Source organism: Suillus paluster (genome assembly GCF_016628075.1).
Source record: "Suillus paluster strain FC165 chromosome Unknown EDB91scaffold_130, whole genome shotgun sequence".
NCBI classification, from domain to species: domain Eukaryota; kingdom Fungi; phylum Basidiomycota; class Agaricomycetes; order Boletales; family Suillaceae; genus Suillus; species Suillus paluster.
The window spans coordinates 1-66,904 of record NW_024537690.1 but is presented as its reverse complement, the minus strand read 5'-3'; the positions used below and the strand labels follow the sequence as shown (position 1 = coordinate 66,904).

The following is a 66,904-nucleotide window of genomic DNA, read 5'->3' as shown; positions in this document are numbered from 1 at the left end:
TTCTTCTAAAGTGAGGTTGAGATTCTCGCTATGATCCAAAGGAAAAAACTGTAAGAGTTGAGAGTGCGGTAGCGGCTGCGCCAGATTGATGATATCGATTAGATATCTTATCAAGGATCTACTATCCCTGATGATCTCCTGATACATGTGATCCAGGTCGGCGTAGGCGTCTGCCGTAGCATCGGGGGATGACAAGAATGCGTCCAACCTCGAAGCAGGGTGTTTTTTTGGGTGGGTAATATATTTCGTCGCTATGGATGCGCAAAGAAACGAGTTCCCGACCTTGTCAGCGAGGTGATCCATTTGACGAGGAGACGGCCATTGCGGTATGTCTCCCTAGACTGAGTTTACGAGACTGAATAACTCGCTGGAGTTCGTGCGCGAGGAAGCGACGGATGTCTGCACTTGTCTCCCCATCGAAATCCTGCAAAGAGATTTCTTGAACATCTCCGAATCCCTTTCCAGTGGCCACATCATTGAAGTGCAGGCCGGGTCGGCTAGCTAGAATGATGTGGGCGTTGAGTGGCTTGTCTTCAAGAACCTTATAGGCACGTATGGCCTCCACTAGTAGGCGTGCCACCCGCAAAGCCTCGAGGTGGCAACAGGATTCATCCAAAGCATCAATGATGAATGCCAAAGGAGACCTGAATTGGAGTTTCCAAAGATGCTTGACGATGAGACTCTGGATCTGATCCTTTCGAGCTTTCAGATCTGATAGTAACGCAGGATCATCAGCGATGGTTCTGATGATGTCGCTTTTCACCGACGGGAATGCAAGGGCTAACTGGTAGGCAAGGGTTGGTATCACATAACCACACATCGTTGCATCCACACTGTTGCGCGAGAAGAAAAAAGTTCCTGCAAGACGTCCTTGTTCCCGTAGCTCGTCCGCAATCGTGAACAAGATGGACGTCTTGCCTGAGCCTGGAAATCCGTGCAACCATATATTTTTCTGGCTTCTCTCATCCACTATCTGCTGGATGCTCCTCAGAATGGTGGACCGCGTGTTTTCAAGACATGGAGACCGTGCTCGTGGTTCAGCGTTGTATATGGCAGGCTGCACTGCAGTTTTGACCAGACGCTCCCATGCATGGTTGTTTGTTTCAATTGCTGCAGTATAATGCTCAGAAAGTTCACAATCGACACTAAATGCTCACCTTCCTGGCAGTGCATGTAGAGTACACTATAGATCGAACTCTACGGGTAAGTACGAGTCGAAAAAAGTGAGCCTGTTACCGGTGTCGAACTTGAAGTAGTTCGGTTCCCGCGAAAATAGGGTACATACTACATACAGGGTAGCAACGTAAGAACGTAATGAGGTAGCGAGCCTCCGAGTCCGAGGCAAGGTGTCGGGGGCGGTTTTCACTTGCGCTTGGTGCATTTACAAGACTCGGCAAGAGCGAGTGGGGCGAGTGCAAGGGGATCCAGGAAGGGGAAGGGACTCGAAAGGGTGGGAGCGGGGGAGCGGTTTCCGGTACCCTGTTATCACTCGAACCTTTCTCGGTTCCTTCTAACAACTTCAAAGTTCAAACCCTGAGCAAACAAAGTCCGAACACCCTCACGGCATTCACGACAAAAAAACCCCAGACTCTACTCGACATGTTCGCTTCAGTTTAATGTTGCAGCCATCATTGAGCGGTATATAACAGCCTCAACCTCCGCACATGCTTGCTCCTCCGTGACTTATGTTGTCATTATCTTTCCTTCGTAACGTCTCTCCTACTTTGTATTGCTTTCATTACCAATGATCTTGTTGCTGATGTGGTGTTTCCTGTTCACAGTCGCTGACGTGGCAGTTAATCATCTTCGGATGACATTGATGAATACATCAAGTTGACTCCTTAAAAACGCGAAGCCTACATACAGCGAACCGGTGATTATTTTCGCTTCAACATGGCTGATCATTTTGCAGCAAGATTACTGTTGTATCACGGAGTTTTCCGCTACTGTGACCTTCGTGCCTGGAATCCCTGAGTGTTACTGAAATCGGTATCTAGCAAGCAACTTCGCTCTAGATACTCTGCTACGGGAGACATTCCATCGAATATGACAAGATCGACGAGCGGCACGATGTATATCACAATCTGCGGCTGACGAATCCACACATTCATCTTTCTACTTGTGCTGATCACCATAACCAAGAAAGATACAATGCCTCCGATCCAACTTTGGATTTTTCTGACCCCATTCATTTTATCATCGCTGCGTCTGACGGAGGACTCGAAGGACAGCTTCGTAAAGGCAACAGAAAACAGGCAGACGATACCGAGGACATCAAAGTTCCATTTGTTGATGGATTAAACGAAGAGGGAAGGAAATCAAGAAACTAGTCAGTGTGTAATAACTTAGTATGATCTTCGGAGCACCTGCCACTGGTTGTGATCCTTTCGGTGTGGTTTCTTATTTCTCCAGTTTATGTAGTACTCACTCCCTCCTGACATACTGTACGGGAATTGAGTGCCGAAGAGCTTTGGTATCGGATGCAAGTGCATTGTTATCGTCTTTGGTTCCAATCATGCTGAATGGGCCCCGTAGGGCACTCGAACAAGTTCGGAGTCGACCAGCCTTGACTTTCTTCTCAATCCCGAATAGCCATCGCAGTGCTTCGGCTGTCCCGGCCCCGGAGTTTGTTGAAGCGAAGCATTTTTTGAACGACGCTGCATCGTGATTCGTAAGATATGTAAAGGTCATGAAGCGCGAAGCGAGCCCAGCTATTGGTTCCATCATTACGTTTGACTTCATTTCTTTCATATCCGATTAAGCTGGGTTTGCTTTTTGCTTATCAGAATGTGCGCGCCAATCATTTCAACGTGTTTTATGTATTAAACAAAATCGGCGGTGGGTTGGTCGTATCGCCTCATCTTTCCGTCCTTCGGGCTTTGCTCATGGTTGAATGGTTTACGCACAGGAGAATCCTGAGCAACATACAGCCGGGCATACGTATATATTAGACCATGGTCCAAACGGGCGGTAAGCAGCCTCTTTGATTCTACGAGGAAGTTAGTTTGTCGCTTCTTACTAAAATTCTTAGCGCTTCTTTACAGGTGGCAGCCAGTACTTAGACCTAATTCGCTTAATCGCTTCTCGCCTTCCGTGATACACATGCATTGAACTATGTAGTAGCGCCCTGCAGCGGCACTTAATATCAACAGAGTAGTTCCTGCCTCATTCCACGCCTCTGTCTTCGAAATGCTCTTCGCAAATGTGAAAATCGTGAGCCCCACCTCTGTTACTCCCCAAGACCTCATTGATCAGATTTTCTCGCAGCACATTAGTTCCACTAAGCTGCTCCTCTTCACTATCTTCGGTCAGACTGTGATCTTAGGTTTTGCATGGGGCTTCACCGGAGGACTCTTGTTCGAAGACGTTTTGGCGTTGCCTGATCGTATAGTTCATCTAATCGTAGAGTATCCGACCGTGTTGACCCTGATAGTCACGCTGATCTCAACTGCCTTGTCGATCATTACTTCGATGTGCGGCTCCCTCTATCTGTATTCCGAAGTCTTACCATTCTGTTATTGCTCAGGTTCTTCACATTTGCCCTAAAAGAAGCTCTTCGGCACCACCTCTCAGGGCCCATTACACTGTTCAGGCTTCGCACCGCAATAGCGCTCAGTAGGCCGACTTGGGTATTGCGATGGAGATCACCGAAGCTGTCGGCCCTGACATTCGCAGTTTATGCAGTAGTCACATTTCTAGACACAAGGTCTGCACTATTTTCAATGACCCCAGTAAAGTTTTTTGACAATTGTCGATACTCTTTTGTTTTACAGTTGGAGCACTTTACTCCTGCCTACCCTTGTTCAATGGCCTGTACCGATGTCCGGAACAGAACTGGACCTGGGATCCGTTGTATTTGCGAACCAGTTGAGCTCGGACCTCGCTACTAATCAAAGCAATAGCGGTACGTAAATGATTCATTCTCAATGAAACATCAACAGTGGGACTCAAAGGGAATTATTCCAGTACAAGCACCTGCGTTTCAAACTATCAATGTCTTGACTCTCCTCAGTGGTATTGCTGCTGTTGGCGTTGAAGGAGGTGTACAAACGAGCAGTATTTTCAGCTTCAACGGAGTTTCGTACAATCAGTCGACTGGTGAGTACTTCTAGAGTTCAAGCTCATGGGCTAATTTGACATTTGAAAGGTGGAGTTCTCCCTGCGATAGCGGAGTACTCTGGATCGTCAAACCCGACTTCCGACGTTAATCTGGCGTTCTCTGGGGGCAAAGTACCAGTCAATTCTACTTTTAACTGGGGGCGCCACGGGAACTATTCAGGCACTCGAGGCATTGGAAAGAACTACACTGTTACACAACAAGGTGTCACAGCAGATGTTACATGCCAGCCGATCGACCGCAGTAAAAATTCATTCACTGTCACCCCAGCAGCGACACAAGGAACGTCTGGAAACACGTTCTTGACGTGGGAAGCCGTTGTGAATTGTTCAGGAAGTGCGTTCATCTTTGCCATGGACTCGTGCGCCATCTTATCAGCTTCAGATCTAAACTCGATGACCTACTTCACTGCCGGAAACGGGAGTGGCCAGATGGATCCTGCAACCACGGGATTTCTTCCCGTTGTTGTATGCCCCAGCCCATCGGACTCGACATCGTTCAACCCATATAAGTTTGGTATGGTTCTCGCTACATTCTCATCGCCATGCGAGTAATTTCCTTGCAGAAATTTTCATGTCTGGCTTGTACAAGTACAGCTTCCTGCCGACGACCGTTTGCGAGGTCGTTCCCTACCTGACAACAGTCAACGTCGATTATAATGGAGGCATCGTATCTGTCAATCCCGTTGGTACATCTTCTGGCTTGACAGAGAATCCAATTCTTCCTTTATCGCAGTACATCGCGACTGTGATGGATTATGAGGCGGGGTCGAACCAAGCCCTGACGAAGAATACAATTGGTGACTTCTTGACCGCGTACGGCAACACTAATGTAACAGATATGTACAGCGAACTGGTGACTATTTCCGCGCCCTCTCGCATTAGCATGGCTGATTACTTTGCAGGAGGACTACTGGCGTGGTATTGCAGAGTTCGCCTCTACTGTGAGCGACCTCCATGTCTTCCATGAATATTATTGAAACCTGCACGTAGCAACTTCGCTCTGGGTACTCCGCTGCGGGAAACCCGTCGTCGGACATGACAAGATCAACGAACGGCACGATGTATATCACTACCTACGGCTGGCATAGCCAAAACCGCACATTTATCCTTCTGCTTGTAGTGATCACCATGATCTGGGGAACCACTGTGTTGGCAGCCGTGTACAGCCTCATCCAAGAAAGATACCATCCCTCCGATCCATCTTTCGACTTCTCTGACCCCGTTCATCTCATCATGGCCGCGTCTGGCGGAGGACTCGAAGGACAACTTCGTAATATGAATTTGAACCAGGAAGACAGAAGCGAGGACATCCCAGTTCGGTTTGTTGTGGATGAAAAGGACGGAAAGAGGAGGAAACTAGTCAGTGTGTCATGATATGATGATCTTCGGAGCCCCTGTCACAGATTGCGGTCCCTTGATATTGTTTGTAGCGATTGAATTACTAGACGTGTTGTATCCGGGCTACCTATGCGCCTTCAGATCCCCAGCCATACCATACAGACCCGTACCCCCATGTGGGTGTGAGGAAATGAGCAAACCTATACGTTACATTGATGAGAGGTAGTGTCAGGAGACTTTCTGTCTTTACAGTGCCAAAATTAGGGCGGAAGGGGACTCACTCTAACTACGCATGCATTCCTCATGTTGGGAGAGAAGATGAAGATGCCATAACATGGCCGAACTATGTGATCAACAAGGGTAGCTGCCGTGAGACCAAGAAACAAGTTGACCACTAATAGTCTAGGCAAGTTGGGGACGATAGGTTGCTGACAAGGCCTCGCGAAGAGCGTGAAAATAGAAAATGTACTTAAATCGAACAACCAGCTAAACAATTATATACGCTTTCTCTAGCGAGCTGTGACAATCGGCCGTCGCCAGCGGAGGAGTGAGGGAGAACTCTGGTTCAGCTGCCAAACTTGGGCTCAGGCTCTAAGGTAATGCCTGGCAAAGAAGTGGAAAACTCAGTGCAAGCGTGGATGACCCACCGGCAGAAGACGAAGAAAAAGGGGTTAAAGAGTTACGATTGGGACTTCTGTCGGCCTCAAACACCTTGCAAGGGTACTAATCAGGAGGAGGTCCCAATCGTTTCGACCAACACAAGCTGATCAAGTCAAAGGACTGGTAACAATGGCTGTCTCAGGCTAGAGCAAATCCAGGGTCAAAAACGGATCCGGACCCGTAAGGTTCCACCAGCAGGTATTGCCAGCCAGATCAGTAATAGGCAAGGGAGCTATTTTCAGAGCTACACTTTTCGGTCATGAAACAATGTGTAAATTCTAACGGGCAGAGTTGACGACGACGACGGCAAAAAGTAACTATATTAACTACCTACATGTGCATTGTGCAGTGATGCACACTGATAGGCTTCTAGTTCCCTGCCAAGCCAGCCCTCCCAGACAATCCACCGTTTACATAAGCAGCGGCCTCGACGACACCAGACGCCCCGATCAAATCTCGCTACAGTCTCGTTTTACCGTTACTTAGCTTTAAGGAAGCCACTAACAAAATCTAGTAATCACACCCAAACTAATCCAAATAATGTGTCCAATCTGACTCAACCTCGAGGACGCACGTATCAAATGCGGGAAACAGATGGCCGATATATATATAAAACAACAGTGTCCTTAGAGCAAAGGAATCAAGACAAAAAGGAAGAAAAAGAAGTCCTTCACTAAACAAGCACTTCATTACAGTCCTCAAGAATCTCCAGCCATCGCCTGCGCGTGCTGCTTCAGGATTTGTTGAACGGCTGTATTGTTGGCACTACAAGCATCAATCAGTTGGGGTGTCTACTGATGTCATAAGGGAATGCGTACATGGAGTAACCATCATTAGGCGACACCCCCATCGTCGAGGAGTTGGTTGTGTCTAACTGGGTGGCAGCGCTTGACTGGGTAATGCCGGTGGAGCCCCACTACAACAACCGTCAGTCGAATTCATCACAAGGAAGGGAAATATTGACCTGGTACTGCATTATGCCTGCCAACCCAGCGCTGTTGCCCACTACATGAGAGTTTAGTATAGTTGGACATTGTCACTTGGTTTTAACGTACTGTCCAAAAACGAGCTGTAACCCTGTTGTTGCTGCGTGCTATTAGCAAAATTTGTCGTCGCGTTGGTAACGGCCATGACCGCTGCAGGGATGAGAACGTGAGTTCATTACTGTTGACAGAGTTGAAATGCGACAACACTACCTGTACTGGATACGTAAGGGGCATAAGTCATGTTGAACGGGACGAAGTTGTTCAAATTGTCTTGAGTGACTAGACCGAAGCCGTTGAGGACAACAGGCTTCCCAACACTGAAAGAAATAGGAATCAGTCACCGTCTGATACATGCAACTTTAACTGACGCGTTGGCAGATTGAGCCGATTGCTGGATCCACGCAAGACCCGAGTTAATTTTGTTTTGGACAGGGCCAAGGTTTGGGTCATCGGGACCGTACGAATCCTGGTCTGGAAATATTTGGAAGGAACCGAAGCCTATGTTGGGGATATTAAGGATGTCCTGGCTGTCAACACCAGATGAACCATCCATTGTGGAGTCGATCGAGCTGGAGACTTCTCGTGTTGCTGAAAAATGATCAGAAAATTTGTAGTTCGATGACATAAACCAAAGTACCTGTAGATACCCAGTGACCCCTTATCATGACCCCGTCTTCCTTCAGGGTTCCTGCACGCTTAGCGGCTGCCCGATTGCGGCGTCTCGACTCAGCACGCTGCTTCGTGACCTGCTCGTTTGTTAAAGGAGTGACACTGCTGCGCTTCTTGCCAGGTGCGGGAGATGGCGCAGCTGAAGCTGTTGGTGTAATTGGGTACAACTTCGGACAGTCTGCGCACTGGAATCCAGATGTTCTAGAAAAATTGAGAACCACAACCCTAAAGCGATATCGTATAAGACCTACCCGGCGGAGACGATGTGGTTGGGATCGAGGGACGCAATAAATTCGGCCATCGTAGCGTGCCACTTCGTGATGGTTTGTGTAGTGCATGTTGCACTAGTGGGCATAGTCGAGTTGCATCTATAGATGGTGAATGAACGTTCTAAAAGCGGTAAATAGCCGAGAGTGGATTACCTGGCATCATTCGCAAGCTCCCAGCTGAACACAGCAGGGCTGTTGACATAGCGTAATACGATCTGCTTAGTGTAATTCTGGAAGGCGGTCAATATTTTGTTGTTCGTGAAAAAGTCGTCGTGATTCTGAAGTGCGAACTGGCGGACATAGAGATCCATCCCGCCTGTAAGAGTGGCAATTTGTCTAAAGTTTGATTGAACACCAAGTGTAATGTTGGCTTACCATAGTCATTGGAAAGAGTGTTACGCGGCAGAGTAACAGACGCAAGCAACTGAGACGAGGAATTACCGGTGGTTGTGTTAGGTCTCGGGTTCCAGTTATTCGTCAGTGACATAATGACGTATAGTCCTTGCTGTTCTGCCATTTGAACGACTGTATCGAGTTTCTGAAGCCCAGTCGGTCCGTCGTTGATCGTGGTAGTGCCATTTTGTACCAATTGAAACCACGTTCCACTCTCCGGAATGGTTTCTACGTCTGTCAATCACGTTACCATACTGTAAAACTCAGTAGACAGGCAATGAACGGACCGTTGAATGCCCAAATCCTGATGACCTTGATCCCGGTATCGGAGATGTTCTTCAGGACATTCCAGATGTCATCATTCGATTCCAACGTCGGCAGCCAGTACAAGTTGGTCCCAATGAATCTAAGCGAGCTGTTGGTGCAATGCGTTTGCACTCCACGTACTGATAAAAGCGATTGTTCTTACCTTCCGTTGGTAGAAAATCCATCTGTACTAGAGCTCACGAAAGAGCTGTTACCTTTCTTGGTGAACGTCCTTGAGGAAGCTGCAGCCAGACATGAGCAGATCGAGGTTAAAAGCCAAAAGTACAGTAAAAGGTGCATGATAACAACTGCTCGGAAAGAACGGAGGAAGGAGACTAGTACTCACTCGAACGTCCGTCCAAGTTTATAAAACCCTTTAGCTGGGTTGCGCATGTAGGCAGCTTGAAGGCACGGCATGACAATTGTACAAGCGCCAAATGAAAAGACCCCGTTCGCTTCCACCCGGGCGTTAATTGGAAGGAAGACAATGCATGTTCCTGTGTTGGAAAAAAAACAGTAAGCGCAAGTACGCAATATAAGTTATGACATGCACAGGAGACTCGGGCGTCTTCTACTAGGCGTGTCGCTTCCACCTTATCTTCATATAGAGATCATACCTGCCACCCTGTGCATGCCGGAACCATGGTCAGTGACTTGCACATCTGTTTACTGAGCATTGATGGCTCCATGCGCCGTCCCGAGTAGGACTCAAGTCTAAGGGCCAGCTCCGAGCTCCCAGGAACTGTCAGAGTGTGGGCCGTGACACAGAGCACTTTCTGTGTGCGGGTCGAGGAATTACAGCCTCACCATTGTCAAACTAGTGTGTGTAGTACATTTCCCTCACCTGGTTGACTCTGCCCTAGTAGTTTGGCGCCGGCAGCCCCACGCATCGATGATCATGATCCAGAGAAGAACCAAAGTGACTGAGTGCAGTACTTATGTAACGAGATGCGACTCAGAGGGTCAGGGAGGAACTTATCTGCATCCGAGTCGGTTAGGACGTAATCTATAATTGAAGTTTATGTAGCGGTCACGACTCACGAAAACTGCCCCCTCCCCTCCCTAAATTACTAATCCAGTGTCTTCCTTCTATCGGATCTGCCTCCCTGCCAGAAATTTACAGATCGATTCTTTTCATCGCACCTCTTGGGCCCGGGTACCGCCTTCGTACAGCACGCCGGAAAACATGAGGAGACACGACCAACCTACCACCGCTTTCTCGGCGCGCGTCTATTGATACACGATAACACGGGTGCACGCCTTCTGACTAGGAAAGAAGAAACAAAGTTCAACTAATTTGAAGTTCAAGCGCTTATTCGAATATGGAAGAAATGAGGCCAAACGTAAAGAGGGAAACAAGTAGACTGTGAGCTCAATTATGAAATGCCAATATTGTCGACTTGACGTTACGACCTCGGGCAAACAGGTGGTAAGCAGCCGCTTTTCATTATGTTTGTTGCGTACAGAGAAAATAACTAGACCTCATTCGCTTCATTGCTCCATGGTTGAAGAGTTTACCCACAAGGGGGACCCTGAGCAGCATACTGGGCATACGTACTAGTGCTCCAAAAGGGTGGTAAGCAGCCTCTTTAATTCTGCGAGGAAGTCGCTTCGTTGCTTCCGAGCGCCTCTTCATAGGTGGCAGGAGCCTGGTGTATCGTATTAGACCTAATATGCTCCATTGCTTCTCGCCTGCTGTGGTACACATGCACTGAGCTTGTAGCGCCCAACTGCGAGACTTAAGATTGACAGATACACCCACCTCCATACCGCACTTCTAGCTTGCAAATGGCCTCTATAAACCTCAAAATCGTGAGCCACTTCCATTGTTCCTCAGGACCTTGTTGATCAGGTTTTCTCGCAGCACTTCAGTCCCACTCAGCTGCTTCTCTTGACTATCTTTGCTCAGACCGTGATCCTGGGCTTTGCATGGGGCTTCACCGGAGCACTCGTATTCGGAACCGTTCTCGTCTTACCTGATCATATCGTCCATCTGATCGTAGAGTATCCGACCGTGTTGACCTTGATAGTTACGCTGATCTCAACTGCCTTGTCGATCATCACTTCGATGTGCGACCTCCTCTATATGTGAAGTCTGACGTCTTAACCTCCTGTTATTGCACAGGCTCTTCACATATGCTGTGAAAGAAGCGCTTCGGCATCACCTCGCACTCTCAGGGCCGATTACACTGTTCAAGCTTCGCGCTGCAATAGCGCTAACTGGACCGACCAAGGCATGGCGATGGAAATACCTGAAGCTGTCGGTCCTCACACTGGCAGTTTATGCGGTGATCACATTTCTGAGCTCGAGGTCTGCACTATTTTCAATGGCCCCAGCTGAGCTTCTTGACACTGTTTTGCACAGTTGGAGCACTTTACTCCTGCCTACCATTGTTCGTTGGCCTGTGCCAATGTCCGGAACGGAACTTGACTTGGGATCCATCGCATTTGCAAACCAGCTGAGCGTGGACCTTAATACCCCGCAAGGGAATGGTGGTATGTAAATGCTTCATTTTCAACGGGACAGCAACGGTGGGGGTGCTCACGAGGAGCAATTTCAGTGCAAGCTCCTGCGTTCGAAACTATCAATGTCTTGACTCTTCTCAGTGGTATTGCTGCGGTTAACGTTGAAGGAGGCATGCAAACGAGTAGTATTTTCAGCTTCAACGGAGTTTCGTACAATCGGTCGACTGGTGAGTACTCTGCAGTTAAAGATCATCGGCTGATTTGAAACTTGAAAGGTGGAATTCTTCCTGCGATCGAGGAATACTCTGGAGCATCAAATCTGCCTTCTGGAGTTGGCTTGGCGTTCTCTGGGGGACGAGTACCAGTCAATTCCATTTTTGACTGGGAGCGCCACTGGGGCGAGGCAGGCACTCACGGCATTGCGAAGAACTACACTGTTACACAACAAGGTGTCACAGCAGATGTTACATGCCAACCGATGAACCACAGCAAAAATTCATTCAGTACTTTCTCAACACCGACGCAAGGACCGTTGAATAACTCGTTCTTGACGTGGGAAACCGTTGCAAATTGTTCAGGAAGTGCGTTCATCTTTGCCATTGGACTCGTCCGCCATCTTATCAGCTTAAGATGTAAACTCGCTACCCTACTTCACCGCCGGCAACGCGAGTGGTCAGATGGACCCCGCATCCACGGGATTTCTACCCGTTGTTGTATGCCCCAGCCCACAATCGACATCATTCAACGCATATAACTTTGGTATGGTTCTTGCTACATTCCGACTCGTATCTTGCGAGTAATGTCCTTGCAGGTGTTTTTATGTCTGGCTTGTACAAGTATGACTTCCTGCCAACGATTGTTTGCGAGGTCGTTCCCTACCTGACTACAGTCAACGTCACTTATAATGGAGGCATCATATTTGTCGAACGGGTTGCTACATCTTCTGGCTTGACAGAGAGTCCAACTTTTCCTTTATCCCAGTACATCGCGACTGTGATGGCTTATCAAGCGGGGACCAACCAAGCCCTGACGAAGAATACAATTGGCGACTTTTTGACCGCGTACGACAACGGCGATGTATCAGATATGTACAGGGAACTGGTGACTGTCTCCGCTCCCCTTGCATCGACATGGCTGATTACGTTACAGGAAGATTACTGGCGCGGTATCACGGAGTTCGCCTCTACTGTAAGTGATCTTCATACCTTCCATGAATATTATTAAAACCTGCATCTAGCAACTTCGCTCCGGGTACACTGCGGGAAACATTTCAGTCGGATATGACCCGATCAACGAGTGGTATGATGTATATCACGACCTACGGCTGGCGAAGCCATAGCCGTACATTTATCTATCTGCCTTGTGGTGATCACCATGGTCTGGGGAGCTACCATGTTGGCAGCCTTGTACAGCATCACCCAAGAAAGATACTCTCCCTCCGATCGATCTTTCGACTTTTTTGACCCCCTTTATCTCATCACCGCCGCGTCTGGCGGAGGACTCGAAGGACAGCTTCGTGAACTTGATATAAGCCAGACAGACAAAATAGAGGACCTCATAGTTCAGTTTGGTGATGTATTCAACAAAGAGGGAAAGAGGAACGGCAAGAAACTGGTCAGTGGGTGATATGATGGTTTTCTGAGGGCTTGGCACAGGTTGCAGTCTCCTTGATATCGTTTGTAGTGATCGAATCACCTAGATTTTTTGCATGTAATAGTGTCATTGTACTATGTATAGTCTTTATTCAATTGCCGTACAGTAGTTTCCTGGTGTTTGCAACTCGGGCGCGGAATTCGACGTTTGTCATCTCAGGTCGACGTAGCGAGTCTAGTTGTCTGCGAGGTGCTTGACACTGATCTAAAGCTCAGACGTTTTTCCACTTCTCTCTTTGGCATTTAAATCGTGCTTCCTGGCCATCCAGCACTTCCATATATACTGAGTGCTCAAAGTTATATGAACGTTGCGGTATGTTCCTACCCAGTTGACGAGGTTGAATTGCGACCATAGTAATGTGCAGTGCACCCAAACGAGAAAAATTCGAACCACGGTAGTACTCTGCTGCTACCTCAAGACACGATAATAGTTACACAATATGCGGTCAACTCGATGCTCCTAGTGGATGCTCTCACGTACTTACATATTAAAATAGAATTGTTGGATCAGTTCGTGGTGGCGTCAACAACTCGGCTGCTCCCAGTCATGTGGAGATGGCAATCCCATATAAGATATGAACTTGCAAAAACAGTCACAAAGACTGGCTGGAACCTCAAGTCCCTTCCGTGGAAGGACAGTGCAGTTCCCACTGGGTTGGTTCCGGAGCATCTTATGATCACCCGAGAAGTAGGCTAGGATAAGACTAGATCACTCAAACAAGTTAACACGTTCGCTATATGAGTCAATTATTGGAGAGCGAACTCGTGAGGTAATCGATGGATTGATGGATCATCGCGGCATTTGCGCGATTAGATGGATGATGGTGGGCAGTGGTAGATCCAATCAATGATCATCCACCTCAGGAAAGAAAGTGAGCCGAGAAAACGGACATCGTGTTTGAGAAAATGCCAACAAGACCATACACACCGAAAGTATAAAGGACCCTCCTCGCATCGTTCGTAATTCAGCACAAATCTAAAGACCTTTAACAATAACCCAACATCAAACCATCCAATATGTTCACGGTACGCCGATTTCTTGCAGGCACTTCGCTGTCTAATCTTGCTTTCGCAGGTCGCTGAAGTCCCTGTTTCTCACAACGACAAACCTGCCTGTGGGTGCGGCGACGCGTAAGTGACTGTGTCTTTGGTTCGTATGCACGTAGTCTGATTCAGAATATGCAGATGCCAATGCAAGCCGGGAGAGTGCAAGTGCTAAGCACTTCCTGCCATGTATCAATTCAGTGGTGTTCCTTCGGAATTCATGTATACTGGTTTTACCAATGAAGGAGAGGTGTACAGTTTGAACGTTGTTAAATCGAATTTTGTGGTGATGTCATAGCACGAAGTTGCAAGTAGCGAGGCTGCTTTGTGCGAGCTGAACGCTGTATAACGATGATACTCGTCAAGTATGCCAGGCCTGCGAGTTGGCCAGGGGATACCCGGATGCAATGTCGTCTTCATGAAACATCGGCCACAGAGAGCGGCAGAAAGCCTGGGCCCTGTTACAAAATGTGTACAACAGTTTGATAGGATCAACTATTAAGCAATCGGGAAGAGATTTTACTGGCCTGGCATATTCCTGACCCCCATATCAAGCCACTAAATCTTCATGACGTAGTATATGAGTATTACACCATATAAATCTCTTTTCTTCAAAGCGCACCAATGATGTCCGCGGCATTTCCATGACTCCTACAAATGCCACATAGGAACGCCACTTGGGTAGTGGTCGTCAGGCACAAATCTGCAAGGGCCACGTACGGACCTTTGCGTCAGTTTCCTATTTGTGCGAAGAAGCAGGGCATAGACACCAAGTTAGAGCCTGTTAGAGGTGTTAAAGGTTGCCAGCTGGCACAGGGTAAGTTATACATGCGAATCACAAGTTCACAACCAGTCAAAAACCTGCTGTTATAACCTTAACCCTGGCAAAGGGAGATTGTTCGGGATATTTGCACTTATTTGTTGTGTGTGCCGAGTGGTTTGCCAGCCAGTATAAGCCGCCCGCAGGCTCTCATCCACGACTCCTCCACTCTCCACAGCCCCCATCGACCCCGCAATCATGGCAAGTAAAGCAGCCCACAAACGTGTACGAGTCCAAATTTACCTTTGAAGATGTCGCTGATAAGTCCAAATTCAGCTTGCCAAGGAGTATGTGAGCATGCAGAAAGAGCCGCCCCCATTTGTTTGGGCTACACCGGATGAAAAGAATATCTTGACTTGTGAGTTTCGATCTCCTCCATACAAAAGCATACCTTTGAAGTGTTTTATACAGGGAATTACCTTATCGTGCGTAATTTGAGTGGCCTGGGCCACTATTATTGTTGAACGCTTGTGTTGTCCAGCGCGGCCCTCCTGATTCGCCTTTTACTGGCGGAGAGTACCACGGCGTACTCATTTTCCCTGCGGAATATCCATTCAAGCCTCCGGGTATCAAGGTATGCTCTCTTGGCTTTCACGATCATTATCTTCAACGATTTATGATGAATATGATGCAATAGATGTTCACCCCTTCCGGCCGATTCCAACCAGACAAAAAGATTTGTTTCTCCATGTCTGATTTCCATCCCGGTACTGTGCGTCCTGTTCAACTATTTCAAAAGTCATCATCACTAAGTCGTCATTAGTGGAATCCCGCCTGGAGTGTCGCCACGATGTGAGTGCCATATAGTTTAATTTTCAACGACCCGGTCTCTTTTTCTTCTCCGAGTATCGACATAATTGATAACAATTGTGATATTTGATGCTCACGATCGTCGTCTTTTTTGTTTACCGACTCTGGCCGTCATACCCGCTCGGGCGCTTACTCATCAAGATACATTTAGACTCACAGGATTATTATCGTTCATGCTCTCTGATGAGATGACCACCGGCTCAGTGACGTCTTCAGATGGCCATAAACGAGCCTATGCTGCGCGCAGTCACTCCCATAACTTGAACCAACCAAGATTCAGAGAAGCTTTCCCAGATGTGAGTGTCATATCCCAAATCTCTTCTCCATAATGCGAGAAGCCCGACAGGGGCATGATTACCGCTTCATTCGGATCAGGGTGTCATATCCAGCATCCTGAAAGCCATTCGTTTCCACTGTTGTCAACTTGTGCCTGAGTTGCTGATCACTTCCGCACTTTCCGCAGTACTGTACGGATACGCTTCGAGACCTACCAAATATGGGTGAACGGGAGCGAGGGAAACCAGATACGGCGGTCACGCCCACTTCACCCATGACGAATAACCCTAGTCCGTTTTCTCCCTCTATCTCACGATCTACCACAGCGACACATCCGTCGCAGGTGTGTGATAGACGACCGGTGGCACAGGCTCCCGCCACCACGACGACGTCAAATGCGAGCGATGTCGTAAGTAATAGTAGCTTGGCATCTACAAACAAGCCAACAACGACGCCGCAGGGGTGGACAGGGCCGTTGCGACAGGTTTTATGGGAGAAGTGGAGATGGGGAGTGCTGATTGCGTTCGCGGTCATTGTCTCGCGGCTATCGTCGAGCCCTTGACATATATCGGGGGCTGGGAGCTACACTGTGCCATAACTTTTCTTCTTTCGCATTTTTCTTCATGATTGGATAACAATTAAAGATATGGACCAATTGTATCATGTATGTATGTCGGATACATACTCATCACACCTTTATGTTTCATCATTGAAGTAATAACCCGACTTTTCACCTGCTATTTCTAACTTCATCAGATGTCAGCGCCCACTCGTAAAATTCGCTCGTATTTTCCTGTCTCCGCATCTTACGATACTCTACAAGGCAGTGTGTTCAACTCCCGCCCCCCAGTGTTGTTTCCCAGAGTTTACTGATGGGTCCATCAACCACACTGACGAGCGGCTGAACCGCTCTCCAAAGCTCTTCCGCAACTTCTTCTTTGCTCTTCCCTGCATCAATCTCCACCCACTTTCCCTTGCCCTCTTCTCGCATTGCCTGTCCAATTTTATCAAATACCTGCCTCACGCCTTTCTGTACTTCCTCTTTCTCATACCTCTCCAACCCATACCCACCCCTCGCGGCTGCGACTTTTGGACTGATGTTGAGGAATAGGGTAATGTCTGGCGCAGGGAGTCCGACCTCGGGAGCGCGACACCATTCATACGGTAGTCCCTTACGAGCTGAAAACGCGATACCAGAGAATGCATATCGGTCAGCGAGGACGGTGGTCCCTTCTGCTAGATGAGCTGTTATCATGGATCTGTGTCCAAATAAATAGAAATAGCGTCATGGAACGACACATGGAAAAGATAGTGAATGTGCGCACGCAAGTTCCCAGCGGTTAGCAGAGAAGAGCAGGTGGATAGCACGGTCGTCCAGCTCGGACTCGGAACGGAGGTACGCGTCAATCATTTTCCCTATGGCTGTCGTGCGATCTGGGGGTAGATATGTATTGAGTGTGATATTTGCGGCGAGGACATGGATTAGAATGTACCAGGGAATTTGAGCAGGACTACCTTTGGTATTGTGCCATCTTGCGAGTCCTGCAGGCGTTCGTGGAGGAGAGAGGCTTGAGTGCTTTTCCCGGATCTGTCTAATCCTTCTATGACGATGAATGCACCGCGCTTTGAGTTCGACATGAGTACTGTTGTGGTGATTCTTAAGTCGTGTCAGACGCGTCGTGTACGCGTTTGGATCGCGATATCAGTGATAAGATTAGATCGAGAATGTAGCGCCGCATCGCCACAACCAACACCACCGATAACAATCACGTACTAAGGGCGAAAAACGATAGATATGCGTTGGTCTGCAGACCTGCATGCATGAGTATTAATGTGCGTATTGGTGATCGATAGGTAGCTATGGTATTGGTATTTTTTTATTCACCAGTACTTCGAATGATCGCGACAGCACAAATATTGATGCAAGGATTGTATTTATGGGATCGATTACATAGTTGCTTTGACGGCCGGTTGACTGCAATCGGTGGTCGGTAGCATGGTATCAGAGCTTACCACGACAATAGAAAGTCGTCGTACACCGCTCGCACAGCCCATATATTTGTGTTTAATCGGACAGAGATCGAAATCGAGAACTATGCGTAGACAACCAATGAAGAGGCGACACTGGTACAAAGTCTGGGAATCGCAGTACTTGGCAGTCCAATTCGAGTGGAGGGATGGAAGGAACATGTACAAGCTCTTGATCGGAGGTGGTCAGAAGGTGAACTTCGATGAAGCGACGGTGAATGGCACACATCGAACGGTGTGTATAAGCATTGTAGTAGATATCCGCCAGTATATGATACAATTACAAACGATATAGATACTACCAAGGTGCAAATGAAAACGACTCGAGAATCTCTGTGTTTCAAACTGCATCTTGCCGCGAATGCAGCATCTAGTGCACTTTTCTCTTACTGGAGCTTGAGAGCTGAGTGAAGTGCGGTTGAGGATTGTAGAAGGGGTGACATTACTGGATACTTACCAGCGAACCAAGCACATAAGCTGGCCTTCGCAGAGTCATCACTTTTCTCCACTACGGATTGGCACGACTCGATGGCTGCCCCAATTCTACATGCCTTAAAGAGTGCATGACAATGTTGCTGGTTCGCGGTTTGCCACAAGGACTTGAGGTCCCAGCCGAACAACTGCAAACAATAGCAGTTCAGTATGAAAAGGATATCCAGTACAACATATCAACGTACCACGGTGAATTCCTCATACATAGAATGAATTTCCAATTTATAAAAGAAAGCACTAGCGTTGACAGCAGCAGCAAAGTGGTCCACAGCTTCGTTGTGGCGCGCGCCATCCAAGGCAATGTTTCCCAGTTGGACGCGTAGATAAGCCTGATGTGCGAAGGGAAAAAACATCAGTGCCAGCACGCGAACCTGCCAGTGGGCATGTTCGAGTGCATGATACTCACTTCTACGATACGACAAGCAAGAGGATCGGCATTCGGACACATATACAGCTCTTCGACGCGCTGCATTGCCTCTTCATGTTCATTCGCATTGAACAGCGCGATGGTCTGAAAATCGCAATGAAGTATGGAATACGTAAGAAAGATATTACATGCCTTGATGAAGAAAAGTAGATGATCAGTCTTTACATCTCCATTCGTGAATAAGGACGCGAGGTCAAATGATATCCTCGCGACCCGGACGTGCTTTTTTGCGCAGAGGGCAATGCCCTTGGACATATGCCCTACCAACGAGGGTTGAATGCTGAGGGACTATGTCACCATCGAAGTTAGCTCTCGTAAGGTGGCCATGATGGGACAGTCTATCTCGCCTTAATTGCGTCACGAAGTGCGTGGTCCCAGGCGCCTTTTCGCGCCATAACAAAAGCGCGATTTGCATAGGAGGTGTGATCGCCGGCACCATCGTCGATCTCTATATTTAGCACCTTTTCAGCGGCAAGCCAGTTCCCAGTTATACACGCATTGCGGATTGTCGAGTTAATAGCGAGGACCTGTGTGAAGCATGTTCTCGTTGCGTGATCAGAGTGGAAGGAGGGAGCATGCCTTGAAATCAGAGTAGGCTTGAGCCTTGACATAAAAAGATACTGAGATCACGAAGAGGCGAGAAAATGAAAATGAACTACCTGATGTGTCACCTGCTCCTTCATGAGACCATCCTTTGTACCACCCTCTGACAAGGCGTCCTCGGATGCTGACCACTGTGAGATCTTCTTATCCGCACCTCCGCTGAGGATGTGCTTGTCATCTGCGGAGAAGGCGACGCAGTGCACCTCACCAGTGTGCCTGAATATGGCGATGGTTCGTCGATCTGAGAGCCGCCAGAGACGGACATGATTGTCATGAGATGCGGAGGCAAGGAGAGTGCCGTTAGAGTTCAGGGAAATGGCGCGGATCGTCTTGAAATGGCCCTTAAGCTTCAAGGGATCACCGATCTGCTTTGAGGTCGACCATTTATCCCACTCTCGTATGGTGGGATCAGCCCCTCCGCCCGCTGAGAGAAGGCGTGTACCATCGGGCGTCCACGCGAGTGAGTAGTTGTATCCTTCATGGATTGTTCTTTGGCACTCAACTCGGAAGCGGCTCGAAGAATAGTAGTTGTCGTGCAATGTGCCGGAATGAGAAGTGTAGTAAATCTGAATATTGTGCTCTGTTGCAATTGCAAGAAGAGACTCCGACTGTGATGGCGAATACCGAACACAGCGGACGAATGTATTTTCACCACAAAATATTGGATACCCATCATACGGCTGCCATGGTGTTGTGCTCCACAGCATCGTCGTAGAGTCTGATGATGATCCACTGGCCAGTACTTCGCCATCTGGAGAGAAATCCAGCGATAATATCCAACCGGTGTGGGCTCTGAAAGTTCGGGCGAGAGGTTCGCCAGTTTCTCCATCCCATGCAATGAGTTCTCCGTTGGTATCACCGCTTGCTATAAATCGCCCATCCCGTGATACCGCCAATGCCTGTACCCTCTCGCGATGTCCCTCCATCTTCTTCAACATTACACCTGTCGTTAAGTCCCACAGACGAAGCATCTTGTCGTCAGAACATGTGACCATACATCGTTTATCAGAGAAAACTGCGACTGCAGATACACGTGCTTCATGATCTTCAAAGACTCGAACTGGTATGGTGTGTGGAATGAGCTGTGCCATTTGCTGGAGGTTGACGTATGGAGCACGATTGAGTTGGACTTGGTGGGGAGCTTGTGGGTATCTAGCTCAAAGTCGCAAAGATACATGTACTGGAGCTTTTTTTATGTCATAGCATCAATTTCTCACTAGACGCCCATCAGACATGAGATTGTTATCATAAGCACCTTGATGACGATCTAAGCGACTGAGCTCATCAGTCCAACTCGTGTCACCGCAGCTTTCCGGATGGGCTGATCGCATGACCCACAATCACTGCAAAACACTATCGAATATGGGATGAATGAACCCAGGCCTTCGACGATTCAGAAATCAAATACATACCAATATTTAAGCGTGGAGCCGAGTAAAGTTATTCTGACCGCTGTCATTTCAGGATTCCGCACGGTAGATAGGAAGACAAGTCACACCAAACTAGTACCGTGTGGAGTAGTGCGGGTCGAGGAGCACACTGCTAATCGACAACTGTTGAACAACGTCGATCAACGTCGATCAAGTTGATTTAAACATGATTCACCTGATTCACTATGCGCTGCTCCCTTATGTTTCAATATTAAATCGATGACCATGTACGTGGTATTCCACATGTTGAACTTCCGTTCCTTGGAACACTCTCAGTGGGGCTGATCTCTTCTGTGATCGGCGTTATAGGTACGTGTAGCCTGGTGTGATTTGCCATTTGCAGATGCAATGAACCGAGACAAGTAGGATGCTACCCGAACCGCACTGAGTCAAGCTCCTGAAGAACTGAGAGGTGTCGTGTACTGCAATACAATGAAAGAAGTGTAGCCATGCCCTATGGAGCGTAGGGCAATAAACAAGAATTTTGAAACTGTAGCGGAGCCAATGATGGAGTGCAGGTGAGCCATGGAAAAATACTAAGTAGACGAGACAACAGAAAATGACCATGAAGCCCTGAAGTATGTTGCTTCCCTAATGCTGAACATCGGTGTGCTCGACAGACATGCAACAAACCCAAACCATAAAACGAACGCGCCACCCAACGTCTCTTATAGTGAGATAAGGACGCGAGGTTGTTCCTATCGAGGTGCGAGTGGCTGGTGGAAGTGTCGTGGATGTCATGACCGCAGCAGGCAGCAGGCTGCGGCTGCGACGATAAGGGTTGGCTCTGAGTTGCTCCGTTGTGTTGTTGCACTGTATGAGAATTGGGAGGTCGAGAGGAGCGGGCAGCTGTCTTCTTCCTCGCGTGATAGTCCCTCTGCGTGAAAATGAGTCAGTGATAAAGAAGCGGTAAGGAACAAAATAACGTACAGGCTTGCCCGCTGTGCATGGGACTTCGACTACTGGTAGCTCTCGCAACTCGATATGTGATCTATCTCGTCTGCGTACTAGCACGTCACGTACGAAATTTCGAGCCTAGCTGAGAGGGCGGGATCGGGGTTGGGCGCTGTCCCCATTTTCCACGTGTGGATGGGAGCGGCGGTCGCGCCAGAATGAGGGTAAGCGACCGAGGAGAGATTGATGTTGGGCACCGGTGTGTCGCCCATAGGAGTGGTATGGAGGACGGCGCGAAGTCGAGAACTGAAAACAGACTGCTGAAGCGGAACCGATAAATTATAGATATTGGTCACGCACATCGGCATCGTAAAAAAACCCTTGGGGTATGCAACGAGTATCTTCGATGTCCGGGGCTCGTCGTCGTCGTGTAGCATCAACCTAGGATGTAGATGCTCAAATTCATGCAAAGTGTCAAGGAATACGTAACATACATCTATGGATGGCTTGTTGACAGCGTTCTGTGATGAAAAAACCAGTGAGTAAGGCTGTCGAAGAGACCAGGTCACCAGATGCAACATACCACCTGAAAGGACTCGTTGTCAATGTTATTGGGGATGAAATGTATGCAAGCTTACATTGTCTATCAGAAGGTGACCGAGGCTGGTTTCTCTGACAATAGCAGAGACATCCCATGTGTATATATGGTGGTCCTTGCAGCCAATGGCGAGGAAGTTGCCATTTGCAGAGAAGGCAAGTACGTAGCTGGATTTAGTCAAGCAACAAGTTCTCACCTGCATTAGCTGAGGAGACAAAGACCGGAGGTACCAGCATTAGCAGTCTGCCGTGGAACCCGTGCACAAACCCGTGCACGGCTTCTGGAGATGGAGCGCCTCAAGACCGATGATCTACTGGTGGATAATGTGCCTCACGATGATAAAAAGCTTCTGGATCAGGACTGGCGCCTCAATAATCAGCAGCTGTCTGAAGGAGAGTGCGCGTGAGGCCAGACTCGACCTAGATAACAGGATTTGGAAGAGTCAGCTCGATTTGGCGGACACATGGATCACAATTGGTCGCACAGACGCCGAAATCTCCAGCAGACGACGTCTCATACTCCGTCTGCGAGCTCATCTGGACTGGGAAAGAGGCAGGCTATTCCAAGACAAAGACTCTCATGCTAGCTGAGCGGGAGACAGAACAGGCACAGCAAGAGGCCAAATTGAACAAGTTGAAAGCATTGAGAGCCTGCATGGGTTAGAACAATGTACTTTAGAGCATACAATAGGAATTGGAAACTTGTGATGTTGAACACATACAAAAATTACTAGTATGCCAGAGTTATTGATTGGCACATGGCATATGACATGACCACGGCATGTCGGTAGCGAAAATTGTGGGAATCTAAGACAAATCGTGATCCGTTTGAATGACCAACTCAAAATCAGATAGCGTGAGGGCACCACTAGACCCCTGTTGCGACCTCCCGCAAATAATTAAGTGGTCCTTCCAGAGGCAGCGTGCTCACACTCTGCTGTCGCTAGGGGTTATGTGAACTCAACGAGTCGGAGTTGAAATTTACTTCCGACTGTGAACGATTGAACCCCCACTCCCCCCACAAGCTCCCATCAGACGACGTACATGCCTTACCTAAACTCCTCTATCGATCCAACTAGCCTTGGTTTCCTCGCTATTCTCCTCGGAGGTAGCAGAGCACACTGCCTTCAAGTTCAATCATTCCCTGAAGAGGTCGATAGAGACTGGGATGGTTTAGGCATCCTTCAATCCAGAAGCAACATCGAGAGACTTGTCGTCAATGACAAGCTTCGCGCAAGTCTCTGTTCCCTCCTTCATATAGTGAACGAAGAAGCCCCAGGAGATTCCTGGACGGTGATTACTTCCTGCTGCCTTCCATTCGTATCCGCTAATTACCCACAGGATCTCGTTGATAACGATGTGGAAGAAGACGCCTGGGATGTTATACGCTTCTCTGGTCGCGCTGCGGATGGTTCTAAACGTACTATCAAACTCTGGAGTCTGGATCACATCCTTCAGGCCTTGAACGATCCTGCCCCACATCTCATCAAGGTTGCTTCATTCCGAAACGTGCCTTGCTGTCCTCGTTTCCATCCGAGATTGGGATGGACGGCCCTGGTTCATCAACCTCGGCGTGCAGCAGGGGGTTTATCCATATTACAAGATCGAGATATCTTCCTGTTGAAGAACCCATCGACAACGACAAAGTCTCTTCGGTATGCAGTCTTGGGAGTCACCTGCGATTTGCTCCTCACATCGGTTCTGCTATTCCACACCTCCTCTCACCGATTTCTCGATCCCCCACGTAGTCGACTTCTAGTGAAGTGGCTTGGTCAAGACCCTCTCCTTAATCCCGACGCTCTAGACGAAGTAATCAAATCTATCTATAAGTCGGAGACGTATTATCCTACTCTTCGCAAAAATTTGGAGAATGAGATGAGTCGGTTAATTTGTCTCGGCGCAGGTGTCTCGCAAAAGTCGGATTCCGAGGCCGATGACGAAACCTCTATCCAGATATCGGGAACATTGTTGGTTCTGGGTGAACATAATGACATACAAGGACCCTATAACCGATTCCTATTTGAAGTCCCTCCTACTTTCATCCAATCGAATGACAACACTCCCCTTATCCCCGTTGTCACCAACCCACCGGACCTAGGTTCCGGAGAATTCGAGTTTACTTCCGAGAAAAAAGAGGAGCTGACGATCTCCAGCCCCTTCTCTTCGAATTCACAATCATACTTCACGCATATTAGGACAAAAGGCGGTACTGAATGGACAAATGCCTTCGTCAAAGTGTCATCGGCGGCTTCCATAAAATGGGAGCGCAAGATGCTGACTGTGCTAAGCACTCATATCTCCCCTGGCATGCTTCAAAATCTCTTGGCATACAATGCCGATCTCAATTCACTTGTTATGACCAGAATTCCTGGGAAAACCTTGAATGACTTCCGTCTTGAATATGCGATGACGAGGAATTGTGAAGATTTTTCTTTCAAGTCTTCGCGAGATGCCCTTAGCTGGTTTGTGGATATCGAGATTCGTCGTGCGTATGAATGTGGCTCGCTGTACTCGGTCGGCAAGGACTTGGCCGACGCTCCAGAAGGACTAGACTCTCCAATACACAAGTTCTATTACGACCGTCTTCACAATGATGTCAAATTCACTAAACATTACTACCCAACCACCCCCGGGTTCAGCGGAGACAACGCAGTACAGTTTGATGATTTCATTGCTCTTCCTTGGAAAATCGATGGCGTGGAGTATCCCCCGCTTCAGGAGTCCTTCAGGAAGGCAGAACGGATTCTCGATCCTCATGGTCAAATTTTACCAAAACTGTGGGCCTGTTTGGGACTAGGAGATAGTCACGGAGGAAACGTGATGATTTCGCCGAAGAAACAGGATCCAGCGATTTATTTCATAGACTACGAAGCTGCCGGACATCATAGTCCTTTCTTAGATCTCGCGAAACCGCTTTACCTCGACGGGTTCTTCTCCGTTATGTATCACGATATCACTTCCAAATCCTCCGACCCCACTTCTGAACGCGCTCCGGTTTCGTGGAGGATCGATGACGGCAAGGTTTGCATCGACTTGGATGCACCGCTGAGTGATCTGGACAAAGTCATATGTTTCATGAAGTTGGAATATACCCTTAAACCTCTTCTCGAGTACACTGCCTGGAATTTGGAAGAGCAGATGGAGTCTGCCGGGAACGTTTTGTCAGCCGCTCTGTTATGCTGCGCGCTCTTGACGAGGGACTTCTCCCGGCACCCCGATTCGTTCTTCTTGAACTGTGCTGTTGGTATCTTGCTGTATAACGACCTAAAAGGCTCACTCAAACGGTTCTGTGGGTGGGATAATTGGCCTTGCGTCATGGAGACATCTGTCAATGGTGAGCGTTGCTCATCTTTCTTTTAGCAGATTCTGAAGCGCAGCCAGACAAAGAACTAACATCATTCGGTGGTGGAGGCTTCTCTCTCACACCCGAGCAGTTCGATACTCAGCTCTTCAGCATTTTATTCAATAAAGTCGACCTTGAACCGGATTCGGTATTCCTTAAACGATTAGATGACACACTGCGTTTGCATAAGAAGTTCTCGAAGGATTCCAACGAGTCCTCGGCTGTTGTCATTCAAAGAATAGGTGGTGCGCGGAGAACGGGAATTAGGGTAATGCACCGTTTGAAAGTATTTTGGCCTAGACTCACCTTCGTGTTAGGTTGCCCCACATACTTGTATCCGTGAAAGCATCTTTGCGGAGCCCAGAATTGATCATCACTTCCAGTATCAGGAGGTGCAGGAGACCCGCCGCTCACGTCCATACAGAATGACTTTGGTTGATCTTGGATGTTGTATGGGAACTGATCTAAGGAAGTTGGTCGTGGATGGTTTCCCAGTACTGGTACGGCTCACTTGTCGAATCGTGTGCTCAGATGCTTATTTAGATGCCCTAGGACATCATGGGGCTCGATATCGAGAACCGTGAGTTTCGTGTCTTTTACAAATTCTTTATTAATATGACGCTCAGGATTCTTTGACATCGGGCGTCTCATGTACAACGAAGGGGACACACCTTCCATCAAGTTTAAGCAGACCGATGCCCTTGATCCTCTATTCTGTGAACGCAACGCCAGTTTGGAAAGCAAGTTCGATTTTGTGCACTCAGCAAATGTCGTACATCTCTTCCAGACTGAGGGGCAACTAGCATTCATACGGTCAATGGCCTTTCTAGCTAAACCTGGTGGACTTATGTGGGGTCGTCAAGTCGGGTTGGCCAATGGACCAGATGGTGCGAAGTACAAGCACGAAGAAGGAAAGGGTACTCGGTTCACAGCTGGCGAGTTTAAGGAGCTCATATTGGATGCTACGGGATGGCGTGAAGAGGATATCATATATCGCTCTGAGTTGGTCGCGTACAGCGAGCTACGAATAGCGAAGCCTGGCAAGAATTGGGTGCTACAGTGGTCAGTGAGGGTGCCCTTCGATAAAACGCCGGGAGCTCGTCGAATTACTGAGTTGGTTGAATAAATAATCGAACGAAATCATTAAAATGTACATTCTCTGCCTAGCTATGTACATATTTGTAGAACAGGATTGACTCTTTGTTCCAATGATGATGCACTTAGTAGTAGTACTCACGATAAAATTTAAACCATTGAACAAACTCATTAAAGCTTCAAAAAGCTCGCTAAAGTCTTCAACAAACTCGGCCAGAAAGCCAGAAAGACACACGGCACAGCGGCATCAGAGCGGACTTGGAAACAACACTTAGTCAAATTATGAGGCATGTATCTACACAAAAATATATAGATGTAGCTAGGTATTTAATGAGCGAGAAAAAACGAAAAATAAATGCATGATGGTGAGGTCAAAAATAGGGCACGAGAGCAGGAGCAGTGGGAAAAGCAGGAGTGGAAGCAGCGGGAGGAGCAGAAGGAGCAGAAGGAACAGGAGCAGCAGGTACTAGCAGGTGAGGATCAATTTGTGAATCAGTGGATGGATGGCTAGGAGGAGCAACATGAGGGGGGGGCTGAGCCCTGGTGGCACCCCTGGTATGCATGGAGGGGCCACTGTAAATGTGGCAAACATAGATGGCGGTAATGGGGAGGAGAATGCTTCTTGATAGCTGGTAAATGGAGGAAATGCCATGCCTGACCCAAGTCCCTGCAACAAAAATCAGTGGTGAGAGGGGCAGAAAAATGACTCACATTTGCATCCTCAACCTCCCATCCAGCGCCATATTATCCCTCCCCACTATCCACCTGCAGGATTGTGCTGGGAAGGTGCAAGGGGAGGGCAAGATTTGAGCTACAGAATGCATGGAGGTCTGAGGGACACAGATGCCAGCTGGTGCTAACTGTGGTGGAGATTTAAAACTCCAATTTAAACTCTGACCAATCAGTTGGATATTGGGTGTACTGATAAGAAAATACCCCCCTCCCAAGTCACAGCCATGCCTCATCAGTTCACACGTAAAGACCTCCTTCATACCATTGATCAGGCTTCATTGGCATTAGCCAACTCACAATATTTGAATATACTCCTAGATGACCAGGACACAGACTCTGACTCTGATACCAACTCAGACTCACTTTATACTTCAGATGGTGAAGATCTGACTTTTGCCTCCCCATCCCCCATATCCTCAATGTCCCTGATGTCCCCTATGTCCCCTGTGTCCCCAATGTCCCACCTTTTGGGCCTCAGTTCCAGCTACAGTGACACATCTGATGACTCGGATGACTCAGATGATGTCACTGTGCATTATGACCTGGCTCCAGCACACTATTGCTGCTCTTCATGATGAGGTTGAGAGGGCCCATATATTCCACAAGCCTGACCAGCCTCCTCCTCGAGCACCTCAGCTACATATGCTGGTTCACCACGAGGAACACCTGCCCTCATTTGTTTCACCAGAAACTCTGTGTCAATCCAGAAATATTTGATGATATCCTTGACCAGATCTCTGATCATCCTATCTTCCACAACCAGTCCAACAATCCTCAGCTCCCAGTCTCCATCCAGGTGACCATTTTTCTAAATTGTGCAGGCCACTATGACAATGCCATTTCACTTGAGGATGTTGCACAATGGGCAGGGTGTAAGTGTCAGGTCAGTCATCAATTGCACTAACCATAGTGATGGTTGCATTGCTCGAGGAGCATGATCAGTTTATCTTCTTCCCAGAAGATAACTCTGAGGATACTGAGCTGGCTCGGCAGTTTGCTGAGACACGAACCTGTCCGGAGTGGAGGGGTGGCTATCTAGCCATTGATGGCTTGACTATGGATCTTTTCACCAAACCTGCCTATTTTGGTGAAACATTTTATGATAGGAAATCCAAGTATTCCCTTGGCTGTCAGGTAATGTGTTTTTATTTATTTTTCATGGATAGTGTTAGAGACTGTGCTCGGACAGGGAAGCAGAGGGGTTGGGGCTTGGCTTCAGCTCTTGAACTGTGTCCTTAGTTGAGTACGTGCCCCGAATTTGGAGTGGATCCAACAATGTCCAACAATAGGACAAGTGGACTGCTTTGGTCCACTTTGGTGGGTTGGGAAGTAAGTGCTGCTAGCAGTAATCCGACTAGGAGCAGAGTGGAGGAGGTGGAGGAAGTTTATTGGGACGGAGGGGAGCAAGGGGATTGATTGGTGGAGTCGGAGAGGTAAGAGTGAATACTTAGAGCGTGGCTCTAAGTCAGAGCGGAGGGTCGGAGGCGACAACAAGGTAAACTTGTGTCCAGAGAGGGAGCAAAGTCCTACTGGAGAATTCCCACTAGTAGAGACAGCGGGAAGACAAGTAATATTAAGACTGGGGAGTAGCTAAGTACAGGATATGTTTTTATATACTTCTATGTAGGAGGCAGTGACTAGTTAGTCCTTGGTATGAGGCTATGTACCAAGTATACAATTTGTAAGTAGACACAGGTGAAAAACATAAGTCGGGGTGGATATCAATATGTACGTGTTGGATCAGTTAGTTGAGTGGCTATTGGAAGTACTGGTGATCCGGGGAGTAAGTACTATGTGTAAATGGGGAAAGTATATACCTAAATGGGGAAAGGAGTTTTTCAGTAGAATGGATGATGTGGAAGGCAACCAACGAGGCAGTCGAGCGGAGCTGTAGGAGTGGATGCAGGAGCCAACTGGGACGAGTGGAGGGTGGATGGAGTGGAGGTGGTAGGAGAGTGGGGGAAGTATGATGTTGGGTGGAGCAGATATCAATAAGTGGAGCAGTCGGATCAGGTATATGACACAAGCTCATATTATTGCATTCACCAAGGGAAGTGATCTTTATGAAAGGACAACTGGTTCAATTTTATTATAGCAGTGCACACAATACACTCAAAGCAAAACACAAACTGTTGCTGAAATGGTTGCCTCCCCATTGCATCACTGAAAGGTTATGCAACTTGTACCATTTAGAGACCACACAAGGAGAACCACTAACAGGCAAGTTCCATGCAAGATGGTTAAGAGTGTTCATCCTGAGTGAAGGCACAAAGTTAGAAAAAGAGCAGAAAGAAAGAGAAGCACAAACAACACAAGAAGAGGAAGAGGAAGAACAGGACAAAGAAGAGCAGCAGATAAACAAAGAAAATCAAATAAAGGGCAGAGAATGAGAGTATGAAGAAGATGAAGAGGACAAAGAGGACAAAGATGAAGAGGAAGACAATGGGGAGTAGAAGAAGCAGGAGGTCGTGACACAGTCATCACTGTTTTAAAGGGGGGCACTTGGAGTAGGGGACCCCTAGGGAGGAGGTCAGGGTGCAGAGGTGTTTGGCAGTGTTTAGAGTGCAGCCAGGGGGTTAGACAGAGTCTCGGGAGCAGTAGGAGATCATCACTTCATTGTAGAGTCCAGTGTATGCATACAGCAAAGCCCACTCCAGCATTATGGTCAACTTTGACACACTGAAATGTTGATATTTGACACACTTGACAAATCCATTTTCAATGTTTCTGGAAAATGGCACAATCTCACATTTCATTAGTTTGTGGTGTAGAAGATCGATCATGCAGGTGGAATGGAGGACACAATCGTGAGGTTGGTAAGCAGTGACATCATGAAAAACCTTAGGGTATTACAGAAAACTTCCCTTAATTCACAGTGGTAATTTTTCCTGATGAGGTCTGCTGCCATAGAGCAAATCTCGCTCTCCTCCCTACCTTTGGATTTTCCAGGTCACCTCAAAAGCCTTGTTCAACAATACATCCTTCTTTCAAAATGTAAACGAAATCAGTAGCTTCAATTTGAGATAAATCATGTGTGATAACAATAGTACTAGTTTTGCCCATGTGTGTGAGCGCTTTGAAAACCGGTAGGAACAACTGCATCCAGTGTGGATGTTGCTTCATAAGCAGACTAAAAACAGAGAAGGAGGCTAGGTAAAGCTAGGCAATACTCAGAATAGGTAGTGTAGGTGAGGTGGAAGAGTAAGAAACAGGCCTCATTTATCGAAAGATTTCCCAGGAGTGAGCCATTGCAAGTAAGATAGGGCTCATACAAACACTACCAACATCATGTGATGTAAATAGTCACACTGCAACAATTTTGAGGGAGAAAAGCGTGACATTGGCATATTTCATAGGCTACACAACACTAAACAAAAATCAGTCTCCGGGCATAGCAATACAGACAATGCCCCCACTGTTCAAACAGCTTGTCTGACAAGAGAGAAATAAGAACACCTTCAATGATGACTAAGCTATGCACATTGTCTGAACATACCAAACCAGGTTATGTGCAACAATTTGAAGTTGCCAGGAATGGGCAAACGGACCCGCACAGACTTGGCCAGGAAGGCCAATCTAATCAAAGCACTTGAGAAGAAGAGGAAGATCATTGACAATGACAAACAGAATGCAGTGAGTACTTACATATAGACAGAAATAGCTGCAGTAGTGATGAGAATCTTCTGATCAGGATTCTGCTGAATCTGGGTCTCCAAGTCTGCAAGAGCCTGAGGGTAGTTCAGTTGAGAATTGCCACCCACCCATGGCCCCACCATCCTCTAAAGATGCATTTGATGAGCTCAATGAAGACTCTGCTGATGATGTGGACTTGGAGACTCTGAGTCTGAAGAGCCACAGAGCCACACTCTTGACAGTGAGCCAAGAGAAGGCCATGAGCACCTTCCACCCCACCTGAGTGGCACCATCAATATTACTAATTAGTAATTATGTCAGGTACCTTATCCCTGTTACTAAGTAGTAGAGCGTAGCTATGATCTACTACACCAGCAAATATACCAGCAAACCAGCAGTACCTTGGGGGACACTCACCTTCCTCGTTTCGGGCCGAATGTGACAGCCCGCCTAATGCCGAATCTTGTTCCCTGGCTATTTCCCACTGTTGTCACCTCCTCTATATTGCGCCCACTGTCATCCGCTTAACGCCGGCAAGGCTCTGCTCGTCGTCTACGATGATGAGCTCAATATGCAGTCATTCTGCGCCCGATTTTCAACCGTTTTTGTTCAGACCTTTTGCTACTGTTCAGCGCTAGTTGTCCCGCTGTTGTGCCCTCTGTATGTTATGTTTTTTATTTCATTTTTGTCATATAATCACACCTTCCTTAGCTCTTACACGTCTTCAACCACGAGTCTACTGCGCGCAGCGATAAGGTAACAGTGTGTGTGGTGAGTGTTGTTCCCACGCTTCCCTGCTCTCAACGCTCACTGCAGGTGCTTGACAATGACCTCTACAAAGCGGAAACACTTATCCACGATCCCGCGTGTGCGCGAGACACGTATTCTGGACACTGGATCATCAAGGACTACGAAAGCATCCCTCACTCAAGTCCGGAGAGACCGTTTGGCCTTCGAAGAAGAGCAACGTGCAACAAACATTTGTACGTTCTCCCATACTTACATGTATCATCCAGTTCTAACACGAATACATGTAGAATTGACAGCTAAAACCCGACAACTGCTTGCTGAAGCTGCCCTTGAAGTTGGACGAGCATCCACTGGGGATCCTGCAGCACCTTCCACTGACTTTGGTAACTGGGACTACGACCACCATCATCCAAATGGCGCTGACTCAGACGATGATGAGGAGACCGAAAGCAATGCTGGCGACCAGGCTGCACACTCAAAGGTGGGGGCTGTGGGACAAGATGACCCAGCTCTCAGTGCAACGCGCGCACAGGTCATCATTTGGTGAGTTGAGTTATTTTGATCTCAATAGTTCTCTCACTGTATGTTAGTTTACAAGGCATGAAAAATTATCGTCGTTGAGCACCCCGTTCCCGTCTCCATCGTAATCGAGCAATGCATGCTGCATGGTCCGGTCAAATGACCGACTTGGTCGGCTCCTTCCTCTCGTGGAAGCACCGTGGTGTCGAGAGTGTGACTGGTGGGATCGATGGTAGGGCGGGGTCTACATTTCATGTCACAAGTGTTGGTATATTGAGTGAGTGTCAAGTATATTTGCCTTCTCGTTGACAAACAATTATTCACAGGTTTCTGTGCTGTTCAATCAATCCACCAAGCACCAGACGAGCTCGCCAATGTTTCTCTAATCAAGGCTGGCTTCCTAGGTTGTTCCCCACAACAACCTACCACCGCTATCTCTCTCAAATGTCTCGAACTCTATCATCAAATCCACTGCCGCAAGTCTTCCTTTAGCGTGCAAGCCATGGTCAAAGTCCTTTGTGCTCTCCATAAAGTTTGTAAATAAGTTACCCCACCGCACCCTACTAATGTTATTGCAGCGCACGTACTTTCAATCATTCCGTGATCAATTTGCGATCGCCTTTGATGCCTACCTCGATGTCTTGCGTCATGTCAAGGCTCTTGTCAACCAGGCACTCGGACACGATAGTTTGAACTGGCGGATGTTAAATGCTTGTCCACCATGCAGCTATAAGGTATGTAATATCAACATGTTCTTCTCATGCACGCACTCTAATTTTTTTTTTTCATTTAGCAAGATAACGAAGAACCCCTTGACCCTGCTCGGCTTGACAGCATGGACGGGAACAATTCATTAAAGCGAGTTGATGGCTCTGGCCACGCCGATGAACGTGTTTTCCCATCAGAGTATTTGATCCCACCTTCCGAAGTGGAATTCTTCAAGGACGATGTTCGCCTGCGCCCAGGCACTCGCATAGCTGCCGATGTCACTCCCACAGCTGCCAGTGATGACTCTGCCTGCACAGAGAATTGGAAAACGGCAAATACCATCAGCAAGAACACCGTCAGCGTCTTTGATCAGACAGGAATTTTTGTCAGTGCTTGTCGTCACGGCATAGTACAGACCTTGGTGGAGATGCGTAAGAGCGGAGAACTGTATGCCATAAACATTTCATACTCAAGTGTACGTTGTTCTAATTTTTCTTCTAGCGCGAAGTATGCACTAGCAACCACAAGCAAGATTCTCAATGTCTACGGCTCGAATGGCGCCACAGGGTATGATATTGGATGCTCGTATAGCAAAACTGTCGCAGCAAGTTCAATATCATTAAAGGCCAGTGCTAACCACCATCGCTTCCTTGTCAACTCGTTTCACTGGCCATGCTCACAATCGCCAATGTCAAATTCAATATCATCCGCTCTATCAAAAGGGTCTTGGCATCGAGGACTTAGAAACGTGCGAACGAATCTTCTCTGGTTCCAATGCAGTTGCGCCCATTATTCGTCACGCGTCTTACTTTCATTGGCTACAATTCATCGAACTACATTTTGACCAATGGGACTTAGACAAATACTCTGAACTCAGTGGGTGTTTTGCTTGAGTCGAGACGCCTTACAGTCGATAACATTTTCATAGGCAAATTCATCTACAACAACTACAAGCAGGCCCTCCATATCATCAATGAGCTATCGCCTGCAGTTGAAGAGCTCAAAGCACAGCTTGGGCTGACTGACACGGATTTTGAGAAATGGAACACCGAGGAATTAGAGTACTTGCAGACCCTCACTATTGAGACTGAAGAAGATGTTGAGAAAATGACATACGTCGAAGCCCTTGAGTCCTTGGCGAGCGCAGAGTAAGTTTTTGAATTATTTACCCACGTCAAACTAAGTTTAACTAAGAGATCTCTTCAGGGCTGTGTATGGGCGTGTCACATCTGTCCAGTTCCTGTCCTATACTCCAGTGGATTTCACGCCCACCCAAGGGCTTTGCAAGAGCATGCAAGCCGTTGCAAGAGCTTGGGAGGCTGAGCGCAGCTCAGCATACCGTAGGTTAGTACTGGAGATGAATGCTGTTGATGACCTTGAGCGTCGAATGGGCATCACTGAGTGTTGGACTCGAGAACAAGGCGAATATAAACATGCGCTCAACTCCTTGACGAATCGTCGCTTCATCCGTGTTGTCGAGTACCTTGAAGGGTTAGTGGTCAAGAGGCTATTTGAGTTAGCCAAAGCCAATCTTGCAGGGACTGGTGAGTATTTTGCGCACAGTGATCTAGTACTTATTCACGCTTCGATAACAGGCTACAAATTACATCAACACATCTCAAATGCTATAGCTTGACGATCTGCAGCAATATGTGTGGCATTGGACAAGTACAACAGCCTCGCACCTTTGCAAAACCCACCCAGACCAACTCTCGAATACCATGATATCGCATCTTATGCGTGGCTGGGGGAATTTGACTTACTGAAGCATTCTCGCCGAGACCTCCTCTCCAAGCCTTGGGCTTCAAAAGCTAATCGTGAAGTTGCTGCAAAATATTTTAAAGTGGTGCGTGCACGTGAGGAGATCACTCGCTTGAATGTCGAAGCAGCACAGCTTCATACATGGGTTGATGACGAAGACACACATCTGTTGTCAGTTGCACGGTCACTCTCAGAGACTCATCCTGCCCTTGCATACGAGATTCAGTGGCGATTTGAGGAATGTCGTCGGGTGAATAACATTCACCGCACCAGACTCGGAGCAATCTATGATCTCCCAGGATACAATGGTCTTGTTCGTGTGGGCGAAGAAAGGAGAGACGGGAGGGATGGAGATGGTGTTGAATTGGTGTTGGGTGACTTGGACGGATCCTCGGTGATTCTTGCAGATGAGGATGATACTCTTTGTGATGAGGCTAGTCGCCTCGATGCATGTATGTCCGAGTAGAATTAGAATCGAAATCTATGGCAATGATATGACTCGGTGTAATATATGTCCAGCTGTAAGACCGAGCCACTACATCACGCTGAGAGACGACATATACAAGAACACATCCTACTCAGAGACGACATATATAAGTACAATATCTAACAACATTAACTCTCAGAACAAGCGAGTCGACTTCAAGACGTGTGACCAACCCCTTGGGATTCAGTGCTACAGCCATTGGATTGATTGAATCATTGATTGATCAGCAACGAAGTGTAGATACACTTTCATGCATCATGCCATCACATCCTCATTGGCCTTGTCATTGAACCACTGGCACTTTCAAACAAGACGAAGGTCATGTACTACATGCTAAGTCACTACATCTCAGGATCATACATGGTCTTTGTGATCAGTTAATCGGATCTACTCAATTGATTGTGTACAGCACTGACACCAATTACAGAGAAATTTGCTAAGCAAAAAGCTGCTGCCTCACCTTTGCTCATATCCTCCCAACTACCCAGACTGAAACTTGGGCCTTGAAGGGCACATTCGCTAATAGTACACCTGCAGCACGTCATATGGAAAGATTTTCATGGCTAGATCTTGCTGTAAGCATGAATACCACAGTATGAACATCCCTTGATCGCTTCAGTCTCCAAAACTTATTCCCCACCGCAGCATTCAATTTTCGTTACATTTGAAGCACGCTACTCATTTTCTAATCGAGCCGATGTTCAGTTGAAACTCACCGGCAGTGCTCGTCAATACTCGACAGTCCCCCTGCTTGAATATCACTGATTCACAGAAACTCATCAATACACAAGTATCCCAAGCGATTTCGTTAATGCATGACATGTTCACTTCTCAAGTAGCGCACCAAATTTCGAAGAAGGTTTTTAAGAGATGAAATAAACCAGTGCGCACCCATGGTGTGAAGGTTAAATCATACAGTAAGTCGCCTTGTTTCCTGTGTCTTGTCTTATTTCTGATGCTTGTCCTACAAAGCCGATAATATATTTCAACTTGGAAGCCATGCCTCGCTCGAATTTCCCCCGCCGTCATCACCTATTCGCCCTCCTCCAGCTCGAGATTTTATTCTCGCACCCACACCTGCCAGTAGAACAACAGCCACCACAAGTTCGCGTGGAGCACGAGCACGCCCTCATAATCCAACAGAGCAGGCACAACCCGTGACTACGAGTTCGTGTGGAGCACGAGCACACCCTCACAATCCAATGGAGCAGGCACAACCCGTGACCACGAGTTCGCGTGGAGCACGAGCACGCCCTCACAATCCAACAGAGCAGGCACAACCCGCGAGGGAGTTTATTCTTGCTCCTACTGCTGTCCGCCAGAAGCCTGTACCTTCTGCTGAGGTTCCTCCATGTGTCGACAATGTAAGTATTGTCAAACTACTTATATTACAACCTCTCTCACCATACCTTTGAAGTCTTTTGTCAGCCGTGAGCATTCTAGCAGTCCCGCAGCAAGTATTAGTGAGTGACAGCTCCCATTAACATTCACGCACTATATCTTTTCTTAGGTTCGATTTCCACTGTATCGGATCTGTCTAGTACCCCAAACTCGTCTCCGTTCAAACTACCGGTACAATCACAAGTCATGTCAACCAGTCTCCAAGATGTTGAGCCGAATATTGGACAACTGATGACTACGGTATTTGATTTCACGGACCTCAGTGTACGTCACTGACAGTAATTTTTTTAAGGACTTGGAGGGCTCCGCTGTTACTGCCTCCGACGCATCAGTTATGGAGCGCAATGCTGTTCACCATGCAACCCCGGGTTCTTCTGAAACTACTAGTAGGGCTAATCCCCCAAGTTTTACGACAAGTGTTGTTCGTGTTATTCCTTTCCCACAAACTCAATATTCCGATGTCATCGGACAGTTTGGGTTGGGTGCATTTCACCCACTCTTGAGTGGAAGAGATCGAAGGCTGGCTGGTGATGACACACCACCATCATACACTGACTCTGTTGCAGCAGGGGAGGAATATGTTTATGCTGTGACGAGGCCAGACTTAGGTTAGGTAGGGATGTAATACTGAAGTTTTAAAATGCTGACATATACATATATACAAAATTTGAGTGATCTGTCCATACCATAATATATACTTTTGATGAGTCGAAGATCTGCCCTGTGGCAAAATATTATAAACCTACTGTCCCTCGCCTTCAATTTATTTTGTGGCTCATTCACCATCCCAGTCTTCATCTGTCCATTTTCATATAATGGTTATTAGCATCACACCGAAAATCAAACAGATTCAGGTCGAAACTCACCGTGACACAGAAGGCCAACCGTTGCACAAAAGGCTGTTGGCCTCTCGAATGCCATTGACGAGGCACGGGAAGCATATCAGGAGGAAGCTGCAGTTATTTCAGAAAAATACAAACGGTGAGGAGACAATACCTTGCAATGACTTCGACACTTACAATGCTGCGAGTCAGGAGCATCAAGTGGACTCGGCTCCAGTTGCACAATGATAGAGGCCTGCGCAAGCGCCGAAAGCCTAATGCATGGAATGCCTTCACGAGTCAAAAGCTGAATGAAGCGAACCAAGGTATTAGCGTGTTTCTTCTTCGTCGACAAAAAAAAACTAATACCTTACTACAGCGCTTCCTGTGGGACAGCAATTGAAACTTACAGCGTTCATTGCGGAGCACGGACGAGAGCTCACCGCCGGATATTGTCGCCTCTCCGCATCTGAGAAGGAAAAGCTTTGTCGTGAAGTTAATACTTTACGTGAGAATCGCATCAAGATCGTGCGTTCGAATCCGAAAGCACTGCAAAAACAAGTTGATGCGATGTTCAACAACATGGCAAACGAAGTACGTACCACAAGCTTTTATGGTTGTGTTTGACCTAAGGATGAATGTTAGTGGGAGAACATCACTTCTCGAACAGGCATTGAAGGCTTCTACATCGCAGTTCGTGGTGACGTTGAACATTTTCATGAATCAAAGATATTCTACACACCTAAAGCCCGGTCCTTCATTAAGGAGATCTCGCATCTCGATCCAAAGTGTTTTGCGCTCAAGTTCAAATCCTGGGTGACTGGTAATTTTGGTAAGTGTACAAGGTCACCTGGAGTTAATAAATACTTAATGTTCAGTGTTCAATTCCCACAGATACTCGTGCTGATGCAACACACCGTTTATCTCCCACCAAGTTGATCAGTTTATGTCACACCAACATTCAGGAGGGACTCGGTGAGTAGTATGTACTTGTCATTCGAAACATCGTCACTGATGCTGTCCACGCGCCAAGATGCCATCGTGAGAAAATGCAACCTGTCGAAGAAGAAGATTAAGATGAATTATGACAATTACGAGCAGAAAATCGTCGAGATGCACGGCATTGCACTTGAGGGCTGGACATGCGGCAAGGTTCAGAACCCCGGCAAGATTGGCCGTCGCGAAGACCTGGTAACACTCCTTGATGCGCTGGTGAATGAACGATGCTTGTGGATTCAACTTACCCAAGAGCAAGTGGAGCAGCGCATAGCAGATAACCATGAACGAGCAAACAACAGCGAGTGTGTTTACAAGCCACGCAAAGCCACAAAAAAAAAGGTCACTGGCAGCACCAAAAGTGCAGCTGTAATTGGGGATACTGACAGCTCAGAGGATGAGGATGAGGTGGGTGAGGACGAGGAGGAGCAAAACACAGAGGGAGCGGCTGTCGCGGGCTAGTCACTATGTTAATGCCATACATGTATTCATGTTAGCGCTGAACATACGAATCTTGGTTGCCCATTGCTCTTCTTCGAAGGCCAAATGGTCTCTCCGGACTTGAGAGAGGGATGCTTTCATGGTCCTTGATGATCCAGTATTCAGAACACGTGTCTGGCGCACACACAGGATCGTGGATAAGTGTTTCCGCTTTGTAGAGGTCATTGTCAAGCACCTGCAGTGAGCATTGAGAGCAGGGAAGCGTGGGAACAACACTCACCACACACACTGTTACCTTATCGCTGCGCGCAGTAGACTCATGGTTGAAGACGTGTAAGAGCTAAGGAAGGTGTGATTATATGACAAAAATGAAATAAAAAACATAACATACAGAGGGCACAACAGCGGGACAACTAGCGCTGAACAGTAGCAAAAGGTCTGAACAAAAATGGTTGAAAATCGGGCGCAGAATGACTGCATATTGAGCTCATCATCGTAGACGACGAGCAGAGCCTTGCCGGCGTTAAGCGGATGACAGTGGGCGCAATATAGAGGAGGTGACAACAGTGGGAAATAGCCGGGAACAAGATTCGGCATTAGGCGGGCTGTCACATTCGGCCCGAAACGAGGAAGGTGAGTGTCCCCCAAGGTACTGCTGGTTTGCTGGTATATTTGCTGGTGTAGTAGATCATAGCTACGCTCTACTACTTAGTAACAGGATAAGGTACCTGACATAATTACTAATTAGTAATATTGATGGTGCCACTCAGGTGTCCACCCACCATACCTGCATGCCAGAAGGCCCTTTTAGATTTGATCAAAATTCTAAATCTGCACTGGAAGGATGGAATAGGCCATGTACCATTCAATGGAGACAACCTTCTTTGCAAGCATCTTGAAATGATGTGTATGTTCCTGTGGATGCATGTTGATCAAAAACAGCCTTGCACTTGGACTGAAGCCTGTGATTACACAGTGCATGCTCACCAGAAAGGTGGACATACGAGTCAACACCTTCATCAATGGACTCATTCGTTTATTGAGGACTGTGATGACCTTCCAATTAACCTTTATGGCAGTTGGATCATGTCACTGCTTGACAAAGGGGACCTCACAAAAGATATTCACAACCACCTGCAAAACATTGGAAAATATGTGAGAGCACAGGATGTTGTTGACTACCTTGCACAAAGTAAAGTGCAGCAGAAATACAAGCTCAAGAGCTCAATTTCCCTTGCAACTGCTCAGTGTTGGATGCATATGATGGATTACCACTGGACCAAGATGCCATCAGGGCAATACATCGATGGACATGAAAGGAATGATGTTGTTACATACCATCAGACAAAATTTCTCCCAAGCATTGGAGAGCTATTGATCCACATGCATGCATGGCAGGATGGGCTTGAAGAGGCTACAGATGAGCCTTGTTCACACATGCAGCATATTATCTTGTGGTTCCATGACAAGTCCACCTTCTATGCTAATGACCGTCAGAAGGTGTATTGGGTGCATGAGAAAGAAAATGCAAAGCCCCAGCCACAAAGGAGAAGGGACTTCATTGATGGTTGCTGATTTTGTGTCAGCAGATTACGGGTGGCTGTGCTCATGCTGCAGAAAAGAATCAACACACACTCTCTTTATGGTGGGGAAATCCCATGATGGCTATTTCACTAATGAAGCCATCCTTCATCACACTGCACTGGCAATGGACATTCTGGATTGACACTTCCCGCATGACCACCACATCCTCATCTTTAATAATACTACCACTCACTTGAAATGTGCAGATGATGCACTTTCTGCCCGGAGCATGCCAAAGTTTCCTACAAAACCTGGCAATCAGCCATTTGGAGTTGAGAGAGGAGTAATAGGAGATGACAGAAAGCCTGTTCATGGCCCTAATGGAAAGGTACTCAAGGAAAAAAATTGCATGGCAGATGGCTGGTTTGTCGATGGGACTGTACAGTCCTTTTATTTCTTGGAAGGCCATGAACATGCTGGTGCATTCAAAAGCATGGCTGAAATTCTCAAGGAGTGTGGTTTTGATGGTACCAACAAGCTTCGTGCTTCGTGTCTAGGCTTCAAATGCAATCCACATGTTGAGGGTTGTTGCTGAAACAAATACAAGCCCCTTAAGGCTAAGTTTAGCATAACTGGCACTGGTGTAGTCCCTCTTGATGATGCCTCTACTAAAAACCTACAAGGTGAGTGTTCTTATTGATTCATTTAGAGGTTTGACTAATTCAAATTTTTAGAAGAAGTCTGTCATGAATTTCCATGGTACAAGGAACTTGACGCCATCTGGCACTCAAACCCCTCCTTTGCAGCAAAAACTATGTCGTCCAAGCCTGGCATTGACCACATCAGGTGACATGTACAGGCTAGTGCATCTGCATGGCAGGGCTGGTCCCTCTGCACATACCAGGGGTGCCACCAGGGCTCAGCCCCCTCCCCCTCATATTGCTCCTCCTAGCCATCCATTCACTGATCCACAAATTGATCCTTGCCTGCTAGCACCCGCTGCTCCTGTTCCTTCTGCCCCTGCTGCTGCTCCCATTCCTTCTGCTCCTCCTGCTGCTCCCATTCCTTCCACTATACCACTTGGATGAAGACCACATGGATACTGATACCCTGTACCCTATTTTTGACCTCAATAGCCCTCCAAAGGTTGCTGGGAAGAAATGACAACTTGCATCTTCACCGTCTCCTCCTCCTGACCCCCCCACCCCTTTTGCAGTTTCCCAGAAGTCAGCAATGCCTTTCTACAACAGCCATGCAGTGTTTGGCACTCAGGGGCCTTCCGGCCACGATGCAGATCATCGTCTATTGCATCATTATAACCAGGGATGACTCGCAGCTTGTTGACACCTTCATCGACAACTCACAATACTTTTTCAACAGACTTTCCTACTTCTCCAACCTCCCAGACCTCGCTATCAGTGCTGCCACTGAAGAGCACAGGGTCAAAGAAGAACAAAGTGAAATTGGACATCCAGGAGCAAGTCAAGAGGGGCAACGACAGGATCGAGAGTCTTCAATCAGATGTTGCATCACACCATAGCTTCAAGCACGAACACTTCCTTGCGAAGCTCGACATGAAGAAGGACTACCATCGGGAGACAAAGAAATACGAGTACCTTCGTGAGGCATGTGTGCATGAGGCCATGCAAGCTGTTGCCAGCCATCAATGAGAGCAGGAGACTAAGGACGCTGAAATTCACCTTCACAAGATGGATGTCCAAGTGCATGAGGCCCAGGCCTTAGCGCTTGACAAGGAGGCAGAAATGTGGCACCTGAAGATTCAATTTCACCAGATGATGCAGGGCGGCAGTAAATGTTCTGCATCTGGAGATACCTGAGATGTTTGCTGTCATTGTTCCCCTTGCTATGTATCATCATTGCTGTTCTCTGCTATTGTATTTTTTTACTGCTGTTGCTATCTGTCACGAATTCCTAATACGAACCATTTTTCATTTCTCGGTTTTCCTTCGGCTACTTCCAGTACCCGAGCTGGTCATGTGACTCCTCGTCATATGTCACCCGTTACTTCTCCGATTGGCTCCCCTACTCCACAGGCTAGAACAATCTCGCTTCCTAAAGAAGAACCGGTCAGATCTTGGGTTTCTATTTAGTAACCATCTTACTCAGTCGCTTATATATCATGATGTCATACTTACTCATCCGCAGTATCGTACAACTCTTTTTTCATTGGCTGATTTCTTTCAGACTCCTACTCAATGTTATGTATAAAAGTAGGGTAGTTAGTGTAAGAGCTCCTTAGACTTAACCTCTTTGTTTCCTACTATTGTAGTGACCTAGACATTTACACTCAATCTATCCTGTTGCTCGTTATCATCTCAGACCGAGTCCTAGTGGTCGTGAACTCTCCTTCATCATTATTGGTGAACGTGGGTCATAACATTAGGTTAAGTCTATTCTACCACTCTGACTTGAACTTTGTCTTGGACATCACCATTCTCAATGAACTTCACTGTGCTGTTCTGCTTGAGAATATTCTTGCAGATCACATTTTTTGTTCAATCATCATTTCCCCAACGTGTTTCTCTATCTCAATTTCTTTACGTTAGTCTTTTAAGTAGAAGTGGACCAGGCCCTCGTCTTACATGAGCCGCCAGTTCATAAGGATCAGTGACTTTAGGTCCTGTTTCCATACGTCTGCAGTTTGGCCCAAAACCCTGCCAACTGTACACTACCTACTTGCTTTCTATGTAACAGAACGGCACTCGCGGGTCTTATAACCCTAGTACAATACCTAAGAACTTAGGGTGCTAAAAGTAGACCTGAAGTTCACCGCGTCTTTCGCGAACTCCTCTTGAGTTCTTTTTAGGTTGACGAACTGCTACACGCACTGCATTCGCACCTCTGTTATCACGGCTCCGCCATACAGATCCCATCTAGTCGCAGCCAGAGAACTCGCACTCCACACTGTTTCCTGTTTGGATTCCTCTTGTAGATTCTTCCATGTCCGAGAATCTAGGAGAAACTGGGATCGTCGTTTCCGAGGATACGGAAGTGACAGACGCTCCCCCAGCTGTACCAAGAGTAGCGACTCCACCAAGGGGAGTAATACACTCTCCGGCCCCGCAAGGATGGAGGAACCCATTGGGCCCACCACCTGCAGAATCATCCACCACCCCAACCGCAGGCCCTTCTGCACCCTTCGGCATCTCCGGGCCTGGGTCGAGTATCATCACCCATCAGGACATTTCGCACACAATCAACGCCGTCGTCATAACAGAAAGAGAGTACACCAGACAGTTCATAGACAGTCTGCAGAAGGAGATCGACGAGCTGCAGGCAGGTCTAGTGCATGCGGACAACGAGATCGACTATCTGAAGATCAGGACAAGGGATCTGGAGAACTCCTTGACGGAGGCAGAGTGCCACATCACGGTTTTGCAGAACTCATCTACAACGAAGATTCCAGGTGCTATATCTGGGACTTCAGGCTCTGATATCAAGATGGCGAAACCAATGGACTTCACAGGGGATAAGAACTCCATTGACATCGACACCTTCCTCACCCAGCTTGCCATCTATTTCACAGGTTACCCAGGAGCAACAGAGCAGCAGAAATGCACCTGTCTTGTTTCCTTTTGTCGCGGAGCAGCAGCCAAGTGGGCAGAGAGTATCACACCCATGGCGCTCAGCGGCCACCCTGGGTCCTACGACAGCATCGTCAAAGACATGAAGGTCATGTGGACCGTCGTCAACAAGGAGGAGAAGGCAGCAAGAGAGTTGGAAACTCTCCGACAAGGCAATCGTACCATCGGAGAATATATCTCCCTCTTCCGTCAGAAGCTTGCCTTCTGTCATTTCTCCGACTACGAGCTAATGCGCAAACTCCACCATGGATTGGACCAGCGAGTCAAAAACTACCTGGCCAACATCCATCCCAACAGGAAAGATACCCTGGAGGGATTAATCAGGGAGGCGCTCCTAGTCGGACAGAACCTCGAAGAGCTTGACAACGAAAGGAAGATGAGCTTCGCTCAACGACAACCTTGGCGAGGCTCCACTGTTCCACCCGCACCAGCTGGAGCACCCAAGACCACGTTGCAGGGAGGAAACACTATGGACGTAGATGCAACCAGAGCAGGAGGCAGACCCCGGCCTCAAGGACAACAGGGAGCAAAATTCATTTGCTATCGCTGCAGAGAAGAAGGGCATATGGCCTGTAACTGCACAGGAAAGCCGCTTGACCCAAAGGGCAAAGGACCAGCTGTCCATGCCGGCAAGGTGGAAGAAGTTCCAGCGGTGAAAGCACTCACCCTGGAAGATATTAACCGCATTGTGAACGAGCGCATCTGTCTCTCTACCATGTATAACCCAGCAAAGAAAGAGGAACAAAAGGGTTTTTAGGGAGATCGAAGTTGACTGCAGACTTAGATCAGAGAAATTGTTTTTCCATTCTCGGTGACTCGGCAATTATGTTTGCAGAAGTATCAGAAGTTTGTTCTGGGAATAAACGAGACCATTTCTACTTGCCAGTTACGTTGGAAGGGAAACATAAGAAAGCAGCTGTCAAGGCTCTAGTGGATTGTGGAGCAACGAACCTTTTCCTCAGCAAAAAATTCATAGAAAAAAATCAAGTTCAGATTAAGCAGTTGTTACGACCAATGTCGATCCATAACATTGACGAAGCAGATAATTCCGCCGGACCAATTACGCATTACGCAGACTTGAAGCTTACCATAGGGGATCATGAGGAAGAAGTAGCCTTTCTGGTCACAGACCTAGGATCTGATGATGTCATCATTGGGATAGATTGGCCACGATTCCACAACCCCAGTATCGATTGGAATGCAGGGAAGGTGGCATTAGACCGTTGCCCGGTTAAATGTCAAGAAGCCAAGGTCAAGGACAAAAAGACTAAGGCGAAGAAGAGAAAAGCCATGAACTCTTCAATCCCTTTGGTGTTGCCCAATTTGATACCGACAGAAGATGACGAAGATGAGGATATTGAGGAAGCCTCTATCCATCATCGGGTTCAGTCGAACAGCCTCAGCTCTAAAATGTACGGACATATGGGTACTATACCTGCTGGGCTTGAGGATGAAGAACAATCGGACCTTGCTACTACTGTTGGTCAGAAGGTGCAGATCGAGGAGGTTGAGGATGAGGATTCGTCACGGAACGTGTGGATCAGGTACAAAAGCTCTGTAGCATCAGAGTTAGCGCAGCAGGAGGAGAAGAAGAAGGAAAAGAAGCCCGTAGAAGAAATGGTGCCGGACTGGCTCCATGATTATCTTAAGGTCTTCTCCGAAGAAGAGTCTACTCGATTCCCCGAGTCTAAGAAGTGGGATCACAAGGTAGACCTCAAGGACCCTAATGACCTTCCTCCCAATGCAAAGGCATATCCCTTATCCCCCGCTGAAAATGACGCATGTGAGAAGTGGTTGAAGCAGGAATATGATTTGGGATGACTGAGAGATAGCGAATCTCCAGTAGCAGCTCCTTTCTTCTTTGTTGCTAAGAAGGACGGAAAGCTCAGACCTGTCATGGACTATTGGAGGTTGAATGAAAAAACCATCCGAAATGCATACCCTCTCCCTCGCTCTCAGGACCTTATCGATCGCCTCTCCGGCATGAAGCTTTTTTCGAAAATGGACGTTCGATGGGGCTATAATAATATCAGAATGAGAGAAGGAGATCAGTGGAAGGCCGCCTTCAAAACTCCCTTCGGACATCACGAACCAGTTGTAATGTACTTCGGCATGACGAACTCCCCAGCTACCTTCCAAACTATGATGGACCAAATCTTCCAAGATCTAAAGGAAGGCAAGGTCGTTGTAGTCTACATCGACGACATCTTGGTCTTCACCAATGGTAATGTAGAGAAACATCGGAAGGTGGTGCGTGAGGTATTACAAAGGTTGCAGGACAATGATCTCTATCTCAAACCGGAAAAATGTTCTTTTGAGAAGAAGGAAGTGGAGTTTCTCGGTTTGATCGTCAAAGATGGACGTGTCTCTATGGATCCGGTCAAGGTTAAAGGAGTTCAGGAATGGCCCACTCCTACCTGTGTCAAGGACATTCAACGATTCATGGGATTTGCGAACTTTTATCGTCGATTCATTCTCGGTTTCTCGAACATTGCCAGACCCATGAATGAACTCATCAGGAAGGATGTACCATGGGAATGGACGGACAAACAAGAGAAGGCTTTCAAAGCTCTGAAGGACAGTTTCACTTCCACGCCAGTGCTAGTCATGCCAGATGCGAATAAAAAACAAAAGATAGAAAGCAACGCATCTGACTACGCTACTGGTGGTGTACTTTCTCAGTTGGAAGAAGACGGACTATGGCACCCAGTGGCCTTTTTCAGCAAGTCAATGCAGGATGCAGAGCGTAATTACGACATTCATGACAAAGAACTTTTAGCCATCATCCGTGCATTGGAGGAGTGGAGACATTATGTGCAGGGCACACCTCATCCGGTAGAAATCTGGATGGACCATAAAAACCTCGAGTACTTCATGACAAGCCAGAAGTTAACTCATAGACAGGCAAGATGGTCCTTGTTCCTCGCAGAGTACAACTTCACTCTGCAACACAAACCGGGAAAGGTTAATGACACTGCCGACGCTCTGTCCAGGAGGCCAGACCACAGAGGGGGGGTAGAAAACGACAATTCCGATCGCATACTTTTGAAACCCGAGTTTTTTCATATCAAAGCCGCAAAAAGAGGTCAGATTCTGATAGAAGGAGAGCATTCGCTGTTGAAGCATATCAGAAACTGTACCGATTTAGATCCGGAAGTCCAAAATGCTATCGAAACTCTGAAGAAGGCCCCCGTACAGTTGAGAAGAGGATTGGAAGAGTGGAATACGGAGGATGGACTTATTCTATTCAGAGGATTGGTCTACGTTCCCAATAATAAGGAAATTCGTTGCTCAGTGCTAGAGATCTTCCACGACTCACCTGCAGCAGGACACATGGGACGTGCCAAGACTCTTGAACTTGTCTCGCGAAATTATTGGTGGCCCCAGATGCAGAAGTGGGTCAATGACTACGTAGATGGATGTGATCGATGCAAGCAAACGAAGGTGCTACCATCAAAACCCCATGGACCTTTGAAGCTGAACGAGGTTCCAGAAGGGCCATGGCAGACCATTAGCTGTGACCTCATCACCGATCTACCCATCTCCCAGGGCAAAGACAGCATCTTGGTAGTCGTTGATCGTTTCACAAAGCAAGCGCATCTTGCTCCGACCACCAAGGATGTTGATTCTAAGGGAGTCGCGGACTTATTTCTCAATCACGTATGAAAGTTACATGGTACACCAAAGAAGGTGATCTCGGATAGGGGGACACAGTTTGTGTCCAAGTTCATGCAGGAAGTCTCGAAACGACTAGGAACCAAGTGGTCCATGTCAACAGCATATCACCCACAGACTGACGGACAAACAGAACGAGTCAATCAAGAAGTCGAACAGTACCTACGACTCTTCACATCCTACCATCAGAATGATTGGGTTTCTTGGCTTCCAATCGCTGAATTCACACATAACAACTCAGTAACCGTCACTGGACACTCCCCATTCAAATGTGTCTACGGCTATAATCCTGAGTTTACGATTTCCCCTAATTCTTCCCACACGATTCCCCATGCTGACCAAAGAGTAGCTGAGATGAAGGAGGCACAAGAAGAGATGAAAGCAATGCTGGAAATAGCGAACGATCGAATGAAGCGCTTTTACGATCATAAAGTAAAAGACGCACCAGAATTCAAACCAGGCGACAAGGTATGGTTAGACGCGACAAACATCAAACAACGCCGTCCGAGCCAAAAATTGTCTGACCGCCGTCTTGGACCATTCGAAATTGAAGAGAAGACTGGCGAGCTAAACTACAAGTTGAAGCTCCCAGTTAAATATCGCATCCACCCAGTTTTCCATGTATCATTACTCACCCCACATCAAACCTCTCAACTCGTTGATCGCCCACCTCTAATGCGTCCGCCGCCGGAGATTGTTGACCAAGTCCCAGAATATGAAGCAGAGCAAATATTGCAAAGCCGCCTATACAGGCGCAAGTTGCAGTATTTAGTAAAATGGAAAGGATATGCAGTAGAAGAAGCAACATGGCAGTCAGAGGAAGATGTGAAGAACGCGCCGCTCATTGTAGCCGACTTTTATGCAGAAAACCCAAATGCGGTTAAATCGGCACGAATCTCTGCTTCGATTCTGACGACCCCTGACTTCCTCGAATGGAGACAGAAAAATATACGACCATCTTACATTCGCAAGGACGCTCATCCTAGAAAGGGGGTAATGTCATGAATTCCTAATATGAACCATTTTTCATTTCTCGGTTTTCCTTCGGCTACTTCCAGTACCCGAGCTGGTCACGTGACTCCTCGTCATATGTCACCCGTTGCTTCTCCGATTGGCTCCCCTACTCCACAGGCTAGAACAATCTCGCTTCCTAAAGAAGAACCGGTCGGATCTTGGGTTTCTATTTAGTAACCATCTTACTCAGTCACTTATATATCATGATGTCATACTTACTCATCTGCAGTATCGTATGACTCTTTTTTCATTGGCTGATTTCTTTCAGACTCCTACTCAATGTTATGTATAAAAGTAGGGTAGTTAGTGTAAGAGCTCCTTAGACTTAACCTCTTCGTTTCCTACTATTGTAGTGACCTAGACATTTACGCTCAATCTATCCTGTTGCTCGTTATCATCTCAGACCGAGTCCTAGTGGTCGTGAACTCTCCTTCATCATTATTGGTGAACGTGGGTCATAACACTATCTGACTTCATCAATTTCTTTTTTTTCTGCAAGTACTTGTTAGATTGATGTTACATGTGTTGTACAAGTTGTACAACTAGTAATACATGTATTATTGGTGAATGTCATATACCTGATCTGGCCACTCTAATATCAATATCCGCTCCGCTTTCCGATCACCTCCACTCCATCCATCCTCTGCTCCGTCCGATCATCGTCCGCATCTGCTCCTATGTTTCCGCTCAACCGCTCAACCGGTCCCCTTCCATAATATCTCCATTCAACTGGACCTCTTTCCCCTTTTAGACATATACCTTCCCCTTTGGTACATAGACCCTTACTTCTGGATCACCGGTAATTCCTATTACTGCTTGATCACTGATCTGACACATACATATTGATATCCACTCCGACTTATGTCTTTCCTATGTAAAGTACTTACAAGCTATGTCCTTGGTACATAGCTTTACTACATAGTTATCCTGATCACTGCCTCCTACATAGAAGTATATAGCATATCATGTACTTAGATATTTTCCTCAGTCTTAATATTACTTGTCTTCTCACAATTACCTCTTGTGAGAATTCTCAGTAGGACCTTGCCTCCTCTGGACACAAGTCTCAACTTGTTGTCACCTCCGACCCTCCAACCCTCCACTCTGACTTAGAGCCGTGCTCTAAGTCTTTCCCTTATTACTCCGCCCCTATCAATATCCTCCTTTGCCCCTTTTCCCATCCTCTGCATTATCCCCCGCCATCTCCGCTCCTACCAAACATTCCCCCTGTTCCTATCCACCCTCCACATCACTCCCCGCCTTCTCTGCTCTGCTCCTAGTCAGCCTGCCACTAGTAGCTCTTACTCCCCAACCCTCAAAGCGGACCCAAGCAGTCCACTCGTCCTATCGTCGGACAACGTCGGACCCGCTCCAAATTCAGGGGCACGTACTTGGCTATGGGCGCAGCGCAAGAGCTGAAGCCAAGCCCTGACCCCTCTGCTTCCTGAGTCGGCACGGTACCTAACAGTGAATGTGAACATGGTGCCTATCCTTCCCTATGTTGTGCTCTTGATCTAGGGCTGTCAAAGAGCTCATCCATGAGCCTTGCACAAGTAGCCTGGCCAGGGGTTCCCTCATATGATCTGTCACCTACTATTTCATTACCCTCTGGATCCTCGATCTCTTGAGGGACAAAACCTTCACCCTCTGTATGAGCCCACTCCAGAGACTCATCATAGTCTTTGTCCTGCTTGTGACGATGAGTTTCGAAGTGGATGATCATGTTGTGCACGATAAGACAACACTTAATTCAATGCACAACATCCTGCAAGTCCTTCTCTGTCTGAATATTGATGTGGAGCTCTTGGAGAGACTGGAACCACCCTTTCAAGACTGCAAATGTGTGCTCAACATGTACACAGATCTTTAAATTCATTAATAATAATAAAAACAGCAAAAAATGAAAAATGCCTTAGAAAGGTGATAGTTAAAATGTTCTCTGGTTCTTTGTCAGTTGACCATTGCAAGGCTTCTTGAAAGGGGGGATACACCATGGCTCCAGTGGATGTGCACTGTCTGCCCAAACCCAGTGACCATCTGGGAGAAGGTTAACATGCTCTTCATAGAGGCAAGTGGATAAAAATGCATATGCATGGTGGACACTCCCAGGTTGACCAAGAGAATAGTCCACAATCATGAAGTTATGGGGCATAATAACTGCCTAGAATTAAATTAAATTACTATCTGTCATATACCTGATCCAACCACTCTGCTTATTGATATCTGCTCTGCCCAACATCATACTTCCCCCGCTCTCCTACCACCTCCACTCCATCCACCCTCCTGCTCGTCCCAGTTGGCTCCTGCATCCACTCCTACAGTTCCGCTCAACTGTCTCGTTGGTTGCCTTCCACATCATCCATTCTACTGTAAAACTCCTTTCCCCATTTAGGTATATACTTTCCCCATTTACACATAGTACTTACTCCCCGGATCACCAGTACTTCCAATAACCACTCAACTAACTGATCCAACACGTACATATTGATATCCACCCCGACTTATGTTTTTCACCTGTGTCTACTTACAAATTGTATACTTGGTACATAGCCTCATACCAAGGACTAACTAGTCACTGCCTCCTACATAGAAGTATATAAAAACATATCCTGTACTTAGCTACTCCCCAGTCTTAATATTACTTGTCTTCCCGCTGTCTCTACTAGTGGGAATTCTCCGTAGGACTTTGCTCCCTCTCTGGACACAAGTTTACCTTGTTGTCGCCTCCGACCCTCCGCTCTGACTTAGAGCCACACTCTAAGTATTCACTCTTACCTCTCCGACTCCACCAATCAATCCCCTTGCTCCCCTCTGTCCCAATAAACTTCCTCCACCTCCTACACTCTGCTCCTAGTCAGATTACTGCTAGCAGCACTTACTTCCTGACCCACCAAAGTGGACCAAAGCGGTCCACTTGTCCTATTGTTGGACATCATTGGATCCGCTCCAAATTCGGGGCATGTACTCAGCTAAGGACACAGTGCAAGAGCTGAAGCCAAGCCCTGACCCCTCCGCTTCCCCATCTGAGCACGGTCTCTCACAGCTTGTTGAATGCTGCCTTCCTCTTGATGGCATGCTGTACTGTGGCCTTGTATCCGTCTAGGCACTGTTGTGCAACATATGCCATATGAATATTGGCATCTGATATTTGTACTGTTGACGCACTGTTAGCTATGTCTGTCCTTGGGGTATTGATTACTTGTCCTAGTAAAAGTTCCTTTGGTGAGAACTTCAAAGCTGGCAGTATTTGATAGTTCAAGGCTGCAACTGCTTCTAGATGCTCTGGCTAGCTCTTTGGCAGGGTATCCCATGATATTGTTTTGTATTCGTCTTCACCGAGGTTTGGGGCACATAGATGTTTGAGTACATGCAATAGGATTTTGTTTGTGCCTTCTACAAGTGTGTTGATCCAAGGTGAGTAAGCTGCTACAACATGTGTTTTACATGACCACTTAGCGCAATATTCCTGAACTTCTGTGTTGTTGAAATGTTTCTGATGATGTCAAGTTCTGGAAGATCTGTGATATACTGTTTATCATTGTGCATGCTGTGCCTGAAGACTTATATTTGAAGACCCATATGTGCTGCAAGAACATGTCTAGGTAGACACCTAAGGTGTGGTACCCCTGAGCTTTGGGAAGTGTTCAAATAGTTGCTAATGAGTAGCTCAAAAGGATGCCTGTATGTTATAGGTTCCAATAGTGAGTGCAAATGTTGTGACCCAAAGTTTTTACACTTAGTGCAGTTTGATATAGGCTTCCATGATTGATGTGTCAAGTTTGGGGCTGCATATTTGATAGCATCTCTTCCCCAGTGTCCCTTCTGCTCATGTTGTGTTGTCACTAGCTGCTTTGCTTCTTCCTGTGCAACACATTCTGTTCTGCTTTGGGCTCAAACCATTGTTCCTCCATGTAATCTCCATAGTTTCCCATTTTTGATTACATACTCTGATACTTGGTGGTGCGCTCATTTGCGGTCTCTTAATGATTTGTTTGAGTTGATCTGTGCTATTGACTCTATAACTTCTAGAAAAACTGATTCATTAACAAAATGTTCTAGGAGGCTTCTTACCATTTGTTTGTCTATCATGGAGGTTAGTATTAGTATATCATTGACCAAACCTTTCTCCATTTCCCAATCCTTGCTGACTGTCCAGTTACTGCCATCTTGTAGCCCTGCATTTTGTAGTTGGCCTTCCCATTGCCTACTAAGACCATCGACTATCATGTTTAACTTGCCCAGTATGTGGTGTACATCTATTATGTGGTGTGCCAGAATTCTGTCCCACCATTGAGCGTGTGCAGCATTGAGCTGATCACTTAGTAATACATCTCTTAGCACCTGACAGTTGGTCTTGATTTCTACCGGGAAGCCCCAAATGATGTCCAAGAACTTGTCCAACTCAAACTTTAGCTGATGCAAACTCTAGTATGAAAGGTTTGTACTTCTGTTCTGTGGTTGACGTCTGTTTTGATGTGAATGCTATGGGTAGCAGGCATTCTATCCACTTTCCAGATGGCCTCTGCATGCATGTTCATTGTGACAATACTGCCACCAGTCCTTGGCAACCATCAGACATGATGACAAATGGTGACCCATCATACTTTGGTGCTTGTAGGATAGGGTGTGCTACTAATGTGGCCTTCAGGTCTAGGAATGCTTTAGTATGCTCTTGTATCTATTGGTTATCAAGTTTGTGGCTTCTTAGGATGTGTCAGTACATGTTTTTGGTGTATGGTTGTGTTAATGGGGCTTCTTTCACCAGGTTGTGCAGTGGTCCTTCTTGTTTTGCATATCCTAGTACTACCCTAAAAGCCCCAGCCTGGGCCGCTGGCTTAGGCTTCGCAAAATCATGGGCCAGGCCAAAGCCCTATGCAAGCCGTGACTTTGGCTTGGCTAGGCCTGGCTCAATGGGGGCCTGGCTTTGGCTGGCTCATAGCCCAAAGCCAGGCCATGCACATCACTAGCTGTGACGTGGCAGGGTGGGCTCCGATCAGGTCACCGACATTGCAAGTGTCGAGTGCAGTGCATCGGATGAATGTAAGTAGTTGGATTAAGTAACAGAACTACAAAGCATTTGTCTGCACCCTGAGAGAGGGAGTGGCAGGTGGGTGCAAACAAGAACGAGGCTTTGCAGTGTGTACAGACTGCAAGTCAAGTCGAAGCAGTACCACAGATGTGGACGGGAGCAAAGAGCGCTGCACCACATTGCTTACTAACATATAGATGGCTTTCTAAGCAGGCTGAGGCACAAGGCCAGCGTAGAATTTAGTCTATGCGCGAATTAGGCAAGGTGGCACGGAACTCTTGTTCCTACCCACATCAGCCAAAAAATCTTCTCGTCCCAAGTACTAGCCGCTAGTCTCAGTTCTTTTGCATTTTCAAAAGTAAAAGTCTACAAATGTCTAATGAAGATCCAAACATCACTATACGACCGGATTTCACTTTAATTGAGCACCACGAAGCACGACAGCAGCTAGTAAATGAAGGACTCACAGATGAACAAGCAGCCTGTTCATTAACGGCACTATGGACTGTGAGGAACAACGCAGACAAAATGTGTTGGGCCGAAAGACAGAGCATATAGATAACGCTTGAAGGCATGAAGAGGAAGAAGAGGAACAACAGCAGCAGACCCTCAAAGATGAAGAGGAGGCAGCACGCCAAGAAGAGCGCAAGAAGAACAAGGCTAAATATGTGCCCCTCATCAGAGCCAAAGTTCCCTCCGACCTCACCATAATCCCTGCGCAGTACACGACAAGGAGATTGAAAGCTGGAGAGTATTGTGAGCTCCACTACTTCACCAATAGGGGACTGAACGACGCCAAAACCTCAGCACTGATTGTGGAGCTGGACACGCTAGTAATGTTGCCATCCAACGACAGAGTCCACTCCTGGGTACCGGCAGCAGTGGTCAAAGACCCCAGAGCAGCACCAGTAGTCAAGAACGAGCAACTCACATGGGAGGATTTCAATGAGGCGGCACCGAGAATGATCATGTTGATGAGAATCCATGACTGGCCCAATGACAGGGTCCAGATGCATGTCCAATTCTGGACTGTGCTCCAAGAGCATCACTGGCGTCACACCCCGGATCCGCTTAAACAAAGAGCGCTCCTACTATACCAGTCGCAGCAGAGGCGCAGATGGCACCTCACAGTGGGGACAGCGCACAGCTGGAGCCTGGAAGAGATCAATCAAGATCTACTTCTAGAAGTTAGGGAAGACTTATTCAATGAACAGTGTGACCAACAGACGTTCACAGCCATCAAGGTCAGTGATTCATCCTCCCACTTCACTTCGAGCTTTGCGCAACTCCCTTTCGTTTATCATTTTCATTTTATTCATTTTTCACTTGGTGTAATCATTCACCAGATACATTTCTTTTGTCGGCCATCACACACTGGCAAAAAACCTTTTGTTGCATTCACGCACAACCCTCTGTGTCAATCACGACACACCCACCCTTCCATTTGGGCCAAACACGTGCCTGTCCAGACATGCCAATCGCGTGCACTGTGTCGTATCAAACAATGCCCGGGCCATGTCATTATCAAATGGATCATCCCATCACCCGTTACTCACAATGGTTCACCCTCGTGGAACGTCACCAATACATACGGGGTGCCACTACAAACCTCAACCAACAGCAGGCCACCACAGCTGCTGCTCCCAACAACCAGGAGGCTCCCTGCGCGCAACAGCAGCCTGGGACAGCCCAAAAGTGCTCGTTCCCAGCAGCAGCAGGAAGCAACAAAAAGGTACACACCACTCAGGCACCTATCAATGCTGGACCACTTCCCTGCTGCGCAGTTTGCCTCGGGAGGAACCCACACAGGACAATCAAGTGCACGCTCACCCACATGTGGGATGGGAACCACGAAGCATTCTCAGAGCGCATTACCAAGGCCTTGTGGACCAAAGATAGGAGACAGATATGCACTGTCTGGCAGCGGGACAAAGGATGCACAACGCCAAAGCACAATGCCAAGCACGTGTGTTCAGGGTGCAGGGCTACCACTCATAGAGCCCAAAAATGTCCTCGAGCACAGAAAGCTGCACCCTCAGACACCATATAAAGCAGAGGCTTGGGAGCGCGAACTCCGACGTGCAGGACTTATTGATCGTTTTAGTAAAATACCAGAAGGTTTCCATTTGGGCTTCAGAATAGATTTCCCACCTGTCCTGGCTGTACAGACCCCCCCAAATAAAGATTCAATTAATGAGTATCAGAACAAGTTTGATCTCATCATCCAGAAAGAACTTGAAACAGGGAGATATGTAGGACCACACATGGCAGACTCCCTAGAACAACTGATTGGTCTGTTCCAATCCTCCCCGCTTTTGATCATCCCAAAGCCGGGGAGACCCAGAAAATTCAGAATTGTCCAGAATTTCTCCTTCCCACATTCAATCACAACAGCTTTTCCAAGCCCATCCATTTACTCGTACATCGACACTAACAACTTCCCGACAACTTGGGGAAAATTCTCAGTAATATATCAAATAATTCGCTGTGCTCCCCCCAGGGTCAGAGGCAGCCACGAGAGATGTCGCAGACACCTACAGGACAGTACCCCTGCACCCGTCACAATGGCAAGGTGGGGTGGTACGAATCGCGGAAGACTCATTCTGCGTGGACACATGCACAGCATTTGGGGCTACCCCATCAGCGGGTGTTTATGGCCACATTACAGATGCTGGGGCAGAGATCTTCTGATACCATGGGATCGGCCCCCTCGACAAGTGGGTAGACGACCATATCTTCTTCAGAATCCATAGAGAGTACCTTGAAGAGTACAACCGATCGCGTGCCGCTTGGTCAGAAACTTTCACCAGAGAAGGAATACACCAGTCGGGAAGCCGCTTATGGTACTGGAAAGATATGTCCAAGCACTGGACAGCTTGAGGAACACAGTGAGGACTGTGCTAATCCGCTGAAAGACTTATCAGAACACTCTCCCAGATCAGAACATGATAGACGGTTCAACTGCTGCCTCCAAGACATTGACAAGGTATCAGAAGATATGGGCATCCTATGGAAGCTTATAAAAGATCAGCTGTTTCAATCGTCAACGATCTATACAGGTTTTCTATGGGACATTAAGCTTAGAACGGTCTCACTAAGTTCAGAAAAGACTGACAAGTACCTCCTAACGATTCATGAATGGAGAAAGAGAAAAGCACATGTCCTACTCAATGTGCAAAAGCTATATGGTAAGCTATTACATACCTGCACCGCAGTACCTTGAGGATGGGCATATTTACTGGGACTTGAAAGCATGCTGGCATTGTGCGGGAGCAAGCCGTTTCTCCTACACAGACCTGACAAAGGTATAGACGAGGATTTGATGTGGTGGTCAGCACTATTACAATCCGGTGGAGCAACAAGGAACATATACCCATCACCCCTGCTCAGAGACCGTCATGCATTTTCAGATGCTAGTTCAGGCATTGGGATTGGAATTGTCATTGGAGAGTTCTGGAGGGCTTGGAGACTCATACCAGGTTGGAAGACGCAGAACGGGAAACGAGACATCGGATGGGCCGAAGCAATCGGATTCAAGTTCCTCATATACACTCTTGCCGTTTTCCCTGGCACTGATGGCAGCGTCCTCGTATACGGAGACAACACGGGGATTGTGGAAGGATTGTGGAAACAGTGTCACTGCAACACAGCCATCAATGGCATGTTTTGAAGAATCAGTCAGTTCTTACACGACTTACCCAACCGTCTCAAAATCACTACAGCCTACGTGGTCAGCACATCCAACCCAGCTGATGAGCCATCCAGAGGTATCTATGGACCAATCAGCTTACTTCTTCCCAGAATCCCCATTCCAGAGGAACTTAACCCATTCATTATTGACGCCACCAAACCTCTCTCCCCTGCAGAAATCCGCCATCTGCACAATGGGAATTACTCCGCTCCAGCAACTAAGTTCATCAACCAAGCTTTCATTAGACAACAAGCTGCAGAGAGAGCACTTGCCTCAAGGATTGAAGAAGACCACTTCATCAACAGCGCACTCAGGGATGAATGACGCCAAGCCTCACTCCCATTTTGGAGCAGTGTTACCGGCCACAAGCACAGTAGTGCCTACACCCCACGCCTACCAACAGAACCTCACCCCTCGCCGATGCACCCTTCGCCCGCACTGTCTAGCACAAGATCGATTAAGACTATGGGTCCCAGCAGGGAATAGCTCTAGACAGACAGAGCCGTCCACAGAACCAACCACTCACTAAATCTCGGACGCACAGCTCAATCAGATACTAGAAGTGATGGGGGCATCGTGGGCGCAATCAACCAAAGAGTTATATGGAGCAGGACTCCTTGTATTCCATGTCTACTGTGACTCACAGAATATCATAGAAGAAAAGCAGTGTCTGATAGATTGGATGCTGCTTCTCGAGTTCTTCTCAAGTTGTGCTGGATCATACTCAGGATCAATGCTATCAAACTATGCAGCAGGGCTGAAAGCTTGGCACCTATTACACGGCAAGGACTGGCAGATTCCCCATTCAGAACTCAAAGTCATGCTCGACGGAGCAACAAACCTCGCTCCCCAAGCTTCAAAGAAACCAAAGAGAGTCCCTTTCACACCTGTTTTCATCGCAGAAATATGTTCACATCTGGACCTTAACTCACCACTTGACGCCACAGTTTTCACATGCCTCACCACCACATTCTACTCCATTGCCAGACTGGGAGAATTCACCATCAGCACTATCAAAGATTTCAGCCCAAGAAAGCACATCATGAGGGGAGGAGTATCAGAATCAGAAGACCGCAACGGTCTTCCAGTCACGAAGTTTCACTTACCAAGCACCAAGGTCTCTCCAATCGATGGAGAAGACACCTACTGGGCAGCACAAGATGGGCCGTCAGACCCAAAGATGGCCCTGCAGAACCATTTCTGCGTCAACCCAGTGGTCAACGAAGTGCACCTTTTTGTGTGGAAACATCCGAAAGGCACCCGTCCCCTATCAAAGAAGGAGTTCACCAAAAGAATCACTAGCTGCAGCACAAGCAGCAGGCTTACCAGACCTCAAAGGTCATGGCTTGTGGATTGGTGGCACCTTAGAGTACTTGCTCAGGGGAGTTCCTTTTGACGTTGTCAAGTCTATGGGAAGATGGTCAGGAGACGCGTTCACGCCGTACCTGAGAGACCACGCACTCATCTTAGCACCATACATCCAATCAAAACCCTACCTCGAACCATTCACACGCCACATGATGCCAGCAGTGCACTAAAAGCAAAAGTGAGTACACCTCCTAAAACTCAGGGCATCAAGCTTCGCTGTATGTGTCGCTGCACTCCTAACATATGGGAACACAGCTCACCTTGATGCACAGGTTCAGACCCTTGTTTTGGGCCGGAAAAGCCCTATGGGCCTTTCACCCAAATACCCAACAAGTCCCTGGACTCCAACTCGATCCAAACAAACAAGTTCTCCTGTAGTATCGAGTTTGATTGTAATCAAGTGTTATTCTACAATTATCAAACTCACCAGTCCTGCAAGTGTCACTTAGCCACTAACGCACATAGACTAAATTCTATGCCGCCTCGTACCTCAACTCGCTTAGAAAACCATTCCGTTTGTCGTAGTACACCAGATGAGGGAAACTACCAACACGTGACATATAACTATATGGGGAATATGATGACTAAACATCGTATAGTTTGTTACTTTAGTAACAAATCCTTACCTTGCGGTGTAACAAACCTGAACGCTTCCTGGTATGTCAACCATTCTATCCCGCAGCATGGAATGCAGGGACGCAATTCCACCATACTAATTGCAAATCTAGAGCTGTCGAAGGCAACCCGGGAGTACGTCCAATAACTCCGCCCTTGGAGCCCACGATCCTGTACCGTCACAAGAGCAGTAAGCTCCTATTAGGCCCCACTCCAGAGTCTGACTTTATCTCAAATCTGATTCACCAGATTCTGAAAGAAAATGAATAGATCTCTTCATCTCTCTGAATCCTTCGTCATCAGTTGTGGCACAGTTACCCTCGATATCGATCAATCTAAAGTCCTCGTCATCTACTTGAGAAAAACAGGTGAATATTGCCTTCCAAAGGGGAGAAAAGATGTGGGGGAACAGCTCGAAGCAACAGCCGTTCGCGAGACGTACGAAGAAACAGGATACACCATTGAGCTACTACCCCTTCAGTTGACCACCCTTGCTACCCTCCACGGGAATGATGATGTCCGATCTGCGATACCTGGAGGGACAACGGAACCCGTCGCTGTGACGCAAAGGACGACTCAGGGTGTGCTGAAGATCATCTTTTGGTATGCGGCACGAGGCGATTCTTGCGCCATACCCCAGATGAATACGACAGAACAAGACGACGAGGATTTTGATGCCGTCTGGTGTCCAATGGATGAAGTAGTTCGGTTGTTGACATTCCATGATGACAAAACGATCACTGCAAGGGTCATCGAGGCAGCTCGTGGTGGGGGAAGTGGATCTAAGAGAAATTGTGCCGTATCTACATAATCTACTATTCTGACAGAAGGCGCGCCTTCGGCGACAATGCGAGGATGAGCTCATTCGCAGATAATGAAATCGTATTGACACCAAACTTATGAATACTGAATTCGTGGTCGTCAAGAACAGCGGTTTCGGTCCAGCTGACGATGTCCAACTTCTGGATCACATGCGGTGATATGGAGGCGACAAGCGTTTTTCCATCTTACGTCCACGCCAGGCTCGTAACTCCACTCCAAGGGTCCGTCTTCAGTGTTTTGAAGCAATTCGCCTGTGTCAGCATCCCAGATTTTGATCGTGAACACCTCCCCAGTCACAATTATTGTGCCATCGGGCGAGTAGCAGATCGCCAGTACATCGTAGGTCACTGCCTCGATTGGTCCGATGATTGTCCTTCCGCTCTCGACACTCCAGACTCTGAATGTCTTGTCCCAGGATCCGCTCGCCACTTCGCCCTCCGTCTGGACTCCAGCACACAGACCGCACTGCATATGTATGTCCTGTCCATTTTTGACGACCTTGTCCTGCATCAATGTCCCGCAATCTTACTGCACGGTCCAACTGACTCCCGCTTGCTACTTGTCTTGCCGTCCGGTGACAATGCTATGGCGTACACTGGTCCACTTCCTTCGTCCTGCCAGGCCTCCTCGACTTGCGTTCCGCTCTCTATGTCCCAGACTCAGAGTGAACCATCCCATGAACAGGTGATGATCCGCCGTCTATCGTGTAGGCATAGGACGCCACAAACGCCTTCAGTGTGGCCTCGCATCTTTCTGCAAAGCTTTGTCGCTGGTTTCTCTTGCTGTGAAGACATGTTTTTTGGCTTGGAGACTTCACCTAATGGGTGCGGCACATCTTCAGCTCTTGTCCACTCAAACAAATGCCACCACTTACTCAGAGGTATTTAGTTTGTACAAAGAACGAACGCTTGTGGAAAGAATGAAAGCTGCACAGAGTGAACGTTGGTTCGACGCGGAGTTGATCCAGAAGTAAGTCGCTGTTGGAGTGCCTTGCTTTATCCTCGTGCTCACTTCACAGCTTGTGCACGGGCTGTGCAGATCAAGCGCCCAAGTCTCGATTTCTCCATAATATGTGTACTTTCTTCATCGACATCGACATCTGTACTCATTATCTTTCATTTCTCCGACGATCTGGTGGCTGACGCGCATGACTCTGGTTCTCCTCGCAACGTCCTATATCGCAATGCACATGGGGCAGCCAGGGTCTCGAACTTACTCATATTTCTATAGTAGCAAGAATGCAAAGCATTCAACGAACCGATGGTGAAGGGCACACGCCGACCGGTGGGTGTAATAGTTGTAGATGTCCTGTTCAAATGAGCCAGTATATGATGCGAGTATTTGCGGAATACAGATACTATCGAGGTATAAACCAAAATTGCCCGAGGATGTCTGTGATTCCGAACTGCACAAGTAACCGCTCGCTGCGAGCCTAGTTTCTCCATTCGAAGCATAGAGCGTTCCTTCGTTCGTACTTGAGAGCTGATTAAAGTGCGGTTGAGGAATGTAGACGGGACGACATGACTGTATTTTTAATTGGACAGAATGAAGCCGTGGCAATTCCAAAGTCTGGGGGAAATTATTCAGCTTCCAATTCGAGCACGGCGCATGGAAGGAAATGTGTACAGGGGAAGTAGCAACTCTCGATTGAGGGTCGTCAGGATTGGAAGTTCAACGAACCGGTGTTGAAGGGCATGCGCTGACCAGTGCTCTAAATGTCCTGTTTACATAAGCGAGTCGTATGATACGAGACAAAGGGCTATTTGCGTAATACAGCTGGTGTCAAGGTACAAATGGAATCTCCTCGATAATCTCTGCGATTCAAACTGCATGAGAAAACACTCGCCGCGAGGGCAGCATCTATCGTACTGTGTTCTTACTGGAGAGCTGAGAGAAGTGCGTGAGGATTGTAGACGGAGTGACATTACAATACTGAATACTTACCAGCAAACCAAGCACATATGCTGGCCTTCATAGCGTCATCACTCTTCTCTATGATGGATTGATACGATTCGACGGCTGCTCCAATTCTACCTGACTGAAAGAGTGCATGACAGTGTTGCTGGTTCGCGGTTTGCCACAAGGACTTGAGGTCCCAGCCGAACAGCTGCAAAAAATACACAGCCGAGCATGAAAAAGGATAGTCCAGTTGCAATCATACCAACGTACCACGACAAATTCCTCGTACATAGAATGAATTTCCAATCTATAAAAGAAAGCACTAGCGTTGACGGCAGCAGTGAAGTGGTCAATAGCTTCGTTGTGGCGCGCGCCACCCAAGGCAATGTTTCCCAGTCGGACGCGTAGATACGCCTGATGTGCGAAGGGTAAAAAGAATCAGTGCTAGCACACGAACCTGTGCATGATCGAGTGCATGATGCTCACTCCCAGAATCCGACAAGCGAGAGGGTCCGCATTGGGACAAACGGTCAGCTCTTCGATGCGTTGTATTGCCTCTTCATGTTCGTTTGCGTTGAACAACGCGATGGTCTGAAAATCGCAATGAAGTATGGAGTATGTAAGAAAGATGTTACCTGCCTTGATAAAAAAAGTAAATGATCGGTCTTTAAATCTCCATCCGTGAACATGGAGGCGAGGTCAAATGATGTCCTCGCGACCCGAACCTGTTTTTTTCCGCAGAGGGCAATGCCCTTGGCTATATGGCCTGCCAACGAGGGTTGCATACTGAGGGACTGTGTCACCATCGGAGTTAGCTTTCGTAAGGGGGTCGTGATGGGTCAGTCCATCTCACCTTGATTGCATCATGAAGCGCGTGGTTCCAGTCGCATTTTTGCGCCATGACGAATGCGCGATTAGCATAGGTGATGTGATCGCTGACACCAGCGTCGATCTCTAGATTTAGCACCTTGTCAGCAGTAGGCCAATCCTCGGCTATGCACGCATTGCGGAGTGTCGAGTTAGTAACGAGGACCTGCGTGAAATATGTTCGCATTGCGTTATCGGAGTCAAAGTGGTAGGGAACATGCCTTGAAATCAGAGTAGCCTTGAGCCTTGGCATAGGGAGACGCTTAGATGACGAAGGGGCGGGAAAATGAAAATGAATTTACCTGCGTTATCCTGCTCCTTCATGAGACCAGTCATTTGGACCATCCTCTGGCAAAGCGTCCTCGGATACTGGCCACTCTGAGATCTTCTTATCTACGCCTCCACTGAGGACGTGCATGCCATCTGCGGAGAAGGTGACGCAGTTCACCTCGCCAGAGTGCTTGAACACGGCAATGGTTCGTCGATCTGAGAGCCGCCAGAGGCGGACACGGTTGTCATCGGATGCGGAGGCAAGGAGAGTGCCGTCAGAGTTCAGTGAGGTGGCGCGGATGGTGTTAAAGTGGCCCTTCCAGGGATCGCCGATCCACCCCCAGGTCGATGAATCCCATTCTCGTATGGCAGGATCTTGATGATTCCCTCCGATGACAAGGCGTTTTCCACCAGGGTGTCCACGCGAGTGACATGCTGTATACCCCAATCGTTGTCATGTGCTCAGCCCGGAAGTCATAGTGGCTTGTAATAGTTGTTGGCCCATGTGCCTGGCGTGTATTCATAATGAGCTCGGTAAATTTGGACATTGCGCTCTGTTGCAATTGCAAGCAGTTCAGACGCTGAATACCGAACGCAGCGTACATTTGCGCTACAATTGATTGGATGGAGTTCCAGCTTCCATGTTGATGTGTTCCACAGCATCGTCGTGGAATCTGATGATCCACTGGCCAGCACTTTGCCTTCTGGAGAGAAGTCGAGCGATAACATCCCAACCGGTATGGGCACTGATAGCTTGGGTGAGAGCTTCTCCGGTTTCTCCATTCCACACAAAGAGTTCTCCGCTGGTATCACCGCTTGCGATCAATCGCCCATTCTGTGATACCGCCAATGCCAGCACACGATTGCGATGTCCCTCCATCTTCTTCAACACCACACCTGTGGTCAAATCCCACAGACGAAGCATCTTGTCGTCCGAGCATGTGACCATCCGTTGTCTATCAGAAAAAACGGCGACTCCGGATACACGGGCTCCATGTTCTTCAAACGTTCGGACGGGTATGGTGCTTGGATGAGCTGCGCCATCTTCTGGATATTGACGGTATTGAGAACGGTCGAAGTGGATTTGGTGGGGGGATTGTGAGTGTCTAACAGTTGCGTGTGCTGGCCCCTGGGGAGTTTTTATGCTGCTTCATAGTATTAACTTCTCACTAGACGCCCATGAGACATGAGGCTGTTACCATAAACACCTTGCTTGACCATCTAAGCGGTAGAGTCCATGTCGGCGCAGCTTGCCAAATGAGTCAATGAGCCTAATCGCATGACCCACTGTCACTGCGGCTGCGCGCAATTCCTGTGATATCATCAATCGTCGGAAGAACTTCACTCAGCTTTTTACTATAAATTATTCATTCCATAATCATAGCAGTGTGCACACCAGGGCTTATAGATAATGAAACCGAGACCGTTCAGCCTTGGATATGGTGGCATTGAAAGGCTGATGTTGCGCGCCGAACTTGAGCCGGCAAAACGGCCATCAAAGTAGTGAGGTAGTTTCCGGCGGAGGGTCGAAGGAACATTGGGTCCATTCGTCCCATATTCGAAATTCGACAGCTTCAGATAAGAAGACAACAAGCACTTTAGCACGGTTTACCTGATCGAGTTTCAATTACGTTACTCGACACCCATAAAATGTACACGTGGTATTCCACGTGTTGAAGGGGCTTCCTCTAATCTCTTCTGCAATCGGCGTTACTTATAGGTGCAGCATGGTGTGTTTTGTTATTTGTATTGAAGATAATCGGTCCTTTCAATATGCTATCATCGAATAGGGATTCACCCGAAGTCAGTACATACTCAGCCGCGGGTTAACTGCAAATTCATAAATCCGAGGCATGATGCCAACTTCATACTAGTAACTTTGACAGCGTCGTGTTTGATCGGAGAGATCGAGAACTACGTGTGTGAGACAACCAATGAAGTGGCGGCACTGCTCAACCTACATTGGCAGTCCAATTCGAGTGGAGCAGATAGAAGGAACATGTGTGCAACAGTGGCTCGATCGAAGGCGGGCGGGGTGGAGCTCCAACGAACCGACGGTGAATGGCACGCGCCGGCAATGGGTATAAGCGTTCTAGATATCTTGTTCGAGTGAGCCGATATATGATACAAGTACACAGGGTTATTCATGTAATACAGATACTTTCAAGACCATGGAGTCTGCTCAAGGATATCTGCTTCAAAATACACGGATGCAACATCTCCATTGATAGCATAGAGCGCGCTTTGTTCTTACTTGAGAGCTGAGCACAGTGCGCTTGAGGATTGTAGACAAGGTGACATTAGTGAAAACTTACCAGTAAACCAAGCACGTAACTTGGCCTTCGTAGTTCCATCACTCTTGTCCATAATGGATTGGTATGATTCGATGGCTGCTCCAATTCTACCTGCTTGAAAGAGTGCATAGCACAATTGCTGGTTCGTGGTTTGCCACAAGGACTTGAGGTCCCAGCCGAAGAGCTGCAAAAAACACACAATTGAGCATGAAAAAGATATTCGGTTGCGTTATATCAAACAACGTACCACGGTGAATTCCTCGTACATGGAATGAATTGCCGATTGATAGAAGAAAGCACTAGCATTGACAGCGGCAGTGAAGTGGTCGACAGCCTCGTCGTAGCGCGCGTCATCCAAGGCAATGTTTCCCAGTTGGACACGTAGATACGCCTGATGTATGAAGGGTAGAAAAATCAATGCCAGCACATGAACCTGGGCTTTCTCGAGACTCACATCCACGATACGACAAGAAAGGGGATTGACATTGGGAAACACAGCTAGCTCTCCGATGCGTAGCAATGCCTCTTTGTGCTCATTTGCATTGAACAGCGCAATAGTCTAAGAATCGCAATGAATCACGCAGTATATAAGAAAAATACTACGCGCCTTGATCAAGAAAAGGAAATGACTGGTCTTCAAATCTCCGTTCGAGAATATGGACGCGAGGTCGAATGCTGCACTCGCAGCCGCAACCTGCTTTTTGCCGCAGAGAGCAATGCCCTTTGAGATATGACCTGCCAACGAAGGTTTAATGCTGAGGGACTATGCCACCATCCTCGTTAGCTTTCGTAAGGGGGCCATGATTCCAAATTATGTACCTTAATTGCGTCATGAAGCGCGTGGTCCCAGTCGCAATTCCGCGCCATAACAAATGCGCGATTGGCATAGGCGGTGTAATTGCTGTCATCGGCTTCAATTTCTTCACTTAGCACTTTTTCAGCGGCAGGCAAATTCCCAGCTATGCACGCATTGCGTGCCGCCGAGTTTAAAGTGAGGACCTGCATGAAGTATGTTCGCATTGCGTTATGAGGATCAAAGGAGGGAGCATGCCTTGAAATCAGAGTAGGCTTGAGCCTTGGGCTAAAAGCGACACTTAGATGATGATGGGGCGGCAAAATGAAAACGAAATTACCTGGTGTGTCGCCAGCTCCTTGAGAGTCAGACCATCCTCAGGTTGTGGCAAAGCTTCCTCAGGCTCGGATACAGGCCACTCTGAAATCTTCTTGTCCGCGCCTCCGCTGAAAATGTGCCTGTCATCTGCGGA

General features: G+C 47.5%; 15 protein-coding genes across 15 annotated transcripts in view; 11 read left to right on the top strand and 4 right to left on the bottom strand.

Moving 5' to 3' along the window:
* EDB91DRAFT_1170762 (uncharacterized protein) overlaps positions 1–1,467 on the bottom strand; it is a 2,669-nt gene extending 1,202 nt beyond the window's left edge. Inside the window, exons 1-4 of the mRNA XM_041320188.1 lie at positions 1,285–1,467; positions 1,158–1,227; positions 365–1,110; positions 1–336 (exon numbers count right to left, since the gene is read on the bottom strand). The exon at positions 1–336 is cut by the window's left edge and continues 283 nt beyond it. Coding sequence (XP_041170512.1) covers positions 1–336; positions 365–1,110; positions 1,158–1,173 — 1,098 coding nt within the window. The 5' untranslated portion in view covers positions 1,174–1,227; positions 1,285–1,467. The remainder of the gene's footprint in view (positions 337–364; positions 1,111–1,157; positions 1,228–1,284) is intronic.
* Positions 1,468–3,005: 1,538 nt separating this feature from the next.
* On the top strand, positions 3,006–5,583 carry EDB91DRAFT_140795 (uncharacterized protein). Its single transcript, XM_041326201.1, has 10 exons — positions 3,006–3,213; positions 3,268–3,473; positions 3,527–3,706; positions 3,774–3,904; positions 3,967–4,098; positions 4,148–4,453; positions 4,502–4,633; positions 4,683–4,972; positions 5,022–5,060; positions 5,110–5,583. The coding sequence occupies exons 1-10, from the start codon at positions 3,190–3,192 to the stop codon at positions 5,491–5,493; spliced, it is 1,824 nt and encodes a 607-aa protein (XP_041170511.1). The 5' UTR covers positions 3,006–3,189; the 3' UTR covers positions 5,494–5,583.
* Positions 5,584–6,640: 1,057 nt separating this feature from the next.
* Positions 6,641–9,214, bottom strand: EDB91DRAFT_1170745 (glycoside hydrolase family 5 protein). Its single transcript, XM_041320187.1, is given in 14 exon segments — positions 6,641–6,882; positions 6,936–7,033; positions 7,082–7,122; positions 7,173–7,253; positions 7,314–7,420; positions 7,472–7,691; positions 7,741–7,973; positions 8,024–8,140; positions 8,195–8,352; positions 8,395–8,398; positions 8,416–8,668; positions 8,722–8,849; positions 8,904–9,073; positions 9,167–9,214. 13 exon segments carry the CDS (start codon positions 9,038–9,040, stop codon positions 6,816–6,818), a joined length of 1,644 nt encoding a protein of 547 aa, XP_041170510.1. The 5' UTR covers positions 9,041–9,073; positions 9,167–9,214; the 3' UTR covers positions 6,641–6,815.
* Positions 9,215–10,042: 828 nt separating this feature from the next.
* On the top strand, positions 10,043–12,975 carry EDB91DRAFT_1170737 (uncharacterized protein). Its single transcript, XM_041320186.1, has 11 exons — positions 10,043–10,169; positions 10,220–10,552; positions 10,605–10,810; positions 10,866–11,051; positions 11,106–11,236; positions 11,302–11,433; positions 11,482–11,787; positions 11,837–11,965; positions 12,018–12,394; positions 12,481–12,571; positions 12,594–12,975. The coding sequence occupies exons 2-11, from the start codon at positions 10,529–10,531 to the stop codon at positions 12,830–12,832; spliced, it is 1,821 nt and encodes a 606-aa protein (XP_041170509.1). The 5' UTR covers positions 10,043–10,169; positions 10,220–10,528; the 3' UTR covers positions 12,833–12,975.
* Positions 12,976–14,920: 1,945 nt separating this feature from the next.
* Positions 14,921–16,370, top strand: EDB91DRAFT_1062780 (UBC-like protein; the record flags this gene model as incomplete). The annotated part of the gene is made up of 8 exons (XM_041314554.1): positions 14,921–14,947; positions 14,999–15,080; positions 15,134–15,147; positions 15,204–15,296; positions 15,360–15,434; positions 15,486–15,514; positions 15,684–15,828; positions 15,996–16,370. The coding sequence occupies 8 exons, from the start codon at positions 14,921–14,923 to the stop codon at positions 16,368–16,370; spliced, it is 840 nt and encodes a 279-aa protein (XP_041170508.1).
* Positions 16,371–16,491: 121 nt separating this feature from the next.
* Positions 16,492–17,526, bottom strand: EDB91DRAFT_140487 (thymidylate kinase). Its single transcript, XM_041326200.1, has 3 exons — positions 17,302–17,526; positions 17,134–17,242; positions 16,492–17,067 (listed from the first exon to the last, which is right to left on the bottom strand). The coding sequence occupies exons 1-3, from the start codon at positions 17,444–17,446 to the stop codon at positions 16,641–16,643; spliced, it is 681 nt and encodes a 226-aa protein (XP_041170507.1). The 5' UTR covers positions 17,447–17,526; the 3' UTR covers positions 16,492–16,640.
* A 1,704-nt stretch (positions 17,527–19,230) lies between these two features.
* EDB91DRAFT_140268 (quinon protein alcohol dehydrogenase-like superfamily) lies at positions 19,231–20,539 on the bottom strand. The gene is made up of 2 exons (XM_041326198.1): positions 19,415–20,539; positions 19,231–19,358 (listed from the first exon to the last, which is right to left on the bottom strand). Exons 1-2 carry the CDS (start codon positions 20,447–20,449, stop codon positions 19,311–19,313), a joined length of 1,083 nt encoding a protein of 360 aa, XP_041170506.1. The 5' UTR covers positions 20,450–20,539; the 3' UTR covers positions 19,231–19,310.
* Positions 20,540–23,097: 2,558 nt separating this feature from the next.
* On the top strand, positions 23,098–26,378 carry EDB91DRAFT_140289 (uncharacterized protein). Its single transcript, XM_041326199.1, has 5 exons — positions 23,098–23,572; positions 23,621–25,613; positions 25,661–25,890; positions 25,940–26,122; positions 26,175–26,378. Exons 1-5 carry the CDS (start codon positions 23,324–23,326, stop codon positions 26,256–26,258), a joined length of 2,739 nt encoding a protein of 912 aa, XP_041170505.1. The 5' UTR covers positions 23,098–23,323; the 3' UTR covers positions 26,259–26,378.
* A 6,539-nt stretch (positions 26,379–32,917) lies between these two features.
* Positions 32,918–35,286, top strand: EDB91DRAFT_1239971 (uncharacterized protein; the record flags this gene model as incomplete). The annotated part of the gene is made up of 9 exons (XM_041321932.1): positions 32,918–33,085; positions 33,145–33,506; positions 33,561–33,711; positions 33,782–33,935; positions 33,988–34,207; positions 34,256–34,314; positions 34,337–34,603; positions 34,706–35,128; positions 35,150–35,286. 9 exons carry the CDS (start codon positions 32,918–32,920, stop codon positions 35,284–35,286), a joined length of 1,941 nt encoding a protein of 646 aa, XP_041170504.1.
* A 1,223-nt stretch (positions 35,287–36,509) lies between these two features.
* EDB91DRAFT_1087432 (uncharacterized protein) lies at positions 36,510–37,321 on the top strand (the record flags this gene model as incomplete). Its single annotated transcript, XM_041316211.1, has 4 exons — positions 36,510–36,671; positions 36,725–36,770; positions 36,818–36,972; positions 37,001–37,321. The coding sequence occupies 4 exons, from the start codon at positions 36,510–36,512 to the stop codon at positions 37,319–37,321; spliced, it is 684 nt and encodes a 227-aa protein (XP_041170503.1).
* A 422-nt stretch (positions 37,322–37,743) lies between these two features.
* On the top strand, positions 37,744–38,666 carry EDB91DRAFT_1023471 (uncharacterized protein; the record flags this gene model as incomplete). The annotated part of the gene is made up of 5 exons (XM_041312601.1): positions 37,744–37,855; positions 37,909–38,150; positions 38,175–38,352; positions 38,424–38,504; positions 38,563–38,666. Coding segments are annotated over 5 exons (717 nt in total), but the record flags the coding sequence as incomplete, so codon positions are not given.
* Positions 38,667–39,875: 1,209 nt separating this feature from the next.
* On the top strand, positions 39,876–40,325 carry EDB91DRAFT_1010424 (uncharacterized protein; the record flags this gene model as incomplete). The annotated part of the gene is made up of 1 exon (XM_041312406.1): positions 39,876–40,325. A coding segment is annotated over one exon (450 nt), but the record flags the coding sequence as incomplete, so codon positions are not given.
* Positions 40,326–41,149: 824 nt separating this feature from the next.
* On the top strand, positions 41,150–41,578 carry EDB91DRAFT_1255187 (uncharacterized protein; the record flags this gene model as incomplete). The annotated part of the gene is made up of 2 exons (XM_041323936.1): positions 41,150–41,173; positions 41,225–41,578. The coding sequence occupies 2 exons, from the start codon at positions 41,150–41,152 to the stop codon at positions 41,576–41,578; spliced, it is 378 nt and encodes a 125-aa protein (XP_041170500.1).
* A 12,607-nt stretch (positions 41,579–54,185) lies between these two features.
* On the top strand, positions 54,186–55,065 carry EDB91DRAFT_1087430 (uncharacterized protein; the record flags this gene model as incomplete). Its single annotated transcript, XM_041316210.1, has 3 exons — positions 54,186–54,343; positions 54,385–55,026; positions 55,050–55,065. 3 exons carry the CDS (start codon positions 54,186–54,188, stop codon positions 55,063–55,065), a joined length of 816 nt encoding a protein of 271 aa, XP_041170499.1.
* A 4,445-nt stretch (positions 55,066–59,510) lies between these two features.
* On the top strand, positions 59,511–60,339 carry EDB91DRAFT_140179 (NUDIX hydrolase domain-like protein). The gene is made up of 3 exons (XM_041326197.1): positions 59,511–59,529; positions 59,603–59,677; positions 59,737–60,339. Exon 3 carries the CDS (start codon positions 59,750–59,752, stop codon positions 60,296–60,298), a length of 549 nt encoding a protein of 182 aa, XP_041170498.1. The 5' UTR covers positions 59,511–59,529; positions 59,603–59,677; positions 59,737–59,749; the 3' UTR covers positions 60,299–60,339.
* The last annotated feature ends 6,565 nt before the right edge of the window (positions 60,340–66,904 follow it).

Coding starts and splice junctions, on each gene's coding strand:
- EDB91DRAFT_140179 (XM_041326197.1), top strand. CDS start 59,750: ATGAATAGATCTCTTCATCTCTCTGAATCCTTCGTCATCAGTTGTGGC.
- EDB91DRAFT_140268 (XM_041326198.1), bottom strand. CDS start 20,449: ATGGCACAGCTCATTCCACACACCATACCAGTTCGAGTCTTTGAAGAT. Junction 19,359..19,414: donor AGGAGCAGGTGACACATCAG/GTAGTTCATTTT, acceptor TTTTATGTCAAG/GCTCAAGCCTACTCTGATTT.
- EDB91DRAFT_1170737 (XM_041320186.1), top strand. CDS start 10,529: ATGGCCTCTATAAACCTCAAAATC. Junction 11,237..11,301: donor TACCCCGCAAGGGAATGGTG/GTATGTAAATGC, acceptor GAGCAATTTCAG/TGCAAGCTCCTGCGTTCGAA. Junction 11,788..11,836: donor CGTTGCAAATTGTTCAGGAA/GTGCGTTCATCT, acceptor TATCAGCTTAAG/ATGTAAACTCGCTACCCTAC.
- EDB91DRAFT_1170745 (XM_041320187.1), bottom strand. CDS start 9,040: ATGCACCTTTTACTGTACTTTTGGCTTTTAACCTCGATCTGCTCATGT. Junction 7,692..7,740: donor GGGTCACTGGGTATCTACAG/GTACTTTGGTTT, acceptor ATCATTTTTCAG/CAACACGAGAAGTCTCCAGC. Junction 7,421..7,471: donor TCGGCTCAATCTGCCAACGC/GTCAGTTAAAGT, acceptor TATTTCTTTCAG/TGTTGGGAAGCCTGTTGTCC.
- EDB91DRAFT_140289 (XM_041326199.1), top strand. CDS start 23,324: ATGCCTTACCTAAACTCCTCTATCGATCCAACTAGCCTTGGTTTCCTC. Junction 23,573..23,620: donor CCCCAGGAGATTCCTGGACG/GTGATTACTTCC, acceptor AATTACCCACAG/GATCTCGTTGATAACGATGT. Junction 26,123..26,174: donor TGGATGGTTTCCCAGTACTG/GTACGGCTCACT, acceptor TAGATGCCCTAG/GACATCATGGGGCTCGATAT.
- EDB91DRAFT_140487 (XM_041326200.1), bottom strand. CDS start 17,446: ATGTCGAACTCAAAGCGCGGTGCATTCATCGTCATAGAAGGATTAGAC. Junction 17,243..17,301: donor AGTCCTGCTCAAATTCCCTG/GTACATTCTAAT, acceptor ATCTACCCCCAG/ATCGCACGACAGCCATAGGG. Junction 17,068..17,133: donor GCTAACCGCTGGGAACTTGC/GTGCGCACATTC, acceptor ATTTGGACACAG/ATCCATGATAACAGCTCATC.
- EDB91DRAFT_140795 (XM_041326201.1), top strand. CDS start 3,190: ATGCTCTTCGCAAATGTGAAAATC. Junction 3,474..3,526: donor TTGTCGATCATTACTTCGAT/GTGCGGCTCCCT, acceptor GTTATTGCTCAG/GTTCTTCACATTTGCCCTAA. Junction 3,707..3,773: donor GTCACATTTCTAGACACAAG/GTCTGCACTATT, acceptor TTTGTTTTACAG/TTGGAGCACTTTACTCCTGC.